The sequence below is a fragment of the Mus pahari genome, chromosome X, assembly GCF_900095145.1.
Source record: "Mus pahari chromosome X, PAHARI_EIJ_v1.1, whole genome shotgun sequence".
Taxonomy (NCBI): Eukaryota; Metazoa; Chordata; class Mammalia; order Rodentia; family Muridae; genus Mus; species Mus pahari.
In genome coordinates, this window is record NC_034613.1 from 52,865,387 (window position 1) to 52,937,475 (window position 72,089).

Consider the following 72,089-nt stretch of genomic DNA (forward strand, 5'->3'; position numbering starts at 1 on the left):
TTAGGCTCCTCTCCATTTCCATCCCTGCAGTTCTTTCAGACAGGAACAAATATGGGTCAGAGTTTTGACTGTGAGATGGCAATCCCCTCCCTCACTTGATGCCTTGTCTCCCTGCTGGAGGTGAACTGGCTGTCTGTATGTAGAAAAATGAAAATAGACCCCACTTGTCACCTTGCATAAAGCTCAAATCCAAGTGGATCAAGGACCTCCACATAAAACTAGATACACTGAATCTAAAAGAAGAAAAGTGGGAATCTTGAACTCATTGGCACAGGGGGGAAATTTCCTAAACAGAACTCCAATGACTCATCCTCTAAGATTAAGGATTGATAAATGGGACCTTGTGAAATTGGAAAGGTAAGGCAAAAGACATAGTCAATAAGACAAATCGGCAACCTACAGATTGGGGAAAAAAAAATCTTCACTAACCCCAACATCTGATAGAGGGCTAATAACCAAAATATGTAAAGAACTCAAGAAGCTAACTATCAAAAACCCATTAACCCAAATAAAAAATGGCGTACAAAACTAAACTGAGAATTCACAACAGAGGAATCTCAAATGGCTGAGAATTACCTAAAGAAATGGTTAAAATCCTTAGTGATTAGAGAAATGCAATTCAAAATGGCCCTGAGATTCTACCTCACACCAGTCAGAATGGCTAAGATCAAAACTTCATGTGACAATACATGTTGGTAAGGATATGGAGAAAGAGGAACACTCCTCCATTGCTGGTGGGACAGCAATCTGGAACAACCACTCTGGAAATCAATCTGGAGGTTCCTCAGAAAATTATAAATAGATCTACTTGAAGACTCAGCAATTCTACTCTTGGAAGATAGATTTCAATTATTCAGCTAATTTCTACATTTCATTTAACTTTGAAATTATTTCTCATTCTTTTAGTGGGTTTTAGTGAAAAAATGAGTTTCATTATGACACATGTTTTAATTGTATAAAATTACACACTCATATATACACAAAATTTCTGTGCATATTCATATGCTACTGATTTAGCTGTCTTTAATTTTCTTCTCTCACTGATTCCATTCTTCCTACCATTATCCTTTTTTTCTTTCACATGCAGTATGTGTACCCATATTCACACAAGTGCACATGCACAAATATATTCAAATCTAGATTCACATGTGGAAGAAAGCATTATGTATGTTTTTCTCCTCTCCAATTAGTCTCTTCTCATCCTCTTCTTGTCTTTAGATTTAGACCATGAATCGTCTCCCTAAAAAGTTCTTATCTTGTCATATTGTGTTTTTAAATGTCAGTGTCCCCTGCTTTCAACAAAATGAAGAACAATTTCCTTAGAATGCACTAACTTTTTCATGAACTGTCTTTAGACTCTCTCTGAAATCCTTCAGTCTCAACTTCCTCCTTGTCTCCAACTAGATATAAATAAGCAGCACTCTAAACTGTATTAATTACTTTGAATTGAGCTACATACATTACTTACGTTTCTCTTTTATGTGGCAAAATTCCTAACTAGGAGCAACATAAGCAATAATGCGTTTCCTACTGTGTAAAGTTGGAGGTCAGTCATAGCAGTGAACTCATGCAGCTGGAACAGGAGGTGGCTGCTTACATTCAATCCATACTCAGTGAACACAGTGATGAATGCTAGTCATCTGCTTGTATTGTATTTTGTATTTGATCTGGTAATCCAGCCCAAGGAATGGTACAGCTGACAGATATGATGGCCTACCTCAAATAATGTAATTTTGATAATACCTTATGAGCATGCTTAGTGTCTTGTCTCCTAAGAGATCCTAGATCCTGTCAAATTATTCATCAACTTTAATCATCAAACTTTATCCCTTATCAGTTTGACACCAAATTCATTGTTTTGTGATGACCATCTACTCTCAGGCCCCATAAGCTCATGGACATGATGTCATAATACAAAATTCATGAAGCATGACACCAAAAACTTCCCCCTCATTAAAATTTTTATCTACTTCAACACTGCTTAAAAGAATAAGTCTAGAAACACTTTTGAGACTTAAGCATGTCTTCTATATGAGCCCTGCAAATTCAAAACACAACTATGTGCTTTTAGCATAAAATATCATTGAATAAATGTTTCTTTGTCAAAAGAAAAGAATGGAGCCTATCCACAAGTGATAATACCAAAGTAAGATTAAACCCCCAACAAAGAAAAAAATTCTGCAGCTCTGTGTGTAGATTTCAGGGCTCATGATTGAATAATCTTGGCTCCAGAGGGCTTGAGTAATCTCACCCCTCCAGCTATTCAGCCTGCAGCTCATACAGCCTTTATTTTGGGCTGACTCCATTCCATACCTACAGCTTTGTTTTATGGGTGTCTGGCCCTTCTGGCATTTCCAACATTCTATGAGGCTCCATTGGAGCTTAGGCATCTCCTTCATAGCGTCAGGAAATAGCCTCTCAGGGCCTCCTATTTGGGATTCTGGAACAGTTACACACTGTCTGCTTCCAGCTGTTCTGTAAAACAGCAAAGAATCATGAGATCCTAAATCCTGCATCTTTCATACCTGCAAAAGTAATACCACTTGGATAATGCTGCCAAGTACTGTTGGCAGCTTGAAATGTATCTTGGTCTCCTTGGACCACAGCTATATCGAGTAATAGACTCAGTCTACACATGACAAAAGCAATCCAGTTTATGAATCAATAAATGTATTAAACAATAATATTTGTTCCCTTTTATCCTGTTCTGTACTTATCAGAAATCAATTTTATTCTTGCTAAGAGTGTATGAGATCATTCACTTAATGACTAAAAACATTTTCCACATCCAAAAGAACAAAGCTTTGTGTTCCAATGATCATAATCATTTCTTATCATATTTGCCTAGAAATTCCTGTGTTGCAGGATAAGGAAACGATTATAGTTATCAGCCCTGGGAGACTCATTTAACTCATTATGCAAATGAATTATAACTCCATATTCAGATCATACCAATGTCATCTCTTATTTTAGAGCCATAAATAGTCATATGATAAAATTAAAATAATAGCACTCAAATTACATTATTAACTAGGAGCAAAACCTATGAAAAGATATGAAAAAGAGATGTTTAAATGTCATAGTATTAAGTAATTTGATCCAAATAGCTCTTATTAGAGCCAGTAAATGTTGCATAAATTTTGGCTAAATATATATTACAGGGAATAATGTGGCAATTGGGGTTTAACTTTTTAATTTTGCTTTTGAAAGGAGTGCTTTTTAACATTAATTATAATAGAAAATATGTACCAGTGTGGCAAAATTGAATTGCAAATATGTTAATACTTTAATAAAGTATTCCAATTTTCAATTAATATCAGATAAAGTTCAATGTCCATATAATATTTTCTAAATTAATGTAATTATCTGCAATCATTCAACTACTCTTGCTCATTAATTTATTACTTATACATTTTTCGTGAATACTGCTCATCTCAGCAATAAATTTATTGCAACTAGAAATGATCTTAAGAGGTTTTAGGCTACATTTAGAGGTAAAAAGCTCAAGAGTTAGAATGTATGAGTTCAATTTATACATTGCAGACTAACTTAACAGGTGACCTTGAGGAAACTGCTCTGTTGTAGATTGTATCTGGAGTATTTTTGTAAAGCTTCTGTGTTGTATGCTAGGGCTCCAGGGTAGCAGTATTCGTAAGTAGTGTGCAAAACCTTCAGGAAGTAGAATATACTTGAAGAAAGTTAGGTATTTGGCCTTAAACATGCCATGACCCTTCGTTTTGGCCTTCTGGGTACAATTAATTTTGTTCCAACCACCTGCCACCTGCTGGGGGCACAGAGACGAGGAGCCCCTGAATTGAAACTTCTGCAATCATAAACAAAATGAGTCTCTTCTTTCAAGTGGTGTATCTTAGATCATTTATCACAGAGATGAAAAGGTAATGATGGCAGTTTTGAACTATTAAATTTTGTTTTCTTATCTCCCCCCCAAAATGTCTTGCCCACCGCCCTTTTTTCTCTAAAAAAATTTTGGTTTGGATGACAACTAAGAGTAGTAAATGTACTTTACTATTATTATTTCATAAGCAAATGTATATGAATGAATGCTCTTCTGAAAGAGTAATTTACAATTACATGCTTATACACACTACTTAACTAACAATTACCATTTTAATTTCAATCAGTTTGCTGATGTTTAAAAACTATAAATTTAAAGCACAAAATATTTTATCATTTTTACTTCACAAGAAGTTTAATATATTTGCAATACTTTATCATTCCTTCATCCATGGTTTGCTATCAACGTTTTTTTTTCAAATACTTATTAGATCACTTCCATTTATTTTAATAAACTAAACTCATTGCTTCTCTATTTGCCTTAAAATTATACTAAAATGTTGGCACATAAGAATGGATATAGTATAAACTCACAAAGATGAAGAGAAAGGCAGAGGACAATGTAGATAACCACATTTTTCAAAGACAGATAACACAGTGGTAAATGATTTTTTAAATTTAATTTTATTTGTAATTCATTTTTTACACTCCATATTCCATTCCCCGCTTCCCCATCCTCCCTCTGATTGTTCCACATCCCACATCTCCTCTCCACCCCACTCTGTCTCCATGTGGATGCCCTCACCACCCACCCCACCTGACCTTTAAACTCCCTTGGGCCTCCCATCTCTTGAGGGTTAGGTACATCATCTCTGAACGAACACAGACCTGACATTTCTTTACTGTATGTGTGTTGGGGGCTTCATATCAGCTGGTGTATGCTGTCTGTTTGGTATTCCACCATTTAAAAGATCTCAGGGGTCCAGATTAATTAAGATAGCTGGTCTTCCTACAGTATCTCCATTCTCCTCAGGTTCTTTCAGCCATCCATAATTCAACAATAGGGGTCAGCTGCTTCTGTCCATTGGTTGGATGCAAATATCTGCATCTGACTCTTTCAGCTGCTTGTTGGGTCTTTCGTAGGGCAGTCATAATAGATCCCTTTTTGTGAGCGCTCCATAGCCTCAGTAATAGTGAGGACCTTGAGCTAGGTCCTACTTTGGGCCTGTCACTAGACCTTCTTTACCTCAGGCTTCTCTCCATTTCCATCCCTGTAATTCTTTCAGACAGAAACAATTATGGGTCAGAGGTGTGTCTATGGGATGGCAACCCCATCCCTCATTTGATGTCCTGTCTTCAAGAATGGATACCGAAAATGTGGTTCATTTACACAATGGAATACTACTCAGCTATTAAGAACGAGGACATCCTGACTTTTGCTGGCAAATGGATGGAACTAGAATATATCATCCTGAGTGAGGTAACTCAGACTCAAAAGGACATGCATGGTATGTACTCACTAATAAGTGTATATTAGACAAAAAAAACAAAAACAAAAACAAACAAAACAAAGACAAAAACAACAACAACAAAACACACACACACACTCACACACAAACATACAGAATGCACAAGACACAGTCCCCAGAATTCAAAAGGCTCAACAAGCTGAAGTGCCCAACCAAGTGAGGACTCCTTAGTACCACTTGGGAGAGAGAAGAAAGCAATCACAAGTGGGAAGGAGGGAGGGACCTGGGAGGGAAAGTGGACTTGGGGGGGGGGAAGTGGGAGGAGAGGGGAACCTGATATGGTATTGGGTGAGGGAAAAGGACTGAAGACCTGAGGGCCAGCAGAAAGAATGTAGACAGGCAAACACAGGAAACAGGAGGTTGGGGGGACCCCTCAGAATGCACCAGAGACCTGGGAGGTGAGAGACTTTCAGGACTCACAGGGAGGGACCTTTGATGAAATGCTGGACAGTAGGGAAACAGTGATTTAGCAAAAACTAGAGGGCTGAAAGGAAAATGTCTTTAGACAAGAGCAACAATAAGGAGCAAATAAATTTGCCACTTAGCATCTTTAAAAGTTTAGATATGGAGGAACAAACTAAAGTAGAAGGTAATATTAAGATCAAGGCTGAAAGTTAGAGAATTATCTAGAATCCTGTATGTAGAAGAGTTAGACTTTTATTCATATCCATTGCCCAACTCTTTAACTGCACATGCTTCTCTTGGACAGACACAGCAAATGATCATTTGGGAATGAACACAGAAGAAAGATCAAGGCTACTCCACTCTAATAGAAAATATCATTTGAAAAACTTGACCATGTCCATAGACCTCCCAATTTATATCTAAGTGATCACTTAACTTACAGAAATGAATATCATTTCATATGTTCACCACATGAAGCTTTTAAAAGTTATACCTTTGAAAAGAAACAGACATCTAAGGACTTGTGTGATAGCTCAGAGAACTAAGACACTTGCTGCTAAGTTTTGTGGACAGCATATCATCCCTAAACACACATTGCAGAAGAAGGAAATTGATTCCAACTTCTTGTCCTTTGACATGGATGCCATGGCACTCACAGGCCTGCAATACAAAATAAAGAAGATGGATGAATCTTTTAAAAAGATATCTCTTAGGTAATATACAGCGATATATTAATAAAATAAACTGTTTAGCCTGTGCATGAAATCAGAATATAACCATAGAAGTAATAAAGAATATAGAGGTGTGTATGTTTAAGAGAAAGAGACAAAAGGTGTATTACATAAGTCAAGCACTCAGGAGGCAGAGGCAGGTGGATTTCTGAGTCTGAGGCCAGCCTGGTCTACAAAATGAGTTCCAGGACAACCAGGGCTACACAGAGAAACCCTGTCTTGAAAAACGAAAAAAAAAAAAGTTAAAAATTATTGGCAAAAGTTACATGAATACAAGAAATAAAAGAAACAGTCCAATATAAGAATAAGGTTTTTTAAAAAAAAAAAGAGCTCAGATGGGGTGAAGGTAAGTATCAGAATGACAGTACTACATAAAGTATGGAGGAAACCAAATACACACACAGTATTATGAAAAACAAATTTCTTTTAATTTTTTAATTTTATATTTACTATGAAAACTTGTAAATAAATAAAATCATTGTAGACCCAAATATATACAACTCGGTTAACTTCTATACACACATTTAGGATAGGAATTCAGAGTGGAAACTGTTTCAGTATCAACTGTATTTTATGAAAATCATATGTATCCACTATGAAAAACAAATCAATGACAAAATTAGAACTATAAAAAATCAATTTTAAGTACTCTTTCTTAGCTTGTGTCCATTTCCTCCTTTCAATCATTTGTAATACCCTTGTTCTTCTTCTTGTGCTTATTCTATTTTTTCATGTTATATTGTACCTACATGTACATTTGCTTCTATGTGTGCGCATGTTATTGGATTCTGCACATGAAAGAAAATGTGTTTTGTTCTTTCTGAGATTGTTTAACTTCACTTACTATTACACATTCTAAGTCAATTCATTTTCCTAGAAAATTTCAAATTATTTTTAATTTGGAACTGAATGAAATTCATTATATGTTATAATCTCAAAATTTTCACCAAAACTAAAATTCATTAAAGTAAATTGGTAGGCTGATTGTCTGCATTTAAGAACTTAAGTGTCTTAGTCTGGGTTTCTGTTCCTGCACAAACATCATGACCAAGAAGCAAGTTGGGGAGGAAAGGGTTTATTCAGCTTACATTTCCATACCGCTGTTGATCACCAAAGGATGCAGGACTGGAACTCAAGCAGGTCAGAAAGCAGGAGCAGATGCAGAGGCCATGGAGGGATGTTTTTACTGGCTTGCCTCCCCTGGCTTGCTCAGCTTGCTCTCTTATAGAACCCAAGACTATCAGCCCAGAGATGGTCCCACCCACCAGGGGACCTCCCCTTTTGGTCACTAATTGAGAAAATGCCCTGCAGCTGGATCTCATGGAGGCATTTCCCCAACTGAAGCTCCTTTCTCTGTGATAACTCCAGCTGTGTCAAGTTGACACAAAATTAGCCAATACATTAAGGGAAACTATTTAACTACAGAAAAGATGGATGAACCTTCCCATGCTGTTTAAATTACCCTGACGCCTGGATTATGAATGTCTTCTCAGAGAAGTAGCTGATTGTATGGGTAAGTGCCACAGTGACTGGATGAATCTATTTTTAACAAGCTAAAATAGGAATCATTGCATAAGAATAACATGGCTTGCCGGGCGTGGTGGCACAAGCCTTTGATCCCAGCACTCAGGAGGCAGAGGCAGGAGGATTTCTGAGTTTGAGGCCAGCCTGATCTACAAAGTGAGTTCCAGGACAGCCAAGGCTACACAGAGAAACCCTGTCTCAAAAAACCAAAAAAAAAAAAAAAAAAAAAAACCCACAAAAACAAAACAAACAAACAAACAAAAAACAAAAACAAACAAAAAAACATGGCTTACAGATTCTGAGGTTCAGTCCATTATCATCACAACAAGAAGCATGGCAACATTTAGGCAGACATGGTGCTGTAGAAGAAGCTTAGAGTTCTACATCTTAATCTTAGTGTAGCCAGGAGGATACTGTCTTTGGACTATTAGGGGAGGCAGGCAGAATCTGGGCCTGACAGTGGATTTCAGGGAACAAAATGCTGCTTATCCCTGCTGGTTGTGTCCCAGTTAGCCCTGAATGTTTCTGGTCCTGGCAGACCTCTGCAGGAAGGGAGCCAGAGCTGTGGGTCAGAAGATGGAGGTCAGATAATAGCTCATATCTCTCCTCTGCTTGTTGTGTTCCAGGTGGATCTGGCACGCAAGGGATTGGCAGGGAAGGAATCAAATCTGGATATTCTTAGGGCACTGAGGTTCTCCTACATGGACTCTGGCAGAGCCATAGGCCAGAAAATGGAGGTCAGGGGATAATGAGCTGCTCACTTCTGCTGGATAACTCAGCTTATATTTTAAACTCCTCCAATTTCAGGATATTCTTGATTTATTGATCAACCACCAGGAAACATAACAATAGCCTATATCTCCTAAGGTACAGGGCCTCTCAAACATCCTGTGATTAAAACTAAACCTTCCCTCTTTGGGGTTAGTTTTTCCAACAATAAAAAAGGAAATAATGTACTTACCAAATACCTTGGTGTTTCTTGTAACCATAAAGGAGAATTTGAGTTTTCTATGAATTATTCTTAGTTGTAAAACCCATGTCCTTGGTTCCATGTCTTATGTATTTTTTAGTGTAAGGTAAGGACTTTGTTTTCAACAGAGTAATCCAAGATAATGTCCCCACCTCATCATTTCTTACTCTGTCATCCTTGTAAGGTCTGACTTTTCATGCAAGGTGATATATTTATAGTCCATGGGAATTGAGTCGACTGTCTTTGAATAGCCTATTTTTTCTAATATGGTGATTACTGTGGCTTTAGGTCAATGAGGGCAACTAACTCCATCATCATTGTTTAGCTACCACTAGAATTTGCCCAGTCATTTTTCTCTGTATCTGACATCTTCACTCCAGAAATTCTCATCATTGGACTAATACTTTTGGTGAATGTACAATCACTCCTAATATAAGAAACAACTTCTGGGTGCAAGCAGTGTCCATCCTATCTGTGATCACATACTTGGCATTTCAACAGGGTATTCACCTATTGTTCACTATCATCAGTGGGCTTTGCTTTCTTTTGGTTTCTGGAACTGTTCTAATCTCCAATAGTGAGTATACAGTTCTCTATCCTGTCCAGGTTGTGCTTAGAATTGTGGATGTTTATGGTGTGCTGGTAGAGTCCTATGCATCTGCTAAAGATCCAAAAATCTAACTTACACGTTTAGCTAATTGCCATTTAGTGGCAGAAGCACTGGACTGGAGTGTTTCTGTTCTTCTCCATAACACACACACTGAATAGTTCCCTGGTAGAGAAAATTGATCAAGAGAAGTCTGATAACTTACATTTCTACTGTGACTTAAATGTGGACCCAGATATTCAGAAACATTTCAAAAACAACATCTAAAGCTATATATTTTTAAGGAGTCTAACACAATATTAATAAATAGCAAATGTGTTTGTTATGGAAAATGACAGGGGAGAATTTATTACAACATGTGGGTCAATATTTTTTAAAATAGAGGAGGAGGAGAAGGGTGAATGATAGTATTGAAATTATTTTAGGTGGTGTTGCAGAAAAACTTCCCCTTTAAACCAGATCCTTTAACTTGAATCATTATAACGGTCCTCCCCATTCCCTCATGGAATTTTTAAGGTGAGTAGTTTTGTGAGCATCACACCATTCCTGACATGTCATTGGCTGAAGGAGATTCCTGTTCTCCAACCAAAGCCAAAGGGTGTGGCTTCTCATTCTCCTGTGTAGGTATATATACAGAGGCCAGCTTATTGAAGTTAAATGTAGCTGCTTCAGCCACAGCTTGGTACCCATTACTGAGGTGATGGCAGTTAGCAAGGAGCGAGACATTAGGAAAGAGATTCTTGGCTTTACTTCACAGTCCCTCTCTGAATTCAACTGTGATGATGAATTAAGAACAAGCAGGAAGAAGGGAGGACGAAACACCAGAGGCCAAAAGAAAACATCTCACAGTTGTCCAAGGAAGAGCAAAGGAAGAAAGAAGGTCAGACGATCTTATGTTTCCCTTCTTCTCCACACCTAAGTTCCCCCAGGTTGTTACTCATCTTTCCTTCCATGACTTTATTGCTATAAAATAATTCTTCAACCCACAGCCATTTTTAAAAAGATAGTCTCTTATATTTCCCTAGAATTAATGTCATATTTTTTGTCTTCATAGGTCTAGAAAGTGGTGACAAGAATAAAATCTGTACTTGAAGACACTTTAGAAAAGGAGAAGGAAGAAAGAAAACATAACATAATGGTGTTTTATTGCCATTCAAATGAAGAAGGGAAGAAAAGCCAAAAAGAGGAGAATGCAGAGGGTTATGAAGAATTTCTTATTCCAAATGATGCCATGTTCTCACGTGGGTCTAGCCCAATGACAGAATGTCCTGCATCCTCTCCCCAAAATTGAGAGCAGTAGTTATTATGCTTTTTGTAATAAGATCAAATAGTACACCATCGTATGAGAGTGTTTGGGCAGTTTTGATTCAAATGTAATAAAAATATTAAGTGAAAATTAGTTTCGCTTCACTGTATGTTGTATTTGGTTTCTGGAGAGGGAGGGGAAAAGTCAAGGGGAAGAAACTGGAGGAAAGAAAGTTATGGGTTGCCTTAGAGTTGTGGGGTGTAACTTCTGGTTAACCGTAGATTAGGACAGGATGGAGACTGTACACTGAAGATGAATTTCGTCAACATTTTCTTGCACTGGGGAGAATCAATGGGTTTGATGTTTCAATGTCTTTGGGCAGCAAAGGTAGATAGGGAGAGGTCCGATGTTTGTAGAGAAGAGGGGTGGAATAAGTAGGCTGCGACTTTAGGTGATCATCATGTGCATCTGTTTCCTGTTGAAACACCACAAAAACAGAAATGTTTATATGGAAGGGGGAGGTATTTTCAGGCTGAAAAATCAGGGTGCCAGATTTGATGGACACATTCTTCCTGGTGTGGACACTGCAGAGTCCAGTGGAGATCAGTGCATTTAATAGTGAGAGAAGCATGCAGGAAGGACAGTAACATATCTGCTGTTATATCAGATAACTAACTGTAATCTATGATTAATTTATTCAGAAATTAATCACCAGTAAAAATCTCTACTTAATCTTACCCCTTAATACCTCAATGTAGTGAAAATGTTCAGCATGTCTTTGGTAGAGATTTTGTGAGTGTTACAAGCGTGCTAACAGTCTTAAGCTTCATCTTTCTCTCTCTCTCTCTCTCTCTCTCTCTCTCTCTCTCTCTTTTCACCTCACATCTTACTATAGGGAAGTTGCAGGGCTCTGGTGAAGGCATTTTGTCTTGGGCAGGAATAATTGTGTTTTTACATTGGTGTTTAGGCATCTGAGTTTGGCATAATTGTGATTTCAGGGGTTGCATTCTGTTTTTGTCTTGTTAACAGTTTTTTCCATTCCATGGATTTTGTTTCCCTCACTGAATCCCATAACCATGTGTGGTAGCTGTGGGCTGACTCCTAGGGAATGCTTCTGTGTTTCTGCTGAGCCTCACCACTGACAATCTGAAGTTTACTCTTCTCAGAAGTTTTTATCTGTGTCAAGTTTCCAAAATTTAATTATGACACTAACATACAAGGAAGTACTCTATTTTATTCTCTTTTAATATTACTTTGAACAATATACAACAAAAGTTTTAGAAAAATATTTCTACCGAATGTATTAATCACAGCCTAGTATTTTAGTTAGGTTGGTAGAATTCCTGCCTGATATGCATAAAGACCCAGGATCAACACCCAGCACTGTGTAAACCTAGCATGGTGTCACATATTTGGAATACCAATACTTAGGAGGTTGATGTGGCAAGACTGGAAGTTTACTAACATTCAAAATTGCATATTTACTTTATGGAAGGCCTTTAATATATGAAACACTGCCCTAATAAGAAGAAAAAAAGAAACATTAAAAAGAAAGAATGAATTTGTTTGACTCACACATAATGCATTAGTTAAAATCTATGGTGATACCCAAGCCCCTGAATGCAAGGATGCAATAGTATTAGGATTTCATGACACATCCACATAAATGCCATGACATAATAACAAATTCTTAATCCAAAATAGTACACAATTAATAATTATAAGTTTTCAAAAAATATTTAAATCCTGAAATAATCTGAAAATTTTCCTGAAAGTAAAACCTCTATTTTCAACTTTCTAAACTACATTTACAAGAGCACCAGGGAATCAATAAGTTTAAATAAATCCACTTTTGTAAGATTGTATTGTACATTCAAACATTTTAGATTGCAACCCAAATCATAGAAGTAATTTTGCATTTTCTAGTTCTAAGATTCTGATATTCTACTATACCCATGTTATTAATACTAACAACTACCATTTATTGAACATTTAGTTCATGCAAGGTAACAAGCATTATTTTACTAGAGCTTTACCAACAACAGTAAAATATGAACTACTGACTTCCATTGGAAAAAAAATTGTGATAAAGAGGCCTTTAAAAATTTCAAGTCACAAGGTTAGTGAAAAAACAGAGATTGGCACCCAGAGTAGAAATTTAACTACACATACTATGCCTTTTATAAAATTTCTATTGCTATTTAATGCCTGCAACATATGTCGAAACTTTTTTCATTATAAGTATGTATTCATCTGTACAAAATTGTAGTTTTCATATGCTCAATCAACTATGTCAGGTACTTTGATTAATATGTCCTGTCCCCATTTCTCTTTCCACCTGTTCCCTCACTCTTGTCAATCTGCCCTGTTTTATATCATGTGTATTATAAAATCTAGATCCAAGGTATGAGGAGAGCATGTTTTTCTTATTGTAACTTACTTTTCTTAATGATATTATTTCAAGATCTACTGATAATTCTTCAAATGGAATTATTTTAGTCTTCTTTGTTAGGACAAAAAACATTCTTGTGCATATTTGCCACATTTTCATTATCCTTTACTTTGCTAATGAGCAGCTAGGCTCTTTATATTACTTGGCTACATGAATAGCACTACACCTTACATGTTACTCTATGGTGTTTTGATTGTTACTCTATGCTGTTCAGATTACTTCAGGCATGTACCAGAGAGTGGTATAGGTAGAATAAATTTTATCTCTTGGTGTCCCAACCAATCTTCTGTCTCTTTTTCATATCATGCATTTAATGAAAATTTTCTCTCCAGTTTCTCCTGAAAGCTTATGCTGATAACTATCAGCATATGTCTTTTACTTAATAGAAAACTGCTTTATATTGAGTCTTTTCGTTTTTACAGATTGTATCTTATGGTTACTTATGGTAATTTTTTTTTTCATTGTCATGCCCTCAGATTTTCAAACATTTGTGAAAGTACACAACAGTTTTGGCATAATATCATGTAGATACACATATTCATTGTTACATAAAATGAAGTATTACAAAGTAGGAGATCTTACATAGAATCTCTAAATATTTCTGGGGAAATTGAAGCACTTAATAAGTGTTAATTTAATTAAAACAATGAAAGGGGCTAAAAGGGAAAACACTGATTTCTGAATAATTGCTGATGTAATTTGCCTTCAAGCCAAGAATATCTTGGTAATTTACTCATTTTAGCCAAGGCAGTACAGAGAGAGAAAGAGATAGAGGGAGAGAGAGAGAGAGAGAGAGAGAGAGAGAGAGAGAGAGAGAGAGAGAGAGAGCCCACACCTGCTGCACACATTTTAGGGTGTAAAAAAGTATCCTGACAATGTTTTGCCTAACATATCAACGTTCCTAACTTTATTACATACTAAATAATTTAAATTTTAGGTCTTCCAAGAGCATATTTCGTCAGCCAACATTTAAATATCTAGAATTTACTAGGCATGTAAAAATAGATTTTAAAGCCTCGTATATGAGCCTTGACAGTGGTCTATCTACAAAACCCACATACCATCTCTGAGTGGAAATTCAATGTCTAACACTCTTAATATTTTGTGCCTGATTAAACTACACAATCAGTGTGAATGGCCTGACCCACTCTTATATGGCTTTAGTTTCCGGTGCCCCCAGTGCCTTTGCTTCTGCAGTCACTTCTTATTGAAAGGCAATTGCTCTTGCATTGCCACTCCATTTTCAGAAAAAATTGTTTGCAGAAGTGGCTGCTTGTTTATTTTCAAGAGATACTACACAGCACCAACATTCATTTTTTTTCTTCGTTAATGTGATCTTGTTAGGGCTATGCTTCACACAATATAATAAAAGTTCAGCACAGAAGGTCCATTGGCTTTCATTATTAGAAAATAAAGCACATATGAAGGAAAGGGGAAAATAGGAAGAAAAAGAAAGCACTTGGGACCTCTCTGAAGCTTTGCTAATGAAAATGACAAAAATGATGGAAAAAAAATCGCACAGGAGAACTCATTCACCATCTCATTAAACTGAATATTTGCTTTTCATTTGGATGTAAGTATCTAGATACAGAAAAGATACATTAATTCCATGTAATTGGGATTAAGTTCATTTTGGTAATTTCACTTCAAGCTGAATAATGTCCTTCTTTAACCTCCTTTTGCTAATAATCAAAATGCCTCATAACATTACTTGAAGGAAATCCTTATTAACAGGGTGAACTACTGAAAATTATTCCTAAAATGACTCAGTTTTGAAATTTATCTGTTTCATATTAATGAAAAACTTTTGTCACAATAATTACCAGTAACATTTATTTAAGGCATATATTATGGCTATATAAGATTTATATAACTTTTGGTAAGTGAAACGGGGAAGATTTAAATAATTATAAATAACACACAAACAATAGACAGCCCAAATGACAGGGTTTGTCTTTCAACTGGAATTTGTACAATGCTGAAATATCTAAAACTAAAATTGGCATCATAATTGCTGTAGCTATTTAGTCACCTTAATTACACTCACCATGCAACTGCCAAAGTATATAATTACTATTATTTGAATGATTGTTTTGCAAAATGGTCTGTTTAAAAGGTTACTTACTTTTTTCCATAATACTTTATCTCAAAGTTCAATTGTCTCTGGGCTCATTGTGAATGTGAAGGCTTCAAAACCACACGCTTAACAGTGGAAGCATAGCAAACATCGCAAACATGAGAGACATTCTTGGCTAAGGTGGAGGACATATCCACAGGGTTGATGTTACAGGTGAGCTATACATGCAGCTCCATGGACTGCTCTCAACTTAATGCCACTGAAACCCAGTACGAACATAATGTGTAATCTATCCATGTCAAAATTCACTAAACCACAACTGGTTTCATATCATTTTGCCTCTCTCTGTCTTCATGCCCCTCCTTCAAAAGTCAGTCTGTAAGATTATAAAACTATTCTCAGATAAAGGTATCAGAGTTTCTTTAAAAAATGACTGATTTATCACTGACATAGGAAAGTATATATGATAAGTCTGGAATACTCGGTGTGTGTGTGTGTGTGTGTGTGTGTGTGTGTGTGTGTGTGTATGTGTGTGTGTGCACGTGCGTGCATGCATGCATGCTCATGTTTAGACCTGAGAAAAATGTAAATTATTGTAGCTCAAGTATCATCCAGCTTTTTCATTTGAGGCATATTCTCTCATTTGACTGACAGCTGTTTTCCTGTTTCTTTCTCTCCATCTCTGAGAGGACAACCCTGTGCCACCACGCTCAGGTGTTTTACATGGTTTCTTGAGATTTGACTCAGGTCTTTGTACAACAAGGCAGAAGTTGCCAACTCCCTCAGTCTCAAGCTTGAAGCACCTCACAGTATCAGAGAGAATGACACATCAAGCAACGCAAAATAATAATAATAATAAAAAAAGCAAATGAATGAAAAACTCAGTGCAGAAAGCATGTTAAAGGCATATGAATATGAAAGTGAAAAGGAATGTATCCAAGTGATGTAAGTCAGAGTAATTTGAACCGAGAAATAAGGATGTTTTTGAGTATAATAAAATATAATTTAATCCCAAGTTTATATATGGAGGAAAAAGACAAATCTACACCAATGAAGCACCATTTTATCACTTGAGGAAAAAAATAAAAGATATTTCTTCTCTTTTTGTGAGTTTGTTACTTTGGATAAAGCAAAACTAAAACTCTGGAGATTAGAATTTTCATGTTATTTCTCACTAATAAGTGTATTACATTTAAGAAAAATATATAAATCTTTGTTAAAGAAACTGAGGATTGAAATCTGAATGAAACCATCTTGACCTTGGATAGCCCCTACTCTTACAGTAAAGGTCTATGGAGAAATATATGTAAAATGTGTGTTCTCATTAGAATGCTCTGGAGCATATATGCAAGGACAAAAGAGAGAAGAGATACTACTAACAATTGAAAACTTTTACATCAAGAATGACATTTGATCTGTGCCTCAAGGAACGAATAGTACAGAGAGAACAACTTCATGGTTTCTTTAATCATCAGGAAAAAAAAGGGATTAGTGGTTTTAAATAAGAAAAGAGTTAAAGAAGTTATAGAATAAAAGTTTTAAAAAATCAAATGAATTAAAGAAGGTAGACAAGGAGATTTTCTAGATCCATTAATGATTTTTTTAAATATTTTCACTGAATATTTCTTTTATTTACATTTCGACTATTATCCCCCTTCCCAGTTTCCTCTCTACAACCACCCAACCCATCCTCTCCCTGCCTCTATGATGATGCTCCCCCACTCACCCATCCATCAATTCCTGCCTTACCACCCTAGCATTCCGCTATACTGGGGCATCAAGCCTCCACAGGACCAAGGGCCTCCCCTCCCATTGACAAGGCCAGCCTCTAATACATATGCAGCTGGAGCCATATAGTCTTTCGTTGGTGGTTTAGTACCTGGGAACTTTGTGTGTGGGAGGTCTGGTTAGTTGATATTTTTGTTTTTCGTATGGGGTTGCAAACCCCTTCAGTTCCTTAAGTCCTTGTCCCAACTTCTCCATTGGGGTCCCTGTGCTCAGTCAGATATTTGGCTGCACATGGCTTTAGGGGGTAATGACCATGACAGGAGTGTGAGAGTTGGGGGGGGGGATTGGCTCTGAATGTCATGATATATGGGGCAAAGGAATCTACTCCAGTTCCTATGGAGCTGAATTTCCAACTTAGCAAGGCTGAAATCCAATTAACTGAATTTTGTCCAAAGTGTTTCTTTCATCTAAAATATATTTTTATTTTGTTCCTGAAATCAAGACCATGAGATGAAAGCAATAGATTTGAAAGCAATAATTGGAAATCTACTTAGCTGATCCTGTGACATAGCCGCAAGGTCTGTTCTGAAAGTGGTCCCTAATAATTTGGGGGAGAAAAAGACCTAAAACACTGTTCCCAAATTCCCAAGGTATCCTTGCATCATCATAGACTTATTTTCCAGCTTATACCACAAAAAAAAGACACAAAGCGTTGTCATCTACCATGTTTCTTCTTTACTTTGGTTAGGCATACATAATGATACAAACATTTTTTTCATGAATAATAGGTCTAAGATGTTGTATTCCGGGTTCTTCTGAAATTAAAATCTTCCATCTTGGAATGAAGTTCATTAAGACATAAATGTTAAAAAGAGTGTGAGAAAACAGGGTGTTGTAAGGGGAGGTAAAACTCTACATCTTTCAGGAAAGTCCATTTAGCTGAGTAATCCCTGAAACTGATCAGATACCCTAAGACTCTTCCTTCTCATGTATATGTACCCAGTACAGTCTCCTATGACAACCTTTGTGACAAACTGAAGGGGCTCAGACCATGTGAACTGCCTGGAAAGGACACATCCAACTTGTAGAGCTGGATGAAAATTGCTCAGTGCACTCAGGGTTCCATCTTTCATGAGCTTTGACACGTACAGTAGTAGTATGGGTGTAGTAATAAGTAGACTTGGGTGAGGCAGCTGCCTTTGAGTTATTTCTGCTCCTATAAATAATATTCTCACTTGTATTCCAGTAAGTCATCATGAAGAAAAACATTTCCTCCATAACATGGACTTTTATTGGATCAAAGACATAAAATTCATTGGTTCACCAACCTGGACTTTGGTCAGTTCAAACTTGGGGTTTTAGTGTTGGCAACAAGTGCTGAGCAATTTTGCTCAATTATTTGCAGATGCTTTATTTTTCCTTTATTATTATTGTTGTTGTTGTTGTTATTAAATCTTTCTTTAAAGTCCAGTCATTATCCCCCTTTTGTTCTGCCCTCCAACAGTTCCTCATCCCATTTCTCCTCCCTCATCTCCAACAGGATATCCCCACCTCGCCACACCCCACCAGAACTCCCCAATCCCTGGGACCATAAGTCTCTTGAAGGTTAGGTGCTTCTTCTCTGACTGAGGTCATGACAGTCAGTACTCTGCTGTATATGTATTGGGGGTCTCATATCAGCTGGTGAATGCTTCCTGGTTGGTGGCTCAGTGTCTGAGAAATTTCAGGGGTCCAGGTTAGTTGAGACTCTGGGTTGTCCTATGGAGTGGCCCTCCTCCTCAGCTTCTTTCAGCCTTTCCCTAATTCACCCACAGGAGTCACTAGCTTTTGTCTATTGGTTTGGTGTAAGTATCTGTGTATGACTCTTTCAGCTGCTTGTTGGGCCTCTCAGAAGGCAGTCATGATAGGCTCCTGTTTGTAAGCACACCACAGCCTCAATAATAATGTCAGGCCTTGGGGCCTCCCCTTGAGCTGGATCCCACTTTGGACCTGTCATTGGACCTCCTTTTTTTCAGGCTCCTCTCCATTTCCATCCCTGTAATTCTTTCAGACAGGAACAATTCTGGGTCAGAGTTTTTGACTGTAGGATAGCATCCCCATCTCTCCATTTGATTCCCTGTCCTTATATTAGAAGTGGACTCTTCAATTTCCCTCTCTCCACTGTAGGGCATTTCAACTAAGGTCCCTCCTTTTGAGTCCTGAGAGTCTGTTATCTCCCAGATCTCTGGTACATTCCAGAAGGTCCCCCTACCAACTACCTCCATCAATGTAGCTACAATGAAATCAAAATCTCCATAGAAGCAAGAATTATATTAAAGTTACTATGTCTTTTTCCTTTACTGCATATCTCTGTAAACAGGGTGGTTTCAAAAACTTACTGAAATACAACCATTCTACACAAAATCAGTTTTATGTATATCTAAAATAAGAATTATTTTTCATGGTTTCATATATTATCTTGGGTAAAGTAAGTGATCTCTCCACTCTTTACAGAGGTTGAAATTGTATTCCGTTTTTCTGTTATAGTTGTCAGTACTTAGGATTATTATAGACCTTTGCAATTTTTAGAGATTATAAACAAATATTATAAGGTACTCATAAACTAATAGGAAGTCCAGTCTATTGAATATATTGTTTTAAATTAATTCTCTGAGAATTTTGTGCAATGTGTTTTAATTAAATTCTCTCTTCTGCCCACTCCTCCCAGATCTGTCTCCCTTCCTCACTCACACTTTTTATTGTTCAGGTTAGGTTTTAACCAATCAAATGCAACCTGTGATGTCCATATATTCTTGGATGTGTGGCCATACACTAGAGTTAGTGCCACAGTCTTAAATTTTCTCCGTTTTTAACAGCTTTTAATTGCCTATAGTTTCCCAGCTAGGGAAAGACTTAATGCCCACATGCCTTCTCTATGGTTGGATTTCATTTGGCTTCAGTTTGTGCATGACTCGTGCATGCTCTTATGTCTACTGTGAGTTCATGTGTACAACTCTTCTGTTGTAAATGGAAAATACTGCTTTAGTCTATCTGCTAAATTACATCAAAAAGTTATTTTCCAAGTTGCATTTTTCTTAATAGTACTAGAGTATGCATTTCCTCACATTCTTCCTGTAGTAGTCATTCAATTTTGTATGCCAACTATTTACAGCTCTTCTAGACAGGGTAGAATTATATTCTGCAATCCCTTTGAAGTCATGTGTAACCAAACAACAGTTTTTCATGATAAAATATGGTATACCTTAAAAGACCTCAGTGAATCAGGGGGAAAGGTGAGAAATTCACATTTCATTTTTCATTTTCCTCAGTGAAACTTCATCATATTTCATGATCCAGTAACATTGAATCATGCAAGGATACAATAAGGTGAAGTCTTCAGTTGACTATCAGTATTGGGCATGAAATAGTAGGTATAAGCTATGAATAGATCATTGACAATATTATCAAGGATTTAGATCTGGCCAATTCTGGGCCACTGATTATTTCTGTATAGCATTGAAAGAACACAGACAGATGTATTTCATTCTGTGTTATGTAAACAGAGTATCTGGAATAGAAATTATGTCTTACAAAGTTGAATCTTTTAGTTGTTTAATTATTTACATAAATGTGTACTAACCTACTTTAAACTACTGAGATTCTCAGAATGTTTGCTTTTAACTATAACATACCATGTCCAAATATATAGATATCCATAGATCATGTTATCTTACTACAAAGCTTTTTTCACAATGTAATGAGTATCATAAATTATTTATTATTCAGCCAAGTAAATAGTCTTTCTTCAATGCGGTAAACATAACTCATTAACCTTGAGGACACTTTATATTATTATTAGTGAACTTTATTTAGATCACTTTAAATTCAAAGAAAAAATTAATGAATTGAAAGATCAGATATTCCTTAAGTATTTCTACTAAGAAAAAAAAATTCTATTATATTACATGTTTCATGATAGAGAAGTAATCCAAAATTTTTGAGAAACTGTAACATACTTCTATTTTCAAATGTCCAAGTAAAGCTGTTTCGAAAGTTGCTCTAATCAAGATTTTTTGTATACATATTGATAGTCTCACTCCATAGTAGATAATTCTATCTACTCAATTTGTTACTCTTCGTTAATTTTAAGACCTCTGCTCTTATTATTAACATTACAGAATAAATTATTGAAAAGCCATAGATATTGTATAATATAAAAACTGAAAAAGTCACTATGGACCCTGGGGTAGCTATTGAAGCATTATTAATAATGAGATAGAAAGAAGAAAGCAAACTCTAAAGTCTAACAAAGAGAATCTAAACAGTCCAATTTAAATTTGCAGTAAACACTCTCATGGTTTCACATTGGCTACAAAGGAAGAGTAAGTGGCTCTGTTCCTTCTTTGCTGTAGCATGATTTGCATGAGTCTTAGTAGCATTACACTACTTAAAACAGTAATTACGCATAAATACCTGAGATAGAGTGGCAGGAGTCCTGACATGGATGTCTGATTTCAAATACTCATGATGTTACTGTTCCTGCCACTCAGTCTGCAATTTCTTCAGCCATCAATAGAAATGTTGGAATTTATCACTTGTATCAAAGTTTTGGACTATTAATTTTCTTTATCTGTGTAATGAAGGTGGGTGAGCACTCTCTCATAGGCAAAGGGAAGAGGTAGAACTCATATCTTCTCCTCTCATAGTTGTCTCCCAATGTATACACATTGATTATGTAATCACCTATTACCACAGACCATTTTTACATATGTTCATGTCCTTTTATACATCCACAAAGGATATCATTTCAAAATCTTGATGATGCCTCATTTGTTCTTCAAGCTGCCAATAACAGATGTCTCTCAACAGATACAGAAAATGTAGTTCATTTATATAATGGAATACTATTCAGCTATTAAAAATCAAAAGTCATGAATTTTGCAGGCAAATAGATGGAACTAGAAAATATCACCCTGAGTGAGGTAACCCAGATGCAAAAGGAAATACATGGTATGAACTCACTGATAAGTAGATATTAGTAAAAAAATACACAATGCTCATTATCCAATTCACAGACTTTACAAAGTTAACAAAGTGAGGATGTATTAACCCTACTTACAAGGGGGGAAAATAATAATCATAGAAGGCAGAGGGAGGGAGGGACCTGGGTGGGAGAAGGGACCAGGAGGGAAAAGGGGTGCAGGATGAGGTATGGAGGGAGATAGGAAAGAAGCCTATAGGGTCAGGAGAAAGAATGGAAATCTGCAGCTGCATGGGGTAGGGGTGGGGAGCAAGAGAGGGGAAAGCTCTAGAAAGTCCTAGAGATCTGCGAATCAGTGGAGTTGACCTTAAGCAACATGCCTAACAATGGGGAGAGGAATCTGAATCGATCACCAACAGTAGATAGGCAGAGCCCCCATTGGAGAGATGATGCCACCCACCCATCTTCAAAATTTTGACCCAGAATTGTTCCTGTCTAAAGGAAATACAGGGACATATAATCCCACAGATGGTCCCACACACATGCACATTCAGGCAGTACTTGGTGAACTCAGTAGGCTTAGTAAATAGAGCACATGATATTTGTAGGGAAAAGTGATGATAAGGAAAAATTGGAGTGGAAGCAGAATATTTGATACTTTATTGCTTAAACATAAAAATTAAATTAAAAAATTAAAAATTTAAAAAATCTATGCATTACAATTATCTGTTTTTATTTTTAATTTTTACATTTTTTTTATTCTCTGTTGTACTGGAATTGAACACAGGATGCCAAAAGTAGTCAACAACTTCTCTACCACCAATATGAATTTTTTTCTCCCTCTGATGTTGACTTTGATTGTATTGCATTGATTTTTGCTGAGGTTTGTTCTTTTGCCAACTATGTTTATTTTTATGTTTATTTTTTCCAAAAATATCTTAATTTCAGTGATCTTTTCTACTGTGTTTCTCCTCATTTATTCCTGTATTCAAACCAGTAATGAAACAACATAAGCTTACTATACTTGGATCTACAAGACCATTGGTAGAAAAGCAAAAGGGACTATCTCTGTGATTGGAATGGGCAGTGGTATATATCTGGTTGTGACCCTCAAAACACAAACATGAAAGCAAAAATTCATGAACGGAATTGAAGTTTGATAAAACTATTCCTTACAGTAAAAAGAAACACAAGCGGGAAGGCATTAAGACCGCCTAAGAAACCTCTTCTCCAAATGCCTTAGAATCTTCCTCATCTAGATGAAGACAGATTGAGGAAAGAAACTATTGGTTTAATTTTTCTCCTTACTAAGAAGTACAATATAGAAATTAAATGAATATAAAGGTCCAGAGAATAAATGTTTTGGAGATTTTTTGGTCATAGGTTTACTCTCTACAACACATTTCCTGTTATAACTTCAGTGTCCCTAGAAATAAAATGTACTAAAAGTGGGATGGATGTTTTCTAAATCCTAATTATATTCAGAAACATTTGCATTTTATATAATTTTACAATGCCACAAATTAGTGTTCTTCTATCATATGAAATGATATTCATTATTTTTTTAAACTAACAAGTAGCAAGCATATTCATAGCTTGGCTCTGTCATAGGCTATAAACTTTCTGACCATTTGTTAAAGTGAAAATACTTAGTTTTCTGTTAGGAGGAGCACTGTGTTATTTATATATGTGACTTAGGTGCTTCTTCTAAAAATCCAAAATGATTTTTGATCTTTGATAATCTCAGAATTATAAAAGCTTATGATTTCTTAATAGTTGACTATTGATCATGTAATCCTTAGGGTCTGTTTTGCATTAATAAGTAGCATTATTTAGACTCATAATGGCAATTTATTTTCTTAAAAGGTGGCAATAAAGCTGAAACCATACAAGAAACTTTATTTCATACTCTGGATGTTTCTCTGGGAGGTCACAAAATCTTTTCTTTTTTGCCATACTTAAAAATAAAATAGAATTACGTTTTTTTAGGAATGATTGTGAAGTTGCCATGCCTGGATGGCATGAGCTGAACTCAATGATTTCTTAATATGGTAATATGTAATATGCAGAACTGCCCACTGGTCACCTTTCAAGATTTGTTGGTGAATTCTAGAGGAAAGAACACTGAGCAAGCAGGGGACCAGAGGTCAGACTGAAGCTCTGTCCCTATCTGACTCAGGCTGTGCCATCTGCGAAATCTGGCCAATGAGGGTAACTGCCGCATGGAAATGCCTTGATCTCCACATGCTTAGAACAGCACCTGTTTCACTACAGTTGCAGAGCATTTGACCTAACATTACATTTTCTCATCTTCAATGAGGGTGGTGACCGTCCAATAACTCTTAGTGAGAAAATGACCTGTAAACTGTGTCTTACATGCCATAAACTGTCACCAACAGGACACAATAAAGATTTTTAAAGAAGTGTACATAGTTTTCCTTATTAATTATTTAAACGTTCATATTGTTTTTAGCTCCAATCTCCATCTTACTCATTTTCTTTTTGAGTTCAATTACTATGCAATTACAGATTTGTTATTCTGCCTTTCAACACTATTTTGTGAAATAGCTGTTTAAAATAGGACCATTAATTTTGTATAGTTCCTTGAAACTTTGAACTTTAAACCATTATATTTAAACTATATTTCTATAGACATCTTTTTTGCCTAGTGAAATAAAATATATTTTCTTTGTTTTCTTAGAAATTGTTGTCTGAACAATGAATCCATTGATTTGCTAAATGTGGAGATCTTTGGTACTGAAAATCCCACTTTCCTAGGAAAATACTTTCTTGCTTACTTTGACCTCAGTGGCTAGGTAGCAGTTTCATTGGAGAACAAATACACAAATACACAAATACACACTAAACAACATTTGCACCTAATGTTTATTTGGTAGTATTTCATTTTAAATAATTTTAATAGAAATAATTCATTAATTTAGACTCTACATTATTGTTCTATACTTGGTAATTTTTGAGTTGTGACAATGTCATTAAAAGTTATCTAATAATGAAAAGTTAATGAAACAGCAGGTGACAGTTTCTATTCAAACACTACTTGTCCATGCAATATACACTTCTAAGCACTTTACATCAACACACTTCATTTTTACTTTATGAACTAGTTCTTCCTTTGTATTCATTTTATTAAGTGAGAAAACACACTGCTAGTTGACTACTGCATCAGTTTCTACAATCCATATAACTTATAAGGGCACAGATTGTATATGCTTACTTTGATTTTCAAAAGTCTTTTTTATGTTTTAGGAATTGAGAAAAGATTCAGACATCAAACATTGTAGGCTCTTTCAAAAGCTTAGATGCCAAGGCATCATTCCTGTGGTGCCTATGAAAACCATGCTATAGCTTCTTGGAATCTTGCTTCACACTTAAGGACAAAGGAGCATCAGATAAAAGGTCAAAGGGTTGTTTTTTGTAAAGGATTCAGTTGCATAAGCATCAAGGATGTGCTGTTTGAAACTTCCCAGTCAATAGTGTGACCCAGTGTGTGGAGGGGGACAGGAGCTTCAGGTTTTTTCATGGAAGATAGCATTGTTTCAGTTCAGAAGAAGCCATAGGAATTCAGCAACACTTGACAATATTCGGGGTTTACTCCTTTGGAGGCACACAGAAAATCTGCCCTACTTAGAAAAGAAAAAAACAACATTCTTATTCAGATGCAGGAAGGAAGACAAAGATAGGCTGCAACTCTAATCAGTGGCTTCTTGAATATTTAATTTCAATCAGCACAGTGTGATGGGGTGAAAAAATAACCTGAAAGGACTCATAAAGTCCTCCTTGGGGAATTATATAAGGTACAAAACTTGAAAAAAAAAACATGGAGTGAAGTTCCTGCAGTATGCCCTTGAGAATATAAGACAAGTTCTTGATCTTCATGTGTGTGAATTTGTTTACATTCAGATCGTAATGAAATATGGAGGACATTGTCTATGTTAGTAATAGGAGATATTTAAAGAAGTTAGTTAAAACATTTATAATTCAGAATTTGCTTTTAAATATTTTAATAATTCCTCCTGTAAATAAATATTCTTTGAGCATTTGTGCATAGCAATATTCATATCCAATCATGAAATCAGAAAGACAAATTGCAGACAAAATGCCTAGCTGCAGACTGTCTGGCAAAGGAACAGTACAACATCCATCATAAAAAATATGTCATCCTCAGAAATAAACCCTTAAAATATTCATTCATGACCACCTTTAATAGTTCTTTTTTATCACATTGTTTGCAAAAACATATTTTGTCTTACATAGTAATTGTTCAAAACATTTTATTGAATGCATAGATCTGTATTTAAGTGCTATCAATCTTGTTTTAGTTTTAACTGAATATGTATATATGTATCTCTCTATAGGTATGCACATGTGTATATGGATGACAACTTATACCAGTAAAAGTAGTCAGATCCTCTAGAACTACAGTTAAAAATGATTATGAAGCCATCCCCCTGATGCAAGTGCTGGAAACTGAAGTTGGATACTCTGCAGGAGGAGGAGTAAGCACTTTTAACTGCCAAATCATCTGTCCAGTTCTGCTTCCAGTATCAACTTGTTCTCTTATACATTACATCCTGACCATAGTTTCCCTTGCTTCCTTTTGCCTCCCATATCCTCCATCCCCCTCCCAATCTCCTCCTTCTCTATCTGCCCATCCTCTGTGTCCCTTCAGAATAGAGCAGGCCTTCCAGAGATATCAACCAAACATAGCATATCAAGTTGCCAAACGATTAGGCACTTCCTCTTATATGGAGGCTGAATCTAGCAGCCCAGTAGGATGACAAGAGTCCAAAACTCAGGCAAAAAAAAAAAAAAGTCAGAAACCACCTCCACTCACTCTATTAGGCATCCTACATAGCATCAAACTATACTATAACATTATACAAAGACCCATCGAAGATCTCTGATTGGCCGGGCGTGATGGTGCATGCCTTTAATCCCAACACTCGGGAGGCAGAGGCAGGCAGATTTCTGAGTTCGAGGCCAGCCTGGTCTACAGTGAGTTCCGGGACGGCCAGGGCTATACAGAGAAACCCCGTCTTGAAAAAAAAAAAAACAAAAAACAAAAAAAAGATCTCTGATTGTCAGTTCAGTTTCAGTAAGACCCTATAAGTCCAGAATTACTGACTTTATGGGTTTTCTTGTGATGTCGTTGACATCCCTGGCTCCTAAAATCCATCCTCACCCTCTTTAGCAAGATTCCTTGAACACCTAATGTTTGGCTGTTGGTCTCTTCATCTCTTTCAATCAGTTGCTAAATGAAGCCTCTTTAATGACAATTGCTAACAGTATTCTTTAAATTTATATATATATATATATATATATATATATATATATATATATATATATATGTGTGTGTGTGTGTGTGTGTGTGTGTGTGTGTGTGTGTGTGTATGACTTTTGCTTGGCCCTTCATTAGATAAATGCATATTACATATCTCAAATATGAAATAAACTAGAACAAGAAAAAATAGGCATACTATATGAAGAAGCTTTCATGCAGTGCATTGATTCTTAAAAGTTCAAGGATTTCAGTTAAACCCTTTCTAACATTCATTCTCAAATGAAACCTAGGATATATAACATAGGCCCTTAAAGGTACACTTTTTAAAATGCATTTCTTCTGAAAAGGTAGTCCCTAATGATTTTAGCAGCTAGTTACATTTATCTGCCAGCAGAGTGACTTAGACCTTGATTATGGTAGAAGTAAATAGTAATAAACTCCAAGAAGTGTTTCTTGCTCTGATATGGTGAGATAAAATGTATGCATTCTATAAACTCCATTCTTTGTTTAATTTGAAGATAATAAAATGTTAATATATATGCCAATATATTCTATTTATATAAATTAAATCAAATTTACCCATAGCAATAACATTTTAAAATATTCACAAAATTATAATAGTGATCCAAATCATACTTATATACTACTTCATGTATTAATATACATGAAACATAACTATCATTTGAGGCAATAAATGTATAGTAATGATTTTCTTTTAAAGTGAATTTTAAATGAAATCTAAAAATGAATTCAAAAGAACAACATATAATAAAATTTAGTGAAAATCCTAAAACTGTCAATCAAAAAATAAAGATTAAACTAATTTCAAAGACATGGAAAATATTTTTGTCTTCTTTTCTTAGTTTATTCATTTTATATATTGAGCATACCCCCATCTCTCCTCTCTTCCCACTCCCACACTTACAAATCCCTGCCCGATTTCCCTTCCCCTTCTCCTCAGAGAAGGAGAAGCCCCTCTTGGGTACCACCCCACACTGGGACATCTAGACTCACCAGGACTAGATAGGCACATCCTCTTCCCCTGAGGCCCAAGCAGGCAGTCCAGGTAGGGAAACAGGATCCACAGGCAGGCAACAGAGTCAAATACAGCTTCTGATCCAATTGTTAGGGGAACCATATTAAGTCCAAGCTGATCATCTACTACATATATGCAGGGGACCTAGGTCTAGCCAGTGTGTGTTCTTTGGCTAATGTTTCAGTCTCTGAGAGCTTTAAGGGTGCAAGTTAGTTGATTCCTTTGGTCTTCTTGTGGTATTCTAAATTACATGTTAACAAACATACAGAAACACACATACACACACACACATATTTGTTTATACATGTCAGCATTTCAGCCCAACATTTTGTGAAATTTTATTTTTCTTTTCTGTGACATTATTATTCTGCTAAATGGACATAGCATTAAAAGGACTCTGAATGACTTATTGCTACATGTATAGATCAGTGCATCATTCATCCATCATCAAAGAAATATCTACTTTGAAATAGATAACAATTAATATAGAGACCCACATTTGCCAGCATGAAAATAATTATTGTTATTGGAATGTTCACACCGAAATAAGATTTGTGTATCACACCTGTTCCCTCAAGGTTCAGAGATAAATGCAGACTAAGGGGTGAAAATATTGTGCCAGAGTTGATGGGTGATCTCAATGAAATAGTGGTATAACCTCTAGTATATTGACTACATTCCAGGGCATGTCCCCATGCTAACATAAACCAATAAAACCAGACTTGATGGGTTTTAAAAATACTATATATGTAGTTGGAGATGGAGATGAATGTGATAAAAATATATTATTTGAAATTATTAAAGAATTAATAAAAATATTATAGAAAGACCCATTTGTTGTTCCCCATCAATTTTAATGTAAATTGCTTTTAGCTCACAAGGCACATAAATATGTAACCTCTACCAAATTATACTATTATCCCTGCCTTATTCCTGGTTTCCCCTGAGCAACTATATCAATTAAACAAGTTTAATGGTATGCAGGAAAACAACACCAATTATCCAGGACTTTAAAAATGTGCAATAGAAAGAAACAAGAGAAGAAGGAAATGTCCAAATAGACTACATACAGAAAATTTGATGTAGTTCTAAATAAGTTTTCTTCACTGAAGTTTCTGAAAACTCATATTCATGATGATAATCTTACTGATGACTGAATAATTCACTAAAATATTAGCAGTGACTTGACTCCTAGTCTCTGTGCCCAGTAACTTCCTTTCATTCAATATGTAATTCAATATGACAGAATCTGATTCTGTATCTAATCTTGTACTGTCATTAAATTTCAAGGAAGCTTATTATGAATGATTCTTTTTAAGCAAGATTTCAATGACATAGAGTAATATATTTTATCATAGGCATAAACCAGCTTACATAAACTGATTAGCATGGAGAAAATAAATAAGAAACTATATTAATGTAGAATATACACCGAAAATATTCGAACACCAAAGGACAGTTAGTGTTGGATTTACTATAGTTGTAACATTTAAGAGACAATATTTATCTTTCAATATATATTTATTGAACACTTACTACATGCCATGAACTATGGGGGCAATAAAAGCGTTCAACTCATTTGCTTTTAAAAATATAATGTATGATATGGAATGCTTTGACTTTACAAAAAAATTTGCTGATTACTGATAGAAGTTTATATGACAACAGATAAATAGGCTTCAATATCTGTAAATAAAACCTACATTAAATCAATAGAATTTATTATTTCTGACTTCTACTAACTAGAAAAATCAACCTTCTCCCAGATAGAAATTACTATAATATTGCATTCATCCAAATTGATCTTCTGACAATGTTTTCTCTTTATAGCAGTTTTTAAAGTATTTGTTTGATTAAATTAATAAAATGTCAAAAAAATTTTCATAACGTGTTTCTCTACTGACTAAGGTAATGAATTTTCATAACTCATATATGCCATCATATTTAGGATACACATCAACAAAATATACCTAATTTTAAAATGATGTTACAAAGATCAAATTTAGCTATCATAAAATCAAACTTTGCTATTGTAATAACAAAGTTATTAAAAGAACATACACTTTTATTTTTAATCTGTCCAGATTATTTTATTAGTGCAGTACATTGCAATTTTGCAACATACCATAATCATCTTGTGGAACATCAAAAATTGCAACTGAATTAGTTCCAATGTCAGCATTTTCAGTGTCCATTGACTTAAAAATTCTCTCTCTCTCTCTCTCTCTCTCTCTCTCTCCCTCTCTCTCTCCCTCCGTGTGTGTGTGTGTGTGTGCGTGTGCGCGTGCGTGTGCGTGTGCGTGTGCGTGTGTGTGTGTGTGTGTGTGTGTGTGTGTGTGTTCATGCCACCTGTGTTTGGGGACCTGCTGAGGCCAGAATGATCTTAAAGATAATCTAGAGTTGAAACTCTATCATAAACATTCAGGGAGAACTTATATCTTGCAGCTCTGCTGTTAAAAACTCAGCACAACATTGTATGTGCCCAGTAGCTTGTCTCTAGTGCTTTAAACAAACAATTGACAACAAGCATGTAGGATTTACATCGTTGACTTCATTGTTTCTCATCTTGCTACCCTATATCTAGGCAGCTTTTAATGAATCTTAATCATTTTGTACTTATTTTAAATGCCAGCCATGGATGGGCAACATTCGAGTCTCAGGAATCAGTACTAATTTCATTCTTTCCCTTGTCAATTAACAATGATATTAATATTTCATATATTCAACAAAAAATACAAGGTAGTGATTTAAAAAGAATTTTAAAACAATCAGACATTACTTCTGATTTTTATCCTTGGTTTTCTTTCTTTTTCATTAACTACTCTATTTAAATTTCTAATGTTGTCCCCTTTCACAATGCCCCTTCGACAATTCCCCCCACCTCTTACCCCTCCCCTTCGCCTCTAAGAGGGTGCTCTCCCACCCACCTACTCCCACCTCACTCTTCTAGCATCCCCCTTCTCTTGGCCATCAAGCCTGCACAGGACCAAATACATCCCCTCCCACTGAGGCCAGACCAGGCAGTCCTCTGCTACATATGTGCTCTCTTTGGTTGGTTTAGTCCCTGGGAGCACTGAGGGGGTACTGTTAGTTGTTAATCTTGTTCTTCCTTTGGGGTTCCTGGGCTCAGTACAATGGTTGGATGTAAGTATCTGCATCTGTCTTAGTCAAGTGCTAGCAGAACCTCTCAGAGGACAGCCATGTCAGGCTCCTGTCTGCAAGCATATCTTGGCATCAAAAATAGTGTCATGATTTGTTGTCTGTGTATGGGATGGATCCCAAGTTGGGGCAGTTCCTAGATGGCTTTTCCTTCAGTCTCTGCCTCATTTTCTATCCCTGCATTTCCTTTAGACAGGAACAATTTTGGGTTAAAACTTAAAAATTGGTGGGTGGCTCCATCCCTCAACTGGGATTCATGTCTATATACTGGTCTCTTCAGGTTTATCTCCCTTTTGTTGGGCATTTCAGTTAATGTCATCTGCTTCGGGTCCTGAGGGCCTCTCAGATTCCTAGTTGTTATCCTGTTCCCAACCCCACACTGCTGCATATTTCTATTCATTCTCCAGGCTTCTCTCCTGTCTCCCCCTATAATTGATCCTGCCCCTCTTTTCCCTTCCCCCACCCCTATCCCACACAGATCCCTACATTCCTCTGATGGTGGTTCCTCAGAAAATTAGACATAGAAGATCCAGCAATACCTCTCCTGGGCATATACCAAGAAGATGCTCCAACTGGTAATAAGAACATATGCTCCACTATGTTCATAGCAGCCTTATTTATAATAGCCAGAAGCTGGAAAGAACCCAGATGTCCCTAACTAGAGGAATGGATACAGAAAATGTGGTACATTTACACAGTGGAGTATTACTCAGCTATTAAAAACAATGAATTTATGAAATTCTTAGGCAAATGGATGTATCTGGAGAATATCATCCTGAGTGAGGTAAATCAATCACAAAGAACTCACATGATATGCACTCATTGATAAGTAGATATTAGCCCAGAAACTATGCCAGTGCCTAGCAAATACAGAAGTGGATGCTCATAATCATCTATTGGATGGAACACAGGGCACCCAATGGAGGAGCCTGATTTTCAGAGTGGTTGTACAAGCTTGCAATCCCATCAGCAATGGAGGAGTGTTCCTCTTTCTCCACATCCTCACCAGCATCTGCTGTCACCTGAATTTTTGATCTTAGCCATTCTGACTGGTGTGAGGTAGAATCTCAATGTCATTTTGATTTGCATTTCCCTGATGATTAAGGATGTTGAACATTTTTTTCAGGTGCTTCTCAGCCCTTCTGTATTCCTCAGTTGTGAATTCTTTGTTTAGCTCTATACCCCATTTTTAATGGGGTTATTTGAATTTCTGGAGTCCAGCCTCGTGAGCTCTTTGTATATATTGGATATTAGTCCCCTATCAGATTTAGGTTTGGTAAAAATCCTTTCCCACTCTGTTGGTGTCTTTTTTGTCTTATGGACAGTATGTTTTGCCTTAGAGAACCTTTGCAATTTTATGAGGTCCCATTTGTGGATTTTTGATCTTGCAGCATATGCCATTGCTGTTCTGTTCAGGAATTTTTTTCCCTGTGTCCATATCTTCAAGGCTTTTCCCCATTTTTCAATTTTTGATCTTGGAGTCTGAGTCATTGGTGCTCTGCCCAGTAAATTTCCCCTTCTGCCAATGTGTTTAAGGCTCTTTCCCACTTTCTTCTCTATTAGATCCAGTATATCTGGTTTTATGTATAGCTTCTTGATCCACTTGGACTTGAGCTTTGTACAAGGAGATAAAAATGGATCAATTTGAATTCTTCTACCTATAGATCACCAGTTCGACCAGCAACATTTATTGAAGATGCTTTTTTTTCCATTGTATGATTTTGACTTCTTTGTCAAAGATCAAGTGACCACTGGTACATGGGCTTATTTCTTGGTCTCCAATTGTATTATATTAATTAACCTATCTGGCACTGTACCAATACCATGTGGTTTTTATCACTATTTGTCTGTAGTACAGCTTGAGGTCAGGGATGGTGATTCCCCCAGAAGTTCTTGTTATATGATCTTAAGATTTTGGGGGACTTCAACACTGTAAATGCTCAGTGTAAGTTAACTGTGCCATGAAGTACATTTAGGGTTACTGTTTTTGACACATACGAATGATAATTCCTTAAAAGTAGCTGTGTCTCCAGAGACTGAGGGCCTGTTTAGAACTGATGTGCTGTGTAGAGTTTGGAATGTTGCTGCTCCACAGGATAGTTACCTTATCTTTATTGAGGCCTCCAAAACAACCAGTCCTTTTCCTCCTCTGTTTTGGAACTAACATCTTATCACTTTAAACTGAAACCTTTGGAATCCACTAACCTAGCATATCACTGCCTTCCAGTAACCCCTACTTTAGGAATGTCACCAGATACCATCCGAAGGCATTAGAAAAGCCTCCTCCATCATGCTGCTCCTGTCTCTCTGTTGTACTTACTGACGTATTTTAAATTTACCACGTTTTGTGAATCCCTTTGTTCTGTTATACTGTGGAGCTTCATGAAATTGCTCCCACATTGCAACATGAAATCTGGTTAATCAAAACCTGCATTACTGAACTATGATCACTCAGAATGGCTCCAGAATAAACTATCTCTTATTCCATTTAACATACATACCATGATAAAATAATTGCTAAAACTGCAACAGAATTTCTGTAGGTGTCCAGCTTAGTTGAATAAAAGGTGATTTTAAAAAATTAGCAATGTTTTTAAAGTTACAAAATATATATTTGTATAAAACCTTGTACAGTGAATACAGATAGCCTGCTGTATCTTTGAGTTCCATATTTTAATTCCATTAATATTAGATAGAAAACATGTTTTTAAAAATGCAGTGGTGAGCACAAACTTTTTCTTTGTTATCATCATATATGTATATGTTGTAATATACAACATTTCCATCATAATAGTCATTATGAGTGATTATGTTACATGCAACTCTAGCATTTTTGGGGTGTGATGAATTCTCAGACTAGTCCTCCAGCAATACCAAGGACAACTAAGTTCCTTGATTTGGTGGTGGTGATGAGGCTCTTGCTTTCAGAAGTTTTATAAAGCAACTAAGTTTATTTCTATTTTAATCATATTTAATTACAAAATTCAATTGGATTATATATTGTCCTTTTAACTTAAAGTGTACATCAATTACCTCTTGTGAATACCACTCAAGTGTTGACAAAATAAAAATTTATATTGTATTTCAAGTGACTTATGAAAGTTCAGGAACTCTCAGAACTTTGTAAAAAAAAAAATCCTTGGAGTTGAAGCAAGGTAGAGCTCCTGAAGCTACTGAATTAATAATAACATCTTGACAAACACATGCTGCTCTCATAGCTGCCCTTTTGTATGTTTTGACTCTTTCTATGTGAATGCTTAAAACCTCCATTGTCCTCCTCAGATCAGCCTGTTCCCTCAATTTCCAGAGTCAGTGACATCAATAGAAAGACTTTGGTAGTAATTGGTGAATTATCTATCTTAATATTGTTGTTGTTTTATTAAATTGTGGTTAATCATTAAATGAAAGTGTAACAAACTGCTCATATAAAGAGAGAACTTTAATGAACATAGTAAGTTTCATATTGTAAATAAAATGAGAGATTATGGAAATTGATCACTCTACAGTCCCAAATTGTAATACATCAAGTTTTATAAGTGAAAAAATATTTGCCTAGAAATTTTAGTTATTAAATACAATCTTAAAACAGTATTAGCAAATGGTTATACCTAAAACATAGCTACCATCTTTATTATTATTATTATTACTATTATTATTACAGTGTATATAACAAAGAGTGATATCAAATTGAGTGAAGTAGAAACCCATCTCCATGTATTTCAACTGTCTTCAGAAGACCCAATAAGTGCTAAGACTGGTACTTAATGAAGTAGCAATGTTTTTCATAGGAGACCAAGAAATATTGCAGTTCACATGACAAAAATTAATGGCATTGCAGTGTGTCAAATTTTAAATATACACAACCCATACAATGGGATTATATACAACCCATTCTAATATCAAATAATGAAGTTTACATTTTTATATCAAATGTATGTGAAAGGAGTTTTATTTTGCCATTGAAAATAATTAACAATGTTTTGAATGTGTCTGTATGTAACAGTATATGCCACCAGACAATGGCTTTTTACTGACATCAAAGTGACTATGCCCACAGGATATCTAGAGGTTTAAGAGAAAAACAGCACTGATTCTGTGTGACATGACCTTATAGAATGTGTAGATACAGAACAATTTGTACAGCCAAAGCAATATAATATCTTATTTCTTGACATATTGCAGTCATATTTTCATTGTAACACCAACATAGATGCTGTTCATGCGGCAGAAAATGGTCCAGAGATGATGATTCTACCAAACCATACATTCATGTTAATACAGCATTAGATAAAAGCGAATCATGTATTGTTTCTTCAGTTATCAAGTTGAAAATCTCCTAGGCATTTTCGACAAAGTAAAAATAGTTTTCCATAAAGTGTAGCAAAAAGAAATTCCTTCATATGAAAATGCAAGCTCAAGTGCCATATGTGTTATATCACTTTGATGTGAATGATCCAAAGTCAAAGACTGTAAGCTGTTTGTGTTTTCACTAATGTGAACCAGCTGGTAAGATACCTTCCACGCCCATTGAAAGACTGCATACAGAAAGAAAAAGTGACATGATTGCTATAACAATGAATTGGCACACATGAGGATTATAAGGTTGTTAAGATTAGTAACAAGAAAAGATACTTTTTTTTTCTTTTTAGGGTAAATGTGGCTTTTATTTCCTCTCAGGGAAAGAAGTAAAAGGGTGGCTTTCCCAGGTACCCAACCCAAAGAAAGGTGGGTGTGCTTCGGAGGCTGGGGCTAGAATTGCCAGATCATTCTGACAAACTCCTATGTGTCCACTAGCTGGCGCTCGATGCAGGGAGGGTGTGGGTGAGAGTCATTCCCCTGGAGTAGCAGCTTGGTATCAACAGAGGCTCAAGGAGGTATGTGCTGGTGTTCACAAAATGGAAGGCAGAGCAGGTGCCCTGAGTGAAGAGCAGGACTGGTTGGCCGATCCACACCCAGTGTCTGCCTGGTACAAGGCCTGACTGCTGTGGCGGCTCTCCTCCCAAGGGCCTCAGGGGCCCCCAAAGCATCACTGCGTCCTATGGTTGGTCTCTTAAATGTCCATCTCAAACTGTGACTCTTCAACGCCTGCCTGTTTATCTTCCGGGCTGCTGTGCATGTGGCTTTGACTGGCTTGCATGGAAGGCTTATCACTGGTAGGGCTAGTGACCCCAGGAATGGCTGGCAGGTCCTTTTTGGCCACAGGTGAATTCTGACACTCCATCAGGAATTAAGGTCATAGATGGTCCTGGTTCCTCCCAGGGTAGTGCTGAAGAGTGTGCAACCTGGGGTGGTGCTGTAGTCCCAGGGCAGGAGCTGCACTCCATCGCTGAGGGCTAAAGGGCAAGTGGGGATGGCCCAGCCAGGAGTCTAGCTGCAGCTGCTGCCAGCCAACATGTCTCCTGCACCAAAGAGATACTTCTTATTCATATAATCTGATTAATCTTGTTGCATTTGGTTACATCTATGTATCATTTATCATGATTAATTCCATTCAATAGAAATAAGGCAAAAAAGTAATGTAAATAATCCTTTAAATACTCTGTGAAAACATCCAGAATATTCATAGAATTGAGGCCTTTTTCAAAAGGCAGTGGTGATTGCCAGTCCTCTAAAGTATCACTGATTAACTTTCATGTAAAATACATAAAGAAAGACATCAGGCAATAGTCCTATATAAAAACTCCAGGCCATAAACATATATCAACTAACGAAAAGCTACAACTCTTACAAGACAAGATCAATATTCCATATAAAACACCCTCATACACAAAAAAACTTTTTATTTTGGAAAAATCACCTATGGGAAAAATGTGCTATTTTGAAAACTATGATTAGTCCTACTGGGTAAATTACCATATTTGTCATGATGGTTACTGTACAAGTTACCACTTAATACAAACCAATTTACCCACTCATTGCTTTTAGATTGCCTGTGAATGGGTGGTTGCCAACCAGGATGGCTTGGTTGCCAAATGTTTATTACATTATCTTTAGTACTAACTGTAATTGACAGGAGGGGCTGAAGAATTGTTGGAAGAAGTTTTGCTCCTCCATCATGCTTTATTCTAGTATAATTTTTTATCATTAAAACTTTATTAAAAGATACATACAACCTACAGTTTTTTTATTGTCTTTTTGAACTGAAAATAGTTTGGTCTCCCATAAAAGACATTCTGACAAGATTGTTTTCCCTCCCTCCACTACTTTGACCTCCTCCAACTTTCCCTCTACTTCATATCCACTCCCCTCTGCTTCCCTTCAATGAGTGCTCAAGCAAGCCTCCAAGAGATGAAACCAAACATCACAAAGTTTTATTATGTAACTTTAAATATGCTTTTGGAAGGACAGCCCTATTTTTGTTAACCTTAATGAAAAATGAGTTGGTATATTCTATTACAAATTTAACTTGCTTTTCCATTATGACAAACAATATTTAACATTTTTGCAGAGCCTCATCGCTATATATGTGCTCTTCCATGCAGAATATCTGTTTATGTTTTGATTCATCTCATTTAATTGATTTTCACTTGAGTTTTAAGCAATTTTTATACATTCTAGATTCTTTTTTGCAGGCTGTGTTCCACAAACATTTTCCTTTAGTTTGCTCATTATCTAGTCAGTGTCATTTTTGGTTTGGGTTTTTTTTGGGGGGGGTTGTTTGTTTGTTTGTTTGTTTGTTTTTGAGACAGGGTTCCTCTGTGTAGCCCTGGCCCTGGCTGTCCTGGAACTCACAAGTGCTGGGATTAAAGGCGTGTGCCACCATGCCCGGCTTTATTGTCAGAGTCTTAATAGAAAAATTCTTGAAGAAAAAATATCTATGGCATTTATTTAATCAGAATATGCTTTTATGGATTGTAAATTTAGTTTCAACTCAATGAATACTTTATTGAGAATTATCAAATATTTTGTCCTACATTTCTTGTACTTATTTAACAGTACTTAAATTCATGATGTTTGTGTTTTATTTGTATAAATGCTGTATTTCAGTACAGGTTCACCTTTTTTGCCTTGCTGTGAATTATTGTCCCATTATTTGTTGAAGAGCCTCTTCTTCATTTGTGGAATTACAGTGGCATTTAAAAAAAAAATTTCAGTATATATAGAGCACCAAATGGGATTGGTATTTGGTACACTAATCTTTGCAGCCTTTCACAAACAGTGTTTGACCACCTATAGGATACATTTCAACACCATAGTGAAATTATAAAACTTACTCACTTTCATCTCAATTATTTTAGACATCTAATTATATATAATATATATATATACATATATATATATATATTATATATTCTACATAAACATTACAATAAGCCCAGGATGCCAATGGAAATGTATGCGAAGTAAACTCAAGGGCAAATGGCAGAATTGATACAATTAAGACTTGAATGTATAAATATGATAAATTTTCCTATTTCTTATAGTACTTTTATATATTTCACTAGCATATTATATATTTCAGCTTATAGACCACCTGTAAATTTTGTTGTTTACATTTAAATATTTATAACAATATCTTATTTACATTATTTTATTTATGTCTTCTTCCTTAACTCATTTTTAAAAATTTTTTATAATGATTCTCCATAATTTATCCATAGTCTTGGAAAGAAAAAAATTTGTTTCTTTACATCTGATTATAATGTAGTTGTAGTATTTACATGAATACCTTGAAAAGAGCTATAAAAGCACACTCACTCATGAAATCCTTTTTAACAGAAGTAGTTGGTTGTTTTTCAAATGCTTTTTCTGAATGGGCTGAAATGTTCATATAGCTGTTTTATTTAGTCTATTAATTTTAAAGATTTTATGGGCTAATTTGGATATGCAAAACTATTCATATTAAAATGAATTCCACTGGGCTTGCTAGTTGGTAAAATACACTCCAAGCAAGCAAAAGAAATAAGTTTAATTTCCAAAACCAATGTAAGTCTCCAAAATACATAAGTCTCATGGAATCTGCTTGTAATCCCAAAGCTGATGAGGTGGACATTGCATACTTTAAGGAGCAGCAGAACCTAGTGAAAAACCTTGTCTCAAAACCCAAATTTAATGGTTCCTTAGGAATGGTTTTAGAGGTTGACATCCAGGATCCACATACCTGCATTTGTTACTGAGACATAAGTGCATATATACACATTCACATGAAACAAAATATATACTCCTTAGTCCTGTGTAATTTATACATTTAAGTATATTTCCATATGTGTAGTTAGATAAGCTTTGTTCAACTTTCATTAATATTTGTATATTTATGTTGATAATAAATGCTGATCTAAGGTTTTCTTTTGAGATTCGGTCAAGTACTAGAGTAATCCTGGACTTGTAGAATCACTTGGGAAATTTTCTGTTATGTTTATAAAAGTTTCACCAGTGGTTCTCTGTTTACTGCTGTCTCTTCATGATTTTTTTTCCTCTTAAGTTTTTTATTAAGTACACAAGTGTGCTGGCATCAGTGTTTTCTGGATGCAATATATCTTTGATAGTCTTCATGCATACTTTTTACATTTTTTATCTTAATTGTTATTTTAAAGCAATTTGTTTATGATGTTTCTTGTCAAAAATTTGTATGTTTAATTTGTTCAGTAGTTCTTGTACTTCTTTGATCTATAATTTATGTCAAATAGGGGAAATTTGTCCATTATTTCTGAGTATTTTTGTCTCTTGTGGATATTCCAATCATTCATATATATATATATATATATATATATATATATATATATATATATATATGGCTGCTTGACTTTTACTATTTGGATCATTTTTGTCATAGTATCCCTGAGAAGTTTATTTGGAATAGTCTTTTATTGCTGTATTTATAAATCATTTCCTTGACAGTGTATAATGTGTTTCTGGAACCTATCTAGTGTGGACTTATTCCCTGATGTTTTAATTTACAACTCTAGAAATTTAAATTAATTTTAAATTTAATTTTATCTCTCTTATATTTTATCAGACCTTCTATACTATATCTAATCCTTTCTCTAGCTTATTGAACAAAACAAATAGAAATAGAAAAACTTCTTTAATGACTATAATAACTATATTATACTTTGATATTACTCAGTTAATTTTAATTGGCTCACCTTTTCCCTTTAGCATGTGTGTATCTTCAGGGTTTATAAGCTTTTATATAGGTATTTTGATTTTACAAACAGTAGTAGATGTTTGTGTGTGTACCTTTTTACATTTGACATTGTTTCTAGGATATCTTTAAGATAATTGGAATGCTATATTTCTCTTAGGTACTGTTTTTTGTTTGTTTTATTGGACAAGTTCTGATCAGTATTTTCCCTTTAGAAAATTTTTCTAACTACTTATGTAAACATTTCAACAAGTCACTCTATCACTATCCTCATTCCTTCATTAAGAAAATAATGATACAGTTGATAAATGCAGGGAAATTTCCTAACCAATTGTGCGTTTGGGAAATGTGTTTCAAAAATTGTTTTTCTACCTCCAGTTTTTGGTATATTTATCACACACAAGAGATAATAAGTAGTCAGCTTTAGATATGTAGTCTTGAACTAACTTTGAACTTCCAATTAACCTTGATCTTCTAATCCTACAAACATAGCCTTCCATGTAGGTGAATTTAAAGAACTTTTTTTAAAACCATACCTAGCTTTAACCACTATTTAGTTACCCATCTTTATAAATTCACATTCTTAAAAAATGTTTACATATATATGAAGTAGTGTGTTGATTTCCTTTCTGTATATGGTCTATTTGACTAAGCATTATGAGAGATGTTCCATTTAAGGGTGAACATTCTGCTTTCTCTTATTGAATATAGCAAGTTGGGATGGAGTTGAAAAACACTTTTAAAAATTCTCAACATTCTTAGCCATCATGGAACATCAAATCAAAACTTCTTTGAGGTGTTCATATCATCACAGTCTGAATCGATATGGGAAACAAAACAAAATAAAAACAAATAACCCGAATACTTACTCACTGCTGGTGGGAGTGAAAACTGACTCACCCATTATGGAAATCAGTATGGAGGTTCTTCCAAGAGACAAAAATAGATCTATTACATGATCCAGATATATCCTCTTTCATTGTGCACCTAAAGAATTCCACATCATCCTCTAGAGATACCAGTTATCCCTGTTAACTACTGCTCTTTTCACAATACCCAGAAAATGGAAAGTCTAGATGTCCATAAACTGATGAATGTATATTGTAAACGTCGTATACTTACACAATGTAATATTACTGATACATTAAGAAAAATGAAATTTGTAGGCGAATTAATAGAGAATTCTGATATCAGCTTTATTTTTCCATGTTCTACTATGGATGTAGTGTCAGCAATATAGTGTTACCATATATGAAATGAAGCTCATATAGATAACATTTATAAAGGACTCAAAATTATTTTAAGGTTCACTTTATTTTTATGTCTATTTGTAAATACACAAGATGAGGATATAGAAAAGTTCTATCATAGCACNACTCCCAAACTCCCTTCTATTTATTATTGTAATATTTGCCCAATTTGATGTAACGATTCATGACTGACGTTTTCTAGAGCTGCAGTTTCAGATCATTTTTGGCCACTCCCTCTGTGCTCTGTGGTCTAAGCTCAGGTCCTCTGGAAGAGCAGAAAGTACTCTTGTAATATAGACTACTTTCATTCCCATAAAACTTTTTGTTTTACAGAAAATAATCTAATACAATCCTATAACAACACTGATCATTTCAATAGCCTCTATTTTGGTGACCTAATTATCTTCTAAAACATTCTGTGATTATTTGATATCTCTGAGGTCCATATTCTTTTCTTAATGGAAATAGCAACAGTGGGTCCAGGAGAGAAGGGAAGATGAGGAGGAGGCTGTAGTTGAAATGTGTTGTATGAGAAAAACATAAATATAGATAAAATTCTATTTATGACCCCAATATATTAAGGATTAGTGCTTTACTCTATGTATGTAGAAAGGAAAATTAATATGTCTTTCATAGCACAATCCACGTAACTTCGCAAGGGTAAATCTACAAACTAAGAAGTGTACTGCCATTCAGCTGACACCTGCAGTAACACATAAAAGGTAACCTATTGATTCACAATGACTTGAATGTGCATTGTGCTGTGTAACGGAAGTCAGTCATAAATAAATTGGGAAAACATTACAATAATAAATAGGAGAAGGGAGTTTGGGAGCAGCACTATGATAGAACTTTCCTCAACCTGATGAGTGTTATACATTATCATATAGAAGTAACAGAGAACAATATAACATATATAACATGATTTTTTTATTTAATGATGAAATAAATACCTAGAAAAATTATTAATAAAATCACAGATATTATTTATCTCACAAGAAGAAACATAATTATAGATGAAGAATTTCATGTAACAAAAGCAGCATACAATTACCAAGAAGTCACAGCAATTTTCAAGGTAGAGACACCTAAAAGCAGCATTTCAGAATAGTCTGACAAAATTAAGATTAAGAAAGGAAATTTATTCAAAATGACAACCATATTTAAGACTGCTAACATTTTGTCTTGAACAAAATCTCACAAAATTAGCAAATATTGAAGAATATGAAATATTATTAAACATGGTATCAAACAAAGTGATAAATTAAGGAATTAAGGTAAAAGTTTACTAGTATCAAATATATAGAAAATACTACCATATATATTTATGTATATATGTATAATTATATAATATATAAATATAATTTATGTGTACACCAAATGTTCATCAAGATAATTAAAAAATATTTAACATTTAGCATTTAATATTATCAATTATTATATTTTTAAATTTTATCATGTATTGTTATAGTTATTTTTCTCATTGCTATGACCAAATATGTGGCATGAACCAACTGAAAGAAACAAAGGATTTTGTTTCTTTTGTTGCTGTTATTTTTGTTTTTGTTTTGTTTTAAGTTAAGGAAATATCATAGCATGGAAGGCCTGGCAACATCAGAAGGAAAACAAAAGGGAGTTCTGGTGCTCAGTTAGATTTTAAATAATTTTCTTTGATTCAGTTCATGGCTCCAGTCTATAGAACTGTGCCACCCATAATCAGGATGAGTATTCCCTGCTCTATAAAACCTCTCTAGAAATACCCAAATAGATATATTCAAGAGTGTGTTTCCTAGGTGATTTCTCCCACATTCAAACTTACAATGAAAATTAACAATCCACAGTCTGATCCCTCCCCCAAATTGAGAAAAATGAAAGAAAATACCAAATTGGTTACCTATGAGGTTCCCAAAGATATAGAAAATGAATGAAACATTTTTGCTAAACTGTAGTGCAAAGAAATTACTTATCAAAATAAATATTTCAGGTAAATAAAAATAAAGTGAAGCCATTAGAATGGTTTGCCTCTAAAGTAAAGTTATCCTTGCAAGAAAATTTATGACAATAAACATATATATGAGGAAAAATTAAAGAGTTGCATTAATATCAAGAGTTATGTAAAAAACTATAATGAAAATTAAAAAAAAATGAGTCCAAGGCAAGAAAAATCATGCAGCAACTTTGAAAAGAAGTGTGGGTCATAATACTGGCTAGTTGGACTAGCATGCATTGCATACAACTGAAACATAATGCTGCATGTAATTAGTGTGCATTAACTAAAATTCTTTAAAAATTGAGAAATTTAATCATTACTATTATTTTATTAATTCAAACTGTATATTGTATCAAATTTTCTAACATTATTTCACAACCTTGCACAATTAAAATAAAATATAAAATAAAGTTAAGTACAAGAGAACAAGGACTACTACTAAATTTTATTTTAAGATCATTGAAACAAATATTTAGCTTGTGAAACTAAAAGAAAATCTGTATTTCAGAGAACCAGTGGGAAGGGATAAGCTAAACGTTAGGAAAACATACATATAAAGAAAAATTTCCGCCATCAGACATTTTGGAAACTTTGACCATAAGGGCATTTAATATAGTTAAGTCTTTGACGTGCCATAGAATCAGGCACCAAATGAGGATCCAGAGCATTGAACATACAAAGGTACATAGTGAAATGAAAGATACTATGAAGTTTAAGTCCATAGAAGAAGGAAGGAACTCTATTGGCTGTGCTTGTACAGAGCCTGGATTTTTTTAAGTGGTATAAAACTTCATTGAATATACACTGAACAAAGCGCACTCAATAGTCAGAAAGTTGTGCTTAGAATTCTCAGTTCATTTAGACTTCTCTGACTTTCTCAAGTTTAAACTGCATTTTTATGGAATGAGGCCTCATCACTAAAATATTGAAGCCTCAGTGTCCAGCTTTTAGATATAACAAGTACTACAAAATCTTGACCTTTTGGTACTACAGTCCAAGTTTGTATCTGATCTAATGCTTTGTTACCATGAAATGTTTTAGAGGAGGTGGAAAGAGTATAAGAGCCACAGAGGATAGAAAACACTATAGAATCAAGATGCTCTAAACACAAAATAACCAACACACATATGAACTCACAAAGACTGCAGCATCATGCACAGGGCCTACATAGGTCTATCGGATCCCAGTACTGAGAGAAGTGGACACATGCCTCTATCCCTAACCCAAAAGCTATCCTGAATTGAAAACTATTCAAAACAAGCATCATGTATGCACTCCATTTTAAATGGATATTGGCTGTTAAGTAAAGGATAATCATAACAAAATCCATATACCCATACAGGCTTGTGGGAATAGGGATCAAGGAGGGGGTGAAGGAGGTGGAGTCACAAACCCAGGAAATAGACTCTAGATACCAGCATAGAGTGCAAATCTAATGTACAGTGCAGCAGCAAGTATTTTTCTACAGCCTTTGGCTAATGGGGAATCCACAGAAGCTCTGGGGTAGCCATCCATCCCACTGTCACTATAGGGAGGTGTTCAGCTGCGAGCAGCCAAGGGGACTTCCATAAAGATGGGCAAAGCAGCCATGACCCTGTTCTGGGCCCAATCTGAGGCTCACTAGTTTTCTAGGATCCTCTTATCTTGTGTCATGCAGTATGCCAGTGGATGTGGACACTCATACTGTGACCCCTATGGCAATCTAATCAATCTATGGCCATGTAACCAATCATCTGTTGGTTACATATGGGTAGCCTGCTCAATGGTGCTTACCATTGCACCAATTCTGGATAATTTATTTATTTTAGCAATCAAAGTTATAAAAAACCTCCCAACTTATCCTTGACCAGGATCCAGATATTATCATATTCCTGATAGCTCACAGTCTTGGCTCTGTCCTAGCAAACAAAGACTCCCAGGTCTTTCTGTCTATGTTCTCAGGGAGGATAGATAACCACTATTCTAAAAGCAAAGTTCTATTCATATTCCTCCTAATGCCTAACCACCATAAAAGACAAGTAGAATCTGAGCCTCTTGCTCATGCTGCATCTGGATTTACTGACTCTTCCAAAACTAAATTTGTCTATGTCCTGCAAGCTCCTGTGTGTCCTGAGAGCACCAATGTTCATTCCTTTTAGAGGTTGGTGAAATTCGTGGCCATATTAATGCTGCTGGTCTGGTCAATAACAGGCTTCCTCTTATCATATTCAGTGACAGCCACTATACCATTAACATTGTAAGGTCTCTCTCTTTGCTGTAATTAATCCATATGGGGGCCCATTCCACTTTACCATGTCTCAGCTGCAGGCCTTGCTGGAGGTAAGAGAGGCCTCATTCTATGTTAAACACATTTGGTCTCACCAGAGCCTTCCTGGAGTTTTCTCCAAAGGCAATAGATTGACTGATGCTGCAGTCTCCACCCTCTACCCTGCCCCTGTCCCCCATATCAGATCAGACTTGTGAGCATCATGCTTGATTTCACAATTCTGCCCAAATCTCCCATGCTCTTCCCTGGTCTTCCCAAAGCCTCTTGCAAAGTTCTGGTCCATTCCTGCACTTAATACAATCTGCTTCTACCTCTGGGACCACACCAGACATAAGGGTTCAATCTTCATGGTATTCACCCTAACTTCCTCTGGTAAATGGACTTGACACTTGTCCCCTCCTTTTGGGAGGTTCAAATATGTTCATAAAATTGTTGACACTTACTCCAGCCTTGTCATGTCACAATCTAAAGACACTGCTTGACTGGCCATTTCAACTCTCAAGATGCTCATGTTCTTTATAGGAGTGTCCTTTGCCCTAATGAGTGATAATGACCCTGCATTCTCAGCAATTACCTTCGAGGCCTTTTGCATTAAATGATCTATTACTCCTAACACTAACATTCCATACAGCCCACAGGGCCAAGCCATAATAGATAGAACCAACTCCACCCTCAAAATACAACTAGATAAATCTGGGGATATAAGAGGCACAAGATCTCAGGAAAGGCAGATTGTGGCCCTCTTTACAATATTTTTTTAAAGTTTTGATTTGATTCCTGTCTATAAACATTGGAGCAGCATGGTCCTCAGAGAAACCCCCTGTAGGGTTATATTTTTTTAACCTAATTTAATAAGTGTATTGAAATGCCTCCCTTCTAGCCCACCACCCACCAGACGTAGTGGAAATGGGAGGTTATTATGGAAAAGGAGGATGTGGACCTGTTCAGAACTAGTTCTTTGGGGAGAATCCAGTCTGCTTTGTCAGGATATCAGCAGTTCAGAATTTTTATGATTTTTTATGATAAAAGGAGAGAATTATGTACTTATGGTCCTTGACCCCTGGGATGAGTCATAGTGATGGTGAAAAGGGGTTACTGGAAAAATGAACAAGACCAACAACCTTTATCCTAAAAGTACCAGCCATACTTCCAAGTCCTTAGTCCAGGCTAACCAGCCAGAACAGATAAGTCATAAGGTTCTTTCTTAGGAAAAAAAAGCAGATGCATAAACAGATTCTCATAATGGTCTCTTGGAACCAATACACCCAATATATGGTTGGGTTTTTTTTGCTATTCACTACTCACTGTGCCTCCTGTGCTCCATTTGTGCCTCTGACATTCACCTGCTGTTGGCATCCTTGCCAGTTAATGCCTCAGTAACTCACCACCTAGCTGCAAAAGGTATCCACCCCATGTTCCATGACAGCCCCCTGTTTGATTTGGCTGGAGTATCCCCTATCTATTTAAAAGGAGCTAAAACTGTAAACAGGTTTTGTCTTACTAACATCACCGTGACAAAATTAACGTGTCTACCACATCCTTTCCTCTTCTGGCATGGGGGCCTCATGACATGAATGCATCTTCTCCCTTCCATTGGGACCCAGTTCTTATTCTTTCATGGGTCTTTCTGTATGAGCCTGAGGAGATGATGAGAGAGAGAGAGAGAGAGAGAGAGAGAGAGAGAGAGAGAGAGGATCATATTTGCTTTCTCTACGTGGTCCACAGGCCTCTGTGGTGGTCCTTTTAAGACCCATCACCTGGCCAGAGTCTGCAGAGACAAACTTGACCAGACCTTGACATCAATGATGGAAAGCCTAGAGTTGCTCCAGCACAAAATGAACTCTCTGGCTAAAATGGAGCTGCAGAATACGAGTGCCTTGAATTTGGTAACTGCTGAAAATGGGGAGACTTGCATCATGCTAGGGGAAGAATGTTGCTTTTATGTTAATGAGTTAAATATTGTTGATTTCAATATAAGTAACCTGAAAAACATGCACAAAATTGCTTACCTGGTACCAACAATCAGAGCCAATGTCCTGGTTCCAAAACCATCTCCTTACTTGGTTATTGGCTGCATTGAGCACTGTCTTGGCTCTGTGCTTACCCTCTGCCTACTTCAGTTTTTAAGGTGGTAGGTTTCCACCATAGTTGAGATGACAACTGACAAGATTATGTCACAGTATATGCCCCTAAAGGCAACCAAAGATACCCACAACTACACAGCTCCTCTTTTCAAAGATAAGAAAGGGGGAGGTTTGGGTGCTGCAGCCCCTGGATGGGGCCTGATGGATTGAGAGGGAGACTCCATACCACCCTGATAGTAAGAGTACCCATGTCTGCTTGCATACCACGTGGCACAAGATGAGCTGATCCCAGAAAACTAGTAAGACTCAGATTGGGCTCAGAAGAGTTCAGTGGCCACTTCGCTCATCTGCATGGAAATCACCTCAGGTGCTGGCTGGCTGGCTGTCACCTCCCCATAGTGACAATGGGATGGATGGCTACAGAGACTCCCCATTGGTTCAAAGACTGTATGAAAATGCTTGCTGCTGTACAATACGTTAACTCTGCTCTCAGAGCTGGTTTCTGGAATTTGTTTTGTTGGCTGGTGACTTTGTTTCCCTCCTGAATCCTGGTCCCACAGAGACTTAGTGACAAGGAGAGCAACAGGGATATCACATGTATCTCCCTCAGAAGGGGAAATCAAGTAGATTTTAAGGGTGCTTAGGGGAAGCGAGGGATAGGAAGAGGAGGGGTCAGGTGGGGTAGGGAAGAACAGAGGGAAAGAGTATTGGGAAAGAAGACTGGAATTGGGGTGTGGAAAGTATTTAGGAGGTGATTTAGAAACCTATACAATAGAAACTTCCTGGAGCCTGAGGGAAACCCTAGCAAGGACTCCTATTAATAGAGGATACAGAGTCAGTACTTCCATCTTCTGTAACCAGGCAAAGCTTTGTTTAGTGGTGAGACTGAGACAAGCCAGCTATAAAATCTTCCACCCACATCCTGTCCTAAGAGCAAGAAGTGCTGGGGCAATGGTCATTTAGAGCTTGTGCAAGTGGCCAGTCAATGACTGGTATAACTTGAGGCCCAAGCCGCAACAGCAATCTCATGTTGGACACTACCTGGATGGCCAGGAACTGGAAGCTGCATGGCCCAGACATCTGGGGTAGAACCAAATATGACAAACAAAAAGAAAAAAAAATGTTAATGAAATGATTATCCTACTGATAGTCTTCTATATTTATAGATTGCTGTCCAGCTCAATTGTTATCAAAGATATTTTCTCTGGCAGCCAAGTTGAGCAGATGAAAATACCTGCAACCCAGCAATAGGTGGAGCTCAGGAACACCTGCAGAAAAGAGGGCAAAAAGATGGTAGGACCCCAAGAGTCCAAGGACACCAGGATTATGTGGTCTACAGAATCAACTAAACATGGCTCATAGTGGTAACAGAGACTGAAATGGCAATCACAGAGCCTGCATAAGTGTGTGCTAGGCACTCTGCATACATGCTGTTGTTGTTTAGCTTAGGGTGTTTGTGAGACTCCTAACAGTGGGGGCGGAGGTTCTCTGACTCTTTACCTGTTCTTAAGACCCCCTTTCTCCTACTCCAGCCTTGATATGACTTTGTGCCTAGATTTACTTCATCTTATGCCACTTTCAGCTAATATCCCTGGGATGCCTGCTCTTTTCTGAAAGTAAACAGAAGAGCAGTGGGTCTGGGAGTGAGGGGAGAAATGAGGGGGCTGGGAATGGTGGAAGGAGAGGAGGTTTTGGTCTGGTTGCCTTGTATGAGAGAAGAATAAACAAAAAGAAAATTCAGTTTTCTTCAAGACACTGTCATTGGTTACTCTTGATGGCGGGCCCCATGCCCAGAAGGTAATAGCCAATACAAAATGAACTTAATAGTATGTTTTTAATTTGGGAGGGTATACAAGCTTTGTAGGCATTTTTTCTTTTTACCTTACAAAGATCTTTTGCATACATATGATAAAAAATGGAAGAAAATAAAATTCATGTAGTTCATTGGACTCATACTTTTGGATGAGTACTTTGGCCTTCAGAGTAGTACCTGGAGTCTCTATTCTCTCTGTATCTTTAATTACAAACTATACTTGTACGAAGAAAGGAGAAAGCATGGCATCCTGTTGCACACAGGCTTTCACACTCAATTCTCTATTGAAGTAACCCAGGATAATCATCAACCATGGTTCTGAGGGCTCTCTGGAGAGTTGAGTCCATGTACTTGCCAGCTAACACAGCTCTATTATGTACCATCTTCACTGTCCTTCACATCCTTTAGATGTGGTCATCCCTAAGTCCCTCTCGGGTTTTTTTTTTTTTTTTTCAGTCTAATCATGAAAGAGTCTCAATGCTAGCAGCAGCCTTCAAAATTTAGACTTATGCAAACTACCACCACATCAATGTTCTGAATTTCCTTGTATTCACTAGAACTTTCAATTTCTTGCATATTTCTATATACTGCTTCAGATGAGGACCTATTTATAACCTTGTGGAATCTTTGCTTATTTCTTCCACATCTGTTTAATATTTATTTAATTAACCAAAGTATGAATTAATGGGTGAATGAGTAAATGAAATTGTGGAAGGTCACATATACTGAATCAAAATGGAGAACCTGAGCTCTACCTAGACCTTTGACCACCTTGCAGAAAAGTTCTATCAATGTGCTGTTCATTCAGAATTCTCATGGGCAGCAAGGGCATGTGGCAATTTTATAAGCTTTCTCCTCAGACCTAGGTGTGAGGATGTTTTCAAAACTGTGATCCATGTAGCTCCCTGCCTTTTAACCCCATATCTCTGTTAATATAACAAGGTAATCTTCTAACAATATATTTTCACTATAGGTGGAAGATGTTTATACCATGTTCCAGTCTCTTGGTTGGCAACTGTTGGCGATATAGAGCAACAGTGACAACCATATAATGCTTCCTACTAAGGTGACACAACCTAAGAATTAAAGTGGCTCGGTCTAAAAAGGAGACATCATATAGATATGTTCCCAGATATGTCTTCCCTAACACTTCATTCCTATGCATTCCCATTTTAATTCTTCATCCTTGAGCTGAATACTGAATATAACATTCACTGAATGTTATATTTCCTACTTGTTTTGACTACAAGCCATGAGACCCCATTATAGAGTCCTAGCTATGTACATTAAGGGGGAGAAATTCATATCCTCTGGTAAGCATTAAGACACATTTGAGAAACCACAGACACATCATGAGAGTTGTCAAGGGAGGTGGCTCACTCAGAATGGTGCAAAAGAAACTTCTGGATCTCCTTGACAAGAGCCAGGAGCACTTAGTGTATGGCAGTCCATGGTATCTAGAGTATATATGACCCACTCCTTGAACCTGCTAAGACCACAATGAATCTTGAATCTGGAGTGAAAATTTAAGGCTACACTAATCCTACTCAGGTATCACAACTACAGTCCTTACAGAGGCTATACCTATTCTACTTCTGGATGTTCCCGTCTATACTGAATTCTGGATTCAGGACTGAGTTACACCCATGATTGTGCAGTGGACTGGCTTTGCATTTGGTCCTGCTAAAAAAACACCAACTTTTTTTTCCTCCTGTGGATCTTTTCAGAACCTTTCACTAGACAAAAGATTCATGCCTGCTTGTCCACATTGACCCCCTAATTTTTTTTAAAGCAAATCCATAGTTCTCCTGCTTGACAAGGAAAAGCATCTGTTGGTGTATTGCATTATTGAATGGTATCCACAGGAACCCCATTATTCTTGATTTCATTGTCTAAATCTAAACTTCTATGGGTAAAGAATAAATTTCTGATTCTTCAAATAGTAAAATGCCTCTAGAAACTGAGAATTTCAGTATTCAGAGTCGAATACATTGGATGGTTGATGAGTTGCTATTTGCTTCCAGGGAAGCATTCTGTGAGGACATCTTTCAAACAGGAGAAATAGTGTTTCCTTGCATGGCACAGGGATGGAAGATAAAGAAAGATCACATTTTTCAAACTGTATTCTTTTTGTAAGGGTGTTGTACTGGCTGCTTTTGTGTGTCAACTTGACAAGTTAGAATCATTGGAGAGAAAAGGATGTCAAATGAGAAAATGCCTCCATGATCTCCAGCTTTCTAAATTTGATGGGGAAGGGAACAGACCACAGTGAGTGGTGCCATCCTTAGGCTGTTGGTCTTGGGCAAGTTGAGATAACAATGGGGAGCAAGCCAGTAAGCAGAGCCACTCTATGGCCTCTGCATCATCTCCTGCTTCAAGGTTCCTGCCTTGCTTTGAGTTCTTATCCTGACTTCCCCTAGTGACTTCCCAGATTCTGGAAGTATAAGTCACAAACAATCCTTTCCTCACCAACTTGTGTTTTTGTCATGGTGTTTGGTCACAGCAATAGAAGCCCTAAGACAGGTGCTAAACTTATTCATGAGGGTTGACCATTTATGATGTAATCAATATTTAAGGGACCATACCTCTTCAGATTACTATACTGAGGAATAAGGGTCACCATATGATATATGCATGTTATTAAATCAGAGTCACTTGGGCATCCCAGTAGATTGCAGAAATCACTATACATCCTGGTAGATTGCAACCCTCCCTCCTTTTTTGCATTCTCACCCTCACATCCTCTCCCCCAATTCCACTCTCCCCCCTGGGAGGTCTCCCATGGATACCAACCTACTCTGTCAAGTTGTAGCAGAGCTCACTGTATCCTGCCCCCTCTCTCCAAACAAGGCAGCCCAGCCAGGTGAAAGGGTTCCAAAGACAGTCAACAGAGTTAGAGACAGCCCCTGTTCCAATTGTTAGGGGACTCACATAAAGACCAAGCTACACATCTGCTACATTTGTGTAGAGGGCCCAGGTATAGCCCATGCATGCTCTTTGGTTCAGTCTCTGTGATTCCATTTGGGCCCAGGTTAGTTGACTCTCTATGTGTTCTTGTGGTGTCTTTGACCCCTCCTTCTCCCTCAGTCCTTCCCCCAATTCTTTTTCAAGACTTTCCAAGCTGCCTATGTCTGGCTGTGGGTCTCTGCATCTGTTTCCAGCAGCTGTTGGATGAAGCCTCTCAGAAGGCAGTTATGCTAGACTCCAGTCTATAAGCATAGCAGAGTATCTTAATATCGTTAAGGATTTGTGCTTGCTCCTGGGATGAGTCTAAATTTGGGTCAGTCATTGGTTGGCCATTCCCCCAATGTCTGCTCCATCTTCATGCATGGTTAGTTGCATAACCATGTATGAAGTACAGGATAACCATGCTAAAATCCACAGACCCAAAGAAGCTAAGTAGCAAGGAGGGCCCAAGGAGAGGTGGTTGAATCTTACTTTGAAGAGGAAATAAAGTAGTCATCAGAGGTGAGTAGAGGAATTGGGCTGGGAGAGGATGATGGAGAGGGAACTGGGTGGGAGAGGGGATGGGGAGGTTAGCAACTGGGGCAGGAATCAGGTGTGAGGAGGTTTAAGAGGGATGGAGGAAGAAAGGCTGAGGAAGAGAAAGCAAATCAGTGGGAGGGCATCTCTGGAACAAGCCAGAGACCAGGGACTGAGGGAGGCTTCTGAGAGTCTATGGCATAATCCTAGCTCAGGCTCCTAGTAGCAGGGTGGGGGGATTTGGAACCTGAAGTGGCCACCTCCTATAGCCAGGTACACCTTCCAGTGGAGTAAGTGGTCATACCAGCCCACTCACAAAACCTTAGACCTAAAATTTGTCCCATCTACAAGCTGTGCAGGGATAAATATGGGGCATAATAATTTCTTCTGACTACAGCAGGAGATTGATCACTCAGCGGTGTAGGAAACTTTTGGAACAGTACTGAACTACCTTTAGACCCACACAGTAAGTTATGAAATATTCTGGTGACAAGGGCAAGAGAACCTTTACTCCTGTAATGTGAAAACAAATCACACTGTGTTTTATCCTCATTTCTGCTTTGAATACTTTGACATGGTATCCTTTCATCAGGTGAGACACTTTGAAATGGTGAGAAATGAAGTAAGAATCCACAGGCCTGCTTCGGGCTGTGAGGAATGGGAATGTGCTATACATAAATTGTTGTCCAGCCATATTATGTACTAACTGTGTGGTCTTTGGATAATTCCAAAGAGCCAGAAGCCTTCACTTGCTCTCTTGGAAAGAGGCAGTACAATGAAAATGCATTGACTGTAGAACACATGTCACATTGCCCAAATATACTACGTATTTCATTAATGGAGGTTACTTAGACTATTATTAATTTGACCTCCACACACTCTCTCATTCTTTCTTCTGAGTTTTGTTATTATCATGTAGAGGCAAACTGATGAGGGAAAGCATATCATATCAGGAAAAAATGCTTTTTTAATGAAAGGATATATTTGTACCCTTCTGTCTAGGAAATTTTTGTACCCCGTGTCGTAAAATAATGTATGTGCTGGGAAGTGTCTTACTTTTTAATAAAGCTTCCCTAAATTTGGAATATTTCTCAATGAGAAAATACTCAACTCATATTTATTAAGTAAATAAACCAGTAAGCAAACTTTATTATAGATTTGTTAACATTTTTTGTTTTCTTGCATGAGCTTGGCAAGTAAAGGTTTATTTCACTGAATCCTTTTCCTCCTCCTCTTCCTCCTTTTCTTCCTCTTCCTCCTCCTCTTCCTCCTCTGCTTTCTCTTCCTCCTCTTTTTCTTATTTCTCATTTCTACTCCTCATTCTCAGCAATATATTTTCCTATTACCAGCTCTATTTCTTCCTCCTCCACCAACTCCTCCACCAACTCCTCCACCACCAGCTCTTCCTCTCCCACTTCTCCCTCCTCCTCTCCGCTGTCATCCCCTATTTCTTCATATATTTCGATTATTTCTTCCACACCATCTTCCAAGTCATCCATAGGAATCAGTAAAATCAGTGCTTCTGGTGATTCAACTGGGTCCATAAAATCTCGTTCAATGCTGAGACCGGAAGGAATTCTCTCATGAAACATGTTGAAGGCAGTAGGCAGAAATGTGGATGAAGAGATCTTAAAAGCCTAGGGAATGGAAAAATAGGGTAAATGGCCTTAGCTGAAAAGTTTACATCAGATGACTGACAAAAGGCACCTTACAGAACTTTTCTGTGGGTAAATAAGAGATAATGCAGTGCTCAGTGTCTGCTTTAAATGGGCCATTCGTAGCACACCACTCCTCTGAAAGCTTGGGGTTTATCTTGGACTATGGGATGGAAAGATTCTCAGAGCCAGAGAGAGAGAACGCTGGCAGTGAAACAGTATTTACCAGACATAACAGAGCAGTTTTACACATGAACTCAGAGCGCCTGGGCCTGCATATAAAAGAGCTGCACAAGAATCAAGCAGCTCAAATCCCACTATCTTATAAGAGTGGCTTATGGGGTTCTTTGTCTGAGGAGCTACTGGTGATTGATGGCTGCTGGGGGAAGAAGGACCAGTTTTTTCCTCAGGATTGCTGCTACTGAAAGACTTCCAGGACAAATAGATGACTATTCACCTAGGCATGTACAGAAAGCACTAAGTGTGTTAGGTTTTTTTTTTTTTTTTTGGTTTTGTTTTGTTTTGTTTTTAATAGAACATGAAGTTGAAAGGAAAAATATCTGATGGATAGGGGATGGGGGGATAATGAGAAGGGGGAGAATAGGGATATAGGAAAATAGGGAGAATAGGAGAATAGAGAAGGTATTTGACAATTTCATACATTAGATAGGAATACAGTTTTCAAAAAATAAAAAGTGAGTATTTCTGAGTTATCGAAATTTTAAAGACAGTAGGGATTTGTATCTCTAAAACCATATGTCCAGGCTCTCTCTGGGATACAAGAAGGACTGGTCCATACTATAAGGAGTCTTCCCTGTTCTCAGTGAGAGGTAGGTTTACTCCTCATGTTCACATCAGACATGAGACTTCCCCTTCTGCTGGCTTTGGTCTGCCCCCTCATCATAAGTCTTTACTTCTCTGTGAGCAATAAAATGGAAGTGAAAGTGTATACCTCACTGTGAACACCCCCCCCCACCGAGTTCTTTACTGGAAGCAAGGTAGGTGTATAGCAGAAGACACCTTAGTTCCTAGAAGGTAAAATTATGCCCTCAGCAATTTCTCAGGTTTTTACTGAAATCTTGTCAGAATATGGGATTTCTCTCTCTGCTGCTAGAGATACTGTCCCCTCTTCAGAGCCAATTCTTCACTTGCCTGAAAAGTATAGGCTGGGCCTTCCAAGGTAGACAGCAGAAGTTGGACCCTGTGTTGTCTACAGTGTGGAATCCTCTTTCCTCATGGTATTCGCCTTTATTTTTCATAGTCTGAACCATGCCATGAATGTCTAATTAAATATAAATCTCATCTCTCTAAGTGATCTCTCCTACTCTTAAATTAAGTGACAATGTACCACATATTATCTCATTTTCCAATGTTCTTCAATGGCCAAGAACAGAAGATACCAAACACTTTAGTTCCAATAGTTCCAAGGTATTTTAATACTCACCTAGTTCCTTGTCTTAACCCTCACGCCCTCCTCTCTGCTGAATTGTCACACTTTCAAGAGTCTCTAAAGAAAAATATGAAGGGATTCTATAAGAAGGGGTGTTCTACATAGGACTAGATCTCATCTGTTCTGTTGAAGAACTGGCCTTAAACATCTTTCACCATACTTATTTTCAGTCTTGGCTTTATCTCACCTTCAATTGTAGCTTGAATCTAAGACCTAACTTCTGGAGGAGATATGAACATTTCACATCTGACCATTTCTGCCCATACTCTCTATGAGTTGACATCAGGGACAGGGTAGATATTCTGTGGGGGCTCACCTTCTATGGGTTGGAGTTTACCATTAGTATTCTCACAGTGACTTGCCCTTACCTTGGCAATTGACTGATCTTAAAACATCTCCCTCTTTTGATATCACATTTGATGATCAAGGTGTTCTTCTTCCTCTCTGATATACTTCCCTTATTAATGTCAGTTCTACTGTTCAGAAACTAAGATCTATGTCATTTTTACTGTAATGATGTCCAATCACACTCTGGGGTCCTCTCACCATCCTGAACCACTCCAGGCCATTTGATGCTGGGAGATCTTATGAAGGTAGAGACAGTTCCATCTATCCATCCTAGCCTGTATCTTTGCACAAATAAAAACATGAAGTGTCCACAAATTGTAGGATCCTACCTTTTCAGCAGGAGGGAATTAGAAGCGAATGTCCTCAGTGCACTTCAATGGTCTTTAAGTTGACCAAAGTGAGGAACATACTGACCTACCACTGCTCATTATCAGACTGTCAGACTCAGACCCACATCGTTCACTCATGATTAGCAGAAGGGACTGGATAGGTTCGGAACCTACTCTCTCTAGGATTATGTTATACTAGGGGCAGGAATTAAAACATTAATATTTCATTTTAACCTAGTCAGAATGGCTAAGATTAAACAACAACAACAACAATTGTTTTTAGAGACAATTTGGGGAAAAGGAACCTTCATTCACTATTGGTTGGATTGCAAACAAGCACAGCCATGTTGGAGCTCAATATGGTGAAGTCTCAGAAAGTTTTAAAAAAATCTACCATATGATTTAACTGTGCAGATTTTGGCATGTGCTCTAAGGATTTGACATCCTTCTACATAGATACTGGCTGAGGTATAATCATTGTCACTCTGTTTATTGTATTCAATTAGGCTTTTATTATATTTCATTCATTTTTATGAGCGTGAATGTTTTGCCTCCAGGTATATATGTTTACTACATATATGCCTTGTGCCTATAGGGTCCAGAAGGGAGGATAGGATCTCCCGAAACCTGTGTGACTAATAGGTGTGTGTGAGCTGTGATATTTGCTGGGAATTGAACCTGGGTCCTCAACAAGAGTAACAAGTGCTCTTGACCACTGGGCCATTTCTCTAGCCCCATCACTCTATTATTAATAGGTAGGATGTGGAAACAACCTATAAGTGCCCAAAGTACCAATATTTACATACATATATAGACATATAAATATATATAGGAAAATGAAAATGTAGACAGACTAAGAAAATTGTATTTGTATATTTAGAACTGTATATGAAAAACAATGAAAGAAAAAGTTCAGGGGCCATGTGAGACAGTGCAGTGTGGATATACATGCGGAGCTGAAGGGAATAAAAGGAAAGTGAAATGAATAGAATTATTTTTTATTTTAAAAAATTAAGTTTCACCTCTCTCAGCTTCTGAAATGAGGAAATAGTAGACTCCCTGGAACCTTCATGGGATGACTCAACGGGAAGATATATTACCCTTAATGGTTTGAATCTATTACCATCACAAAGAAAAACAACAAACAAATAAAAATACTCACAACAACAAGATGAAATCCAAGAAACTGCACAGGACTCTCTCAACTTGTGATTCCTAGAAGTGACTGCTAGATAAGGTGGGACTGGTACCCTCTATATCTGTAGAGAGAAAGGCCATCAATTATCACAGCATCTGTTCATCCTTTGCCTAGTGTCTCACACTCCACTTCCATTAACATTTCCTAAAGCTGGGGGCTTTCCCCCTACCACCTGAGTTCAGACAAGTACAGAAAGCCTCCTCATGTACAGATTACTACACAATATTGGGCCATTAAATTCAATGGCCACTTACTAGAGTAGCAGGTTAGGCAGTCCTGACTCGCCCTCCACTGTTTTTTTTTTTTTTTTTAAGAACTGGAAGATTCTACTTCCTCAGGATCTTCTTCCACCATCACCCCTCATTGTACTTAAACTAGCCTAAATTGCCATTCTTATCTTTCAGTCAGAAAGACTGGCCTCCCACGATTTACCCAAAGCATCACCATTTACAGATCCCCACTGTGGAGCTGGGCAACAAGTAAACGCACCACACTCACCCCCACCCCTGGGGCAAACTGTCTGGGCAGCCAGAACTCTAGCACCACCTACATGGAGCCTGCACAGTGAGGATTTTAGCAAACAACACCAATGGCAGAAAGAAAAGTTGCTTCCTCAATATTCCATTGCTCCTCTGCCTACCTCCCTAGTTGGTACTGAAAAAAAATCAGAAATTCCGGAATTTTGTGTTTGCTGAATCACTAACTACCCCATTCACAAAAATCCTCACTCTTATCAGACTGTCTCAGGGACACAAGAAAACTGGTACGAGCCAGAACATTCACAGGCTCCTCACAGGATAAACAGCCTGGGAAGCTTGGACTTTAGCCTCAACCATTTCCGTGGAGGATTGGAAAAACGTTTTTCCTTCTTTAAGATCCCCCTCTCTCTACTCCCGCTTCTTTGGTCAGGAAAGAACTAGCCTAAACTTCCAGACTTCTCTTTCTGAATGGCCTCCCACAGAACTCACAGAAAGCTTCACAATTTTCAGATTACCCGATGGCCCTGGGCATTCAGAAAGTACAAGTCACCAGTCACTACTTCCCCAGGGCAAATGACCTGGGTAGTCAGGATTCAAGCGCTCCCTATTTCTGGGGCTGAATGGAAAGCTCTTTCTCCTGAAAGTCTCCCACTAGACACAAAGCCCTCATCTCTAGCTCCTTACCAGAATCAGTATTATACTAGCCACAACTCACTACAGGACCTGCCTATCATCCCATCAAAAACAACAACAACAACAATAACAACAACAAACAAAAAACAAAACAAACAAACAAAAAACGAATCATCATTCCTATACTCCTACAGCGCTGCAATTGCACAGGAACTTCAGTTTAAGTCCAAGGGACACTGGTCAATAACTTGGCCTGCACAGCTAGGACTCTACTGCTTCTATGCAATTGCAGAGTTGAAAGTAACCGCACATTCCCCAATATTCCATTGCTTCCCTACCCATCACCCAGGTTCCTACTGAAAATAGCAGTAATTCTAGAACTTCCCTTTTTTTTGCAGACTAACCTAGTGACACACACACACACACACACACACACACACACACACACAAATCCTCACCCTTCTCAGTCTTCCTCACAGAACCAGGTATGAGACAGGAAAGTCTCTGGTTCCTTATCAGGAAGCTTGGACTTTAGCCCCACCCATTTCTGTGGGGGACTGGAAAACTGCCCCTCTGTTCTCTTGTCGTTGGTCAGGAAAGAACCAGCCTATGGTCAGGAAAGAACCAGCCTAAACTTCACAACTTTTCTTTCTCACTGGTCTTGCGCTGCAATCACTAAAAGCCTCACCATTTTCAGATTTCCTGATGATGCATGGAATCCAGTCCAAGCCACCACAGACCCTGCTACCTCTGGATAAACAGCCTGTGTAGCCTGGACTCTAGTGCCTCCTAATTCTGGGGCTCAATGAAAAGCTTATTCTCAGCAAGATCTTCCAAGAATCTCCAATCTCTCACCTCCAAGCCCTCCCCAACCTTCCCACCACACACTTGGTAATCTACCCACCAGAATTCACTTTATGATCTGCATACACCCCAGCACAAAAAAACTTCACCACACATACAAGGCTACCAAGGCACAGGGAACCCAGTATAAGGTCCAAGAGTCACTGGGCATTCCCTGGGGCTGCATAGCTAGGATTCTAATGCTCCTGTACAATTGCAGAGTGGAAAGGTTGTTCACCATCCTCAATATTTCCTGCTCCCTACCCACCTCCCTAGTTCATACTAAAAACAGCAGAAATTCTGGAACTTTACTTTTTGCCAGCTAAACTATTGCCACACTAAAATACTCCTCACCCTTATCACTGTGCCTAAATGATCAAGGGAAGGCAGTTGGAGCAAGGACAGTCTCTGGCTCATCAAGGGGAAAACAGCCTGTGGACATTCTACTTTAGTTCCATCTGTTCCTTTGAAGAGTGCAAGATTCCTATCTATTTTCCTAGCGTCTACCTGTCTGTTCCCTCCTCCTAGGTCAGTACTGAACTAGTCAAATCTTCCAGACTTTTCTTTCTGACTGCCTTCCCTCCGAAATCACAAACAGTCTTATCATTTTCATATTACGGAATGGCGCTCCGCATCCAGTACAAGCTACCTCAGACACTGTTCCTTCTGGGTAAAGAGCCTGTGCAGCCTGGAATCTAGCGCCCCCAACTCTGAATCTTGAGCCTCTCTCCACACTCAATATACTACAAGAAGAACCCACTTTATGATCTGCATACCGCCCCATAGGAAAAAAAAAAAAAAAAAAAAAAAAAGCTCCATCCTCCTTATTGGGCTACTAAGGCACAGGGGCCCCAGGAGTAACTGAGTGAGTACTCACTGAGCCTGCACAGCTAGGATTCTAGGGCCCCCATACAAAATCAGAATGGAATGCGCCTTCAGGTTCCTGTATATTCCCTAGCTCTCTATTTACCTCCCTGATCTGTACTGAGACCAGCAGAAATTCTTGAATTTTTTGTTTACTCATGAATATCCTATTGACCTCCCACCAAAAGAAAAATCCTTACCCTTCTCAGTATGCCTGAGTGACACAGGGAAATAGGTATAAGGTAGGAGAGTTTCTGGCTCCTCAGAGAGTAAACAGCCTGGGACACATGGACTTTAGCTTCACACTTTTCCAAGGGGGACTAGAAGACTCCTCTTATTTCCCCAGCATCCACCTGTGTGTTGCTTTCTACCAGGCCTGACACAGAACATGCAAAAATCTTTACTATTTTCACATTACTAGACTAGCACTGGACATGTAGTACAAACCACCACAGTGCCTGAGCACCCCAGGGTATCAGCCTAGACAGTCTCTCACCAGACACCAATACTTCATCTCTAGCGCCTCAACCCAGGCAATAAAATACACTACACAACTGACTAGGTGACCTGTCTACCGCCATATAACAAAAAGGTATCCTTAACCTTATACTGCCACAATAGCACAGGGACCACTGTATAAGACCCAAGGGGTACTGGCCAATAATTGGGCCTGCACAACTAGGACTCTAGTGCTCCTAGGAAGTGGCAGAATGGAAAGTAACCTCACTTTCCCAAATACACCCTTGCTTCCCTAACCCCCTCCCCGGTTCCTATAGAAAACTGCAAAAATACCAGAAGTTCTGTTTTTTACAAAGAGTTTGCCACAAACACACACACACACACACACACACACACACACACACACACACACACACACACACACACACAAACCAAAAACAAAAAAACAAAAAAACTCCTCACCCTTCTCGGTCTTCCTCATGGACAAGGAAATGCAGGCAAGCTGCAGGACATTCTCTGGTTCCTCACAGATAAACAGCCTGGGAAGTCTGGACTTTAGCCCCACCTGTTTCTGTGGGGGACTGGAAAACTGACCCTCTGATCCCTCCTCATTGGTCAGGAAAGAACTATCCTAAACTTCCAGACTTTTCTTTCTGCCTGGCCTCACACACCACTCACAGAAAGCTTCAGCATTATCAGATTACAGGAATGGCTCTGGGCATCCAGACCAAGCCACCATAGATACTGCTCCCTCTGGGTAAATAGCCTTGCAGCGTGGAGTCTAGCACCTCTTGCCTCTGGGGCTCAAAGGAAAGCTCTTTCTCAACAAGGTCTTCCAAGAAGTCACTGTCCCTCACCTCCAGCCCCTCCCAAAGCCCCACACACTCAGTAATGTCAGTCAGAACTCACTTTGTGATCTTCATAGGACCCGACCACAAAAACCTACAACATGCTTAGAGGGATACCAAGGTACAGGGACCCCAATATCTGTCCCAAGAGTTACCAGTAATTCACCGGCATGTACATGTATGATTCTAACGCCCCTATACAATGGCAGAGTGGAAAGTTCTTTTACCTTCCACAATATTTGCAGCCATCCTACATACCTCCCAGTTGCTCCTGACTACAGTAGACATTCGGAATTTTGCTTTTGCTACTAAGTTATTGTCACACTTTAAAACAAACAAATAAAAAGCAAAAACAAAATATCCCCCCCCCCCTTCTCAGTTTACTAAATGACACAGGGAAGGCAGTTGGATCAAGGACAGGATCTAGCTCCTCACAGGGAATACAGCCTGGGGACATTCCCTTTCAGTTCCACCTGTTTCTATGGAGTATGTTAGACTCCCACCTATCTATCCAGCACCCGCTTGTCTGTCCCTCCTCTTTGGTAAGCTCTCAACTAGCTATAACTTCCAGACATTTCTTTCTGACTGGCCTGCCGCTGCAATCAAAACAAGCCTTATCATTTTTTTAGAAATAATTGTAAAATTTAATTATGATTTAGTTATATGATTTTTGTCCTGTCCAGTCCTCAGTCCAGTCCTTCTTTTTTTTTTTTTTTTTACTTGATCTTTTTTTAAAATTGTTTTTGTTGCCATTATTTTATGTCGGATGAGGATGAGATTTTTCCTTTTTTTTTTAATTATTTTTTTATTTACATTTCAAATGCTATCCCAAAAGTTCCCTATTCCCCCCGCCCCTGCTCCCCTACTCACCCACACCCACTACTTGGCCCAGGCCTTGCCTTGTGCTGGGTCATATAAAGTTTGCAAGACCAAGGGGCCTCTCTTTCCAGTGATGGCCAATTAGGCCATCTTCTGCTACATATGCAGCTAGAGACAGGAGCTCAGGGGGTACTGGTTAGTTCATATTGTTGTTCCACCTACAGGGTTGCAGCCCCCTTCAGTTCCTTGGGTACTTTGTCTAAACTTATCATTCTTATAATACCAACTGGTGTTCAGCATACTGTACAAGCCACAACCGACACTGGTCCTTCTGGGTAAGCAGGCCATGCAGCCTGGAGTCTAGTGCATCCTTTCACTGGGAATGAAAGGAAAGGTCTTTCTACACAAGATCTCCCACCAGACACCAATACCTCACCTCCAGCTACTCTCCCCAGTCACTATTACACACAGCACAATTCACTAGGTGACCTGCCTACCACCCCATCACAAAAAGAATCACCAAACTTGCAGTGCTACTGTATCCCAGCACACAGAGTGCACAGGGGCCCTACTATATGCCACCAAGGGTACTGGCCAATAACTGGGCCTGCACACCTAGGACTCTAGCTCTCCTATACACTTGCAGAGTTGAAAGTAACCTCGCATTTCTCAATATTCCTTTGCTCCCCCACCCAACTCCCAGATTCCTCCTGAAAACAGCAGAAATTCTAGAACTTCCTGTCTTTTGACAACTAAACTACTGGCACACACACACAAATCCTCACTCTTCTCAGTCTTCCTCAGAGAACCCTGGAAGCCTGAATGAGACAGGACAGTCTCTGGTTCTTAACAGGATTCCTGGGCTTTAGTCCACCGGTTTCTATATGGGTCTTGTCTCCTCATTTGTCTGGAAAGAACCTGCTGAAACTCCCAGGCTTTTCTGTCTCCCAGGTCTCCTGCTGCAAATACAAAGAGCCTCAGCATTTTGAGGTTACTTGATGGTGATGGGCATCCAGTACAAGCCACCTCAGACACTGCTCCCTGTGGGTAAATAGCCCATTCAGGTAAACAGCCCTTTAGTGCTGGACTATAGTGCTCCCTGCCTCTGGAGCTATATGGAGAGCTCTATCTCTACAAGATCTCCCTAGTGGCCTGATCTTGAACCTCTGGCCGTGCCCCGCCCTGTCATTATTTTACCAGCTAGAGTTCATTTTGTGGTTTGCATACTACCCCTGAACAAAAGGCTTCACCATCTTCATAGTGCTACCAACACACAGTAGTATAAGCCGGAGTATACCCCCAAAGAGTCAGTGGACATATGCTGGGCCTGCACATGTACTGTTCTAGGGCCCTTATGCAAAGACAGAAAGGAAAGTTCATTCAGCTTCCAGAGGACATCTGCCCTCCTACACAAATCACTGCTTCCCACCAAAGACAGCAGAATTTCTGGAACTTTGTTTTCCCTGCCTAGCATATTGCCACACTCAAAACAAGCAAAAAAAAAAAAAAAAACAAAACAAAAACAAAAACCAACAAACAAGCAAACAAAACCCCACCTCCTCACCCTTCTCACTGTGCCTAAATGAAAGAGAAAAGAGTTGGAGCAAAATCAGTCCATGGTTCATCACAAGTTAAACATCTGGGAACTGCGGACTTTGGCCCCACCTGTTCATTTGGGGAGTGTCAGACTCCTCTCAATTTCCCCAGCATTCCCCTACCTGTTCCCTCCTCCTTGGTCAGCACTGAACTGGTCAAAGGTTCCAGACTTTTCTTTCCCACTGGCCTCCTGCTGCAATCACAAAAAAGCTTATTATTTTCATATTCTCGAATGGCGCTCAGCAACCAGTAAGAATCCCTCCAGACACTGCCCCTTAGGGGGAAACAGCCTTTGCAGGCTGGACTGTAGTGCCCTCTATGTTTAGGGCTGAATGAAATGCTCTGCAGACACAAGATCTCCCACCAGAAACAAATACCTCACATCCAGAGCCACTCCCCAGTCAGTACCTCAATTTCCACAGTACTCCCATGCTTCACTAACAACTTCCATGTCTCCTATAGAAAACTGCAGAAATTCCAGGACTTCTTTTCTGCAGATTAACCAAGAAGTACCATACACACAAAACTCCCCCCCTTTCTCACTCCTTTTAAGAGACACAGGAAATTAGGTCTGAGCCCAAATAATATCTGGTTCCTCACAGGATAAAGAGCCTAGGAAACCTGGAGCTTAGCCCCACCCATTTCCGTGATAGACTCAAAAACTGCATCCACTGCTCTGTCTCGCTCCTCATTGGTCAAGAAAGAAGGAGCCTAAAGTGCCCTGACATTTTTTTCTCTCTGCCCTCCAGCTGCAAATACAAAAAGCCTCACCGCTTTTATATTTCCTGATGCTGCGCAGGACATCCAGTATGATCCCCCCAGACACTGCTCCTTCTGGGTAAACAGCTCGTGCAGCCTGGACTCTAGCGCCCCCTGTGTATGGGGCTGAATGAAACGCTCTGCAGACAAAAGATCTTCCAGCAGATACAAATACCTCATCTCCAGCACCTCTCCCCAGTAAGTTTTTACTCTACACAACTTACTAGGTGACTTCCCTACCACCCCATCATCAAAAGATCGCTACCCTTACAGTGCTACCATAGCACAGGGACCCCAGTATAAGCCCCAAGGTGTACTGGCCAAGAACTGGACCTGCACAGCTAGGACTCTAGCTCTCCTATGCAACGGCAGAATGGAAAGGAATCCCAATTTCCGCAATACTCCCTTGTTTCGCTAAATCCTCCCTGGTTCCCATAGAAAACTGCAGAATATCCAGAATTTTTTTTTTGCAGACTAACCTAGTACCATACATGAAAATATCCTCCCCTTCCTCAGTCCTTAAAAGGGACAGAGGAAATTAGGTCTTTGCCCAAATAATCTCTGGTTCCTCACAGGATAAAGAGCCTAGGAAACCTGGACTTTAGCCCCACCCATTTCTGTCACAGACTCTAAAACTGTATCCACTGCTCTGGCTTGTTCCTCATTGGTCAAGAAAGAACCAGCTTAAACTGCCCTGACATTTCTTTCTCACTGCACTCCAGCTGCCTATACAAAAAGCCTCACCACTATTATATTACCTGAAGGCACACAGGACAGGCAGTACAAGCCACCAGATATGCTACAACCTCCAAGTAAACAAATCCTGAAGCCTGGACTCTAGGGCTCCCTGTGTGTGGGGCTGATGGAAATGCTCTGCAGACACAAGATCTTACACCAGATAACCATATCTCCTATCCAGCGCTTCTCTCCAGTCAGTATTATACACGACACAACTTTACAGTTCACTTGGCTACTACCCCATCATCAAAAGGTCCTTAGTCTTACAGTGCTACAGTTGTACAGGGACCCCAGTATAAGCTTCAAGCATTACTGGCCAACAACTGGGCCTGCACACCTAGGACTCTATCTCTCCTATGCAACTGCAAAAGGAAAAGTAACCTCAATTTCCACAATACTTCCTTGCTTTCCTAAACCCTCCCAGGTTCCAATTGAAACCTGCAGAAATTCGAGGACTTCTTTTTGCAGACTAAATATGTACCAAGCACACAAAAATCCTCCCCTTTCTAGGTCCATAAAAGGAATACAAGAAACTAGGCCTGAGCCCAAATAATCTCTGGTTCCTCACAGGATTAGGAGCCTATGATAACTGGACTTTAGCCTCACCCATTTTCTGTGACAGACTTGAAATCTATATCCACTGCTCTGGTTGGGTCGTCCTTGGTCAAAAAGATCCAACCTAAACTCCCCTGACTTTTCTTTCTCACTGCCCTCCCACTGCAAATACAAAAAGCCTCACCTCTTTCAGATTTCCTGATGGAGCAGGACATCCAGTACAAGCCACCAGAGCCACTGTTCCCTCTGGATAAATAGATGATGCAGCCTGGACTCTCGCGCCCCCTACCTCTAGGGTGAACACAGAGCTCTTTCTCCCCAAGATCTACCATGTGAGCCCAACTGTAACCTGCAGAACAACCCTACACTGAGTATTCTACCAGTGAGAACTCACTTTGTGATTTGCATTATCACACCAGTACAAAAGCCTTCCACATCCTTATAGGGCTACCAAGGCACAGGGACACCTATATAAAACACATGGTTTTTTAACTGTGCATGAATATCTGGGATTCTGGCACTCTTATAAAATAGCAGAGAGTGGGATGTTCCTTTACCTTCCTCAATATTTCCTTGCCCCCATTCCCACCTCTCTGGTTCAAACTGAAAACAGCAGAAATTGCAGAACTTAATTTGGCTGAATAACCTACTGCCACACTCACAAAAATCCACACGCTTTCTCAGTCATCTGTGGTGACACAGGAAAACAGGTCTCTTGTTCTCAGAGAGTAAACAGCCTTTCAAGCTTGGACATTTGCTCGACCAGTTCCTATTGGGACCTGGAAGATTCTATTTCCCCAGGTTCCACCTCTTACGTTGCCTCCTTCTATGTCAGTATTCAACTCACCTAAACTTCCAGACATTTCTTTATGTCAGGCATGACATAGATCTTGGAAAAATGCCTTACGATTTTCAGATTACCAGAATGGTGCTGGCACCTAGTAAAACTTCCACAGATACTACACAGCCTGGATTATTAGCCTGGATGATCTTCTACCTAATATAGGACCTCAGCTCCATCTCCTCTTCCCAGGCAATATTACATACTACACAACTCACTAGGTGACCTGCTTATCACACATCAAAAAAGGAAATGAATGCTACCCTTAAAGGAAACACAGTATAAGCCCCCATGGGACACTGACCAATAACTGGGCCTGCAGAGCTAGGACTCTGGAGGTCCTGTGCAATTGCAGAGTAGAAGGTAACTTCACAGTTCTCATAATTCCCTTGCTTCCCTACCTACCTCCAGTTTCCCACTGAAAACTGCTTTAATTCCAGAACAACGATGTCGTCGTCTTCTTCTTCTTCTTCTTCTTCTTCTTCTTCTTCTTCTTCTTCTTCTTCTTCTTCTTCTTCTTCTTCTTCTTCTTCTTCTTCTTCTTCTTCTTCTTNTTCTTCTTCTTCTTCTTCTTCTTCTTCTTCTTCTTCTTCTTCTTCTTCTTCTTCTTCTTCTTCTTCTTCTTCTTCTTCTTCTTCTGTTAAGAATAACCTAGTGCCACACACAGAAAAATCCTAACCCATTCTCTGTCTACCTCACAGATAGTAGAAAGTGATTAGGAGGCCTGGACATTCTCTGTTTCCTCACAGATAAACAGCCTGGGAAGTCTGGACTTTAGCCCCACCTATTTTTGTGGGGGACTGGAAAACTGACCCTCTGATCCCTCCTCATTGGTCCGGAATGAACTATCCTAAACTTTCGGGATAGCATTTGAAATTTAAATAAGTAAATAATAAAAAAATTTAAAAAAAAACATAGTGTAAAAAAAATAGCAGCCTAAACGTCTTTGAATTTTCCTTTACACTGCTCTCTCGCTGAAAATACATAAATCCTCACCACTTTCAGATTACTGGATGAAGCAGGACATCCAGTACAAGTCACCAGACACTGCTCCCTCTGGGTAAGCAGCCGGTGCAGCCTGGACTCTAGCACCCCCAACCTCTAGGGTTGAATTGAAACCCATGTCTGCAAGATCTCCCATCAAACACCAAAATGTCATCTCCTGGTCATCTCCAACAACCCTCCCCCCCCCCCACACACACTCAGTAATCTACAAACAGAACTTGCTTTATGACCTTCATACGACCCCAGCACACAAAACATCTCCACCCTTATAGAGCTACTAAGGCACAGAGATCTCAGTATAAACCCCAAGAATCACTGGGCATTCCCTGGACCTGCACTCCTAGGATTCTAGTACTCCTGTACAGTTACAGAGTGGAAAGTTCCTTCACCTTCCTCAACATTTCCTGCTCTCCTCCCCACCTCCCTGGTTCTTAATGACAACAGCAGATATTCCAAAAGTTCCTTTTTCATGGCTAAACTATTGTCTCATTAAAATTTCCTACCCCTCCTCAAGGTGCATAAATGACACAGCGTAGCTAATAGGGGTAAGGACACTGTCTGCCAGGTTACAGCCTCCAAACCTTGGACTTTGGCCCCACCTGTTCATTTGGGGAGTGTCAGACTCCTCTCTATTTCCCCAGCATTCCCCTACCTTCCTCCTTGGTCAGCACTGAACTGGTCAAAACTTCCAGACTTTTCTTTTATTTTTATTGTCTTTTTTTTTTTTCGAGACAGGGTTTCCCTCTCTAGCCCTGGATGTCCTGGAACTCGCATTGTAGACCAGGCTGGCATTGAACTCAGAAATCCACCTGCCTCTGTCTCCCAAGTGCTGGGATTAAAGGCGTGCACCACAATGCCCGGCCAGACTTTTCTTTTTCAATGGCCTCCCGCTTCAATCACAAAAAGCCTTATTATTTTCATACTACCGAATGGCGCTCAGCATCCAGTATGAACCTCCCAGACACTGCTCCTTCTGGGTAAACAACCTGTGCAGCCTGTACTCTAGTGTCACCTATGTCTGGGGCTGAATGAAACGCTCTGCAGACACAAGATCTCACACCAAACACCAATACCTCATCTTCAGTGCCTCTCCCTAGTCAGTATTATACATTACACATCTTACTAGGTGACCTGCCTACAACCCCATCATCAAAAGATTGCTACCCTTACAGTGCTACAATAGCACAGGAACCCCAGTATAAGTCCCAAGGGGTACTTGCCAATAAATGGGCATGTACAGCTAGCTCTCCTGTGCAATTGCAGACTGGAAAGTAAACTCAATTTCCACAGTACTCCCATGCTTCTCTAAACCCTCCCAGGTTCCTATGGAAAACGGCAGAAATATCAGAACTACTTTTTTGCAGACTAACCTAGTACCATACACACAAAAACCCTCCCCTTTATTGGTCTTTATAAGGGACACAGGAAATTAGGTCTGAGCCTGAATAATCGCTGGTTCCTCACAGGATAAACAGCCTAGGAAACCTGGACTTTAGCCCCAGCCATTTCTGTGACAGACTCGAAAACTGTATCCACTGCTCTGGCTAGCTCCTCACTCGTCAAGAAAGAACCAGCCTAAACTGCCCTGACATTTCTTTCTCACTGCCTTCCAGCTGCAAATACAAAAAGCCTCACCGCTTTTATAATTCCGTATCTTGCTCAGGACATCCATTAAGAACCCCCTAGATTCTGTTCCTTCTGGATAAACAGCTTAGGCAACCTGGACTCTAGCGCCCCCTATGCGTGGGGCTGAATGAAAAACCCTGTCTGCAAGATCTCCCACAAGACACCAAAATATCATCTTCAGCTCCTCTTCCTGTTTGTATTACACAAAACCCACCTCACTAGTTGACTTGCATGCCATCCCATCACAAAAAGAATAGCTACCCTTATAGTGCTACAATGGCACATAGTCCCCAGCAAAAGCTCTAAGGGGCACTATCTAATAACTAGGCCTGGATAGCTAGCATTTTAGCACTCCTATTAATTTCCAGAGTGGAAAGTATTCTTACATTCCTCAATATTCCCTTGCTTCCCTACCAGACTCACCCGTTCCTACTGAAAACTGCAGAAATTCTAGATTTTCATTTTTTACAAACTAACCTACTTCCACACCCAAAAAAATATCCTTACTTTTCTCAGTTGGTCTTAGGAACCCTGGGAATCCAGTATGAGACAGTCTCTGGTTCCTCACAGGATAGACAGCTGGGGAAGCCTGGAGTTTAGTCCATCCTCTTTCTACAGGGTATTGGAAACTGGATCCAGTGCTCTGCTCACTCTGCATTGGTCTGGAAAGAACTAGCCTAAACTTCCAGACTTCTTTTTCTGCCTGGCCTCCCTCAGCAATCACCAAAAGTCTCATCATTTTCTGATTACTTGGGTTGTGATGCGCATCCAGTACAAGTCATCACACACTGCTCACCCTGTATTAAACTCCCTGGACAGCCAGAACTCTACTGCATCCCACATCTGGGCCTGAATGGAAAGATTTTTCTCCTAAAAATCTCCCATGTGACACCAAAACCACACCTCCATCTCCCCCAACTCCCCCAGCCCCAATTGGTACTCCAGAAGCCAGAACTCACTTGGGAATCTGCCTTCCATCCCATCACCAAATACGTTGCCATCCTTAAAGTACTACAATAGCACAGGGACCCCAGGATAAGCCCCAAAGAATCAGAGACCACTCACTTGGCCTACACAGCTAGGATTCTAGAAGTTCTGTATAATTTCTGAGTGGATAGTTCCTTCTCCTTCCTGAGCATTTCTTCGCTCCTTTACCCACTGCCATAGTGTTCCTTGGTGGCTACTTGAACAAGTGCCACACCCACTCTCAGTCAACATGCTTTGTTAATGACAACAACACTTTTTTAATGGCCTGGACAATAGGGTCCTTAGAGCTCCTCTCTTAGTGTCCATGCAGAAGGATGCTTTTCCTTTGCAAGGATCCCTTAGGCCTCTTTCCCCATCACTATTCCAAAGCACAGAACATCCAGAACTTCTCCACTCACCAAAAGTGCCAGGATCCTTATACTACCCATTTGTCACCTGTGCCAATTGCAAATGTCATTTAAGGTGTTATATGCTTGATTCCCCAGCTGCTATAGGGGATCCTCTCTATTCCTGTGGTAGAAGAAATATCACTCTTCCCTCCATCAGACTGCATCCCTTGAAAGTT

General features: G+C 38.3%; 1 pseudogene; it reads right to left on the bottom strand.

The window, feature by feature from the left end:
- Positions 1–36,571: 36,571 nt before the first annotated feature.
- Positions 36,572–36,915, bottom strand: LOC110314300 (annotated as a pseudogene).
- Between the last annotated feature and the right edge of the window lie 35,174 nt (positions 36,916–72,089).